General features: G+C 38.7%; 2 protein-coding genes across 5 annotated transcripts; both read left to right on the forward strand.

Moving 5' to 3' along the window:
• The first annotated feature begins 15210 nt into the window (after positions 1 to 15210).
• On the forward strand, positions 15211 to 44708 carry FMR1 (fragile X messenger ribonucleoprotein 1). Of its 4 annotated transcripts, none has more exons than XM_056491331.1 (15): positions 15211 to 15664; positions 23713 to 23765; positions 24612 to 24705; positions 25714 to 25785; positions 26061 to 26209; positions 27114 to 27207; positions 27296 to 27412; positions 30770 to 30940; positions 31043 to 31121; positions 33466 to 33575; positions 36749 to 36835; positions 38346 to 38541; positions 39875 to 40018; positions 40968 to 41050; positions 42754 to 44708. In XM_056491331.1, the coding sequence occupies exons 1-15, from the start codon at positions 15614 to 15616 to the stop codon at positions 42913 to 42915; spliced, it is 1662 nt and encodes a 553-aa protein (XP_056347306.1). In that variant the 5' UTR covers positions 15211 to 15613; the 3' UTR covers positions 42916 to 44708. The 4 variants fall into 4 exon arrangements, with proteins under 4 accessions (XP_056347306.1, XP_056347305.1, XP_056347308.1 ...); XM_056491330.1 differs by having other exon boundaries at positions 15212 to 15664; positions 39839 to 40018; XM_056491333.1 differs by having other exon boundaries at positions 15215 to 15664; positions 42805 to 44708.
• Positions 44709 to 49035: 4327 nt separating this feature from the next.
• Positions 49036 to 60002, forward strand: LOC130253060 (fmr1 neighbor protein-like). Its single transcript, XM_056491334.1, has 7 exons — positions 49036 to 49127; positions 50150 to 50221; positions 52139 to 52252; positions 53713 to 53850; positions 56462 to 56558; positions 59007 to 59158; positions 59847 to 60002. Exons 2-6 carry the CDS (start codon positions 50152 to 50154, stop codon positions 59122 to 59124), a joined length of 537 nt encoding a protein of 178 aa, XP_056347309.1. The 5' UTR covers positions 49036 to 49127; positions 50150 to 50151; the 3' UTR covers positions 59125 to 59158; positions 59847 to 60002.
• Positions 60003 to 60948: the final 946 nt, after the last annotated feature.

Genomic DNA, 60948 nt, shown 5'->3' on the forward strand with positions numbered 1-60948 from the left:
ATATAAGCTGTTCTGTTTTATAGTACTGACCAAAAAGAAAATTCAATTCTAGCTGAAAAAGCTTTTCTTTTTCTCTTTGCACAGAACAGCTGGTCAAGAAAGCAGTTCTAGGCAATAGCAAACAACTGTAATGCAAATGCTTTCCTGGGAAAATTATATTTTTTTCTTCTGTGTAGTAGCTGGAGAGTTAAAAATTAGTACCTATTATTCTTTCACTAAGACTGTCATTTTATAAGCACTCATTTTTCAAGAGACCAAGAATACAGGTTAGGAACCAAGGCTTCATGTTTTGGCAGACACACTGTTGTAAATTTAATCAGTTTGGATAAGTTCTTAATAGTGATTAATTTGACATAGATTAGGCAGAGTAAAGTTTTCAGAGAGATCAGATTTTTTTTAACATATGTATTTTCCTAAGAATAGCTACTGAAGAACATCCTACTGATTTTCTTCCATCTACATAGATTCATTTCCTGAAAACAAAAAAATCCCCCCCAAACCCTAACAGTTGAAGTTCTGTTATTTTATGTGGTAAAGGTTGATTAATTTTCTGCTTCATTTTTCCTCAGTATCTTTCTAGTTCTCATGAAAATCACTGGGATTTGTCTTCATGTCTGTAGAGACCAAGGAAGATGTGTACTTGTTGAGATGGTTGAATGGTTTGCACAGCATGTGCTTCAGGCTCTGATCACTGTTTACTTAATTCAGACTGAAAACAGACTTAAAGAGAGATATCACTTGTGGTTCCTTCACTGTCTTCCTAATGCCCTATGTAATTTTTATCTAAACATAGACCCTCACTTTTCTCTTCGGGTCATTCTGATGCACAACTTTGTCAACCACAATGGCACAAACAGCCTCTCAATCACCTTTTTTCATTCAAGAAAATCTCTGAAGGACTTATTAAAAGCTCCTTTTCATGTTGGGAAGTTTTCAAAGTTACAATCAAAGCAAGTGAAGCCATCAGCAATAGCTAATTACTACATACCCAAGCAGTGCTGATGTTTGTCAGACCTGCTTCACACACAGAACATTGCTGGGTCTACTCTGCTCCTACTCAGGAAACAAACAATACTGTTCTTGACTTTATTAGGAATCATTCTTAGTTGATACTTGTCTTACTGGAGTGTTTAAATAAGACAGATCTGAGTGATAGGTAAGAAAGATGCTGTGCCCCCAGGCTGCCCACACCTGGTGTCCTCCAGCAGCACCACACTTGGTGGCTTTTCCTGCTATCCTCCCCAGCACTTTTGCAGCACATGGGGAAGGGAGAAAGGGCAAACCATTGCTCTTTTCAGTGATTATCTTGACTTTTTCACTCCATACAGCTTCACCATCAACAAACTGTTGGCTTATACAGCTGCTTGACCATCAGTACATAATTACTTTCATTTACAGAATCAGATTTTCATCTCTTTCAGTGATCTTCTCTTTGGCCTTTCATCATCCTCTCAATTGCCTCATCCAGAGTTCTTTCTGTCTTGTCTGCAAAACTCTTACTATCATTGTGGTAATAGAGTCATATTCCCTAATGCTTTAGCCCAGAGGCTGAGATTTATTTATTCTTTGTCCAATCAATAACAAATAGTTGAGAAACTACCTGATGAGCAATATTGTTTCATTTCCTCTCAAGTAACCAGAGTCCTGCTATTCTTCCTCAGGCTGTTGTAAAGACATAATGAGTTTCCAGTGGGCCAAAAGCTTTGACTACCTTCATTTTCTTCCCTTTTATGAGTGACATAACTAAGGGCTTTGATAGACTTTACAGTTTACTATAGGAAGTTTTTGTTCTTATGAATTTTGATATAACAATTTATGTTTATAACACTTGGAAGCTGTTTTACATGAAACTGCCACTCTACTTCATTAAGACAAATTCCTTGAGGGAGCAGGATGCCTATCAAAATAATGTCATATAAGAATAATTGGTCTCTTGTGATTCTGACTGATAATGCTTGTCTCTTCCTGGGTTATGTTAGCCATTTCAGAGACATTTTTCTTTTGTTCAGAGATGCTTTTCTCAGCAGTTGGTTAACTGTGCCTTCAGTTATTTTATCTTTCCATGTTCATCAGCTACTTTTCAGCAATACTTGACATCCCTATAAATCCTGTGTGGCAGAACCTGTGTCCATGCTTCAATCTTCCTTTGACACAGTTTCCAACTCAGACATCTGCTGCAATGTACTCAGCAGTTGAGTTTTAACACTGAAAGAGGCACTGAAAAGGCACTGAAAGGGTCAATAAAGAAGAAAAGTAGTGCCTCTTAAGCTTTATTTTTAACCACAGATGTGGCATTTTAATATTTAATGAAAACCGGACATGGACATCACTTCTTGTTCCATCAAATAGCATGAATATCTGAACATGCCTGAAGTGCAGAATTACTGCACCATTACAGAATCACAGAATAATTTATATTGGAAGGAATGTCTGAAGGTCATGCAGTGCAACTCTGTTCTTAGCTGGGCAGCTTAGATCCTGCAGACTGAAGCAGATGACAAGGAGGAACCTTGATCTCACTGGAACAGTAGGAAAGCTCTGTGTTACTTCTGCTCAGCAGAGCTGTGCACCAAAACAACCTTGTCACAGGACTTCAGTATTGGTGGTGAGGTGTAGCTGGTGACTCTAAAGTGAGAAAATAACCTGTGCTTTCCAGTGGTGACTTTTTGCAAGTCACCAACCCAATGCTTTTTGATTGTCAGACCAGGAGATGCCAAGATGCCCATGCTCTCAGGCAGCCAACACAAAAACAGCCCCTGCAACTGGTGCAGAGGCCCAACACCTCTGCAAGAGGAACCCTGTCTATCAGTCACTGAAATCTGAAGTGTTCCTTCAGCAGTTAAAACATTCCTTTCACTAGCTCCCAGGCTCAGAAATTTTTCTTATTCCAAGAGATTTAGAGAGCACTCATAAAATAAGTATACTGGTCTTGTTTTCCATCTCTTCTGAAAGATGTTACATGTACAAAAGGAAAGCTGATGCATCAAGTGAATCACATATCTTCAAAATGCAAATCAATAATCACAACTGACATCAAAACACTGGAGATCTGCTGAATCTTTTGTAAAGGTGTGAATTGTTAACCAAACATCTAGTACAAGACTAGATGTTTTAACAATAATATTAACAAAAGCAGAAGATGTATAAAGTGGAGGGACAAATGAGTTCTGATAAAACTCTACTTTGGCAACCTTCCCGTTAATATCATGATGGTTTTTTTTTTAAATCTCATTTGATTTGGTTAACTGATACATTATTGAAGTGGAGCCTTTCAAAGAGTAAAGAGTACAGCACCAAAGTTGTTCCTGTTGAATGAGAAAATTGAGTTGACTTTTCATACAACCCAAAAGAGCAAAACCTCGCTCTCCACTTCCAGTACATTACTTTTGTCCAAAGGCTGTGAAAATGAAAAAGAACTCTAAGCTGAAAGGAACAGGACCATTAAAGTAAAATAGGTTTAGTCCAGTTAAAGGGTTCATAAGGGAATATGGGAATTTGACACATGTGCTGCAAAAGTGCTTGGCAGTCTTCTGAGTGCCTGAAAGTACTGGAAGAACACTCTAGGTCATGACGTGTAGACAGCGCTCAAAATTAGAATACATTCAGCATAGTAAAAACAATTCCTTAATAAGAGTCTAAATTTACTATTACCAAAACCAAAAAGTATTATAGGCTCTTAGTGTTTAATTTGTTTCAAGCATTTCCCCTGGGTTATATGAAACACTGTGAGTACCAAGGCGGTCCAGAGCCGGTATTTAAGGAATGAGCGCAGTGTCTTGTGTCCAAAGTGCAGGGAAATGCAGGGAAATGCGGGGGAATTCTGGGAAATGCAGGGAATGCAGGGAAATACAGGGAAATGGGGGGAAATGCAGCGAAATGCGGGGAAATGCAGGGAATGCTGGGGAATGCAGGGAATGCAGGGAACTGCAGGGAGATGCGGGGACCTGCAGGGAACTGCAGGGAATGCAGGGAAATGCGGGGAACTGCAGGGAATGCAGGGAAATGCTGCGACATGCAGGGAAATGCTGCGAATTGCAGGGAAGCTGCAGGGAAATGCAGGGAAATGCTGCGAAATGCAGGGAAATGCAGCGAAATGCTGCGACATGCAGGGAAATGCTGGGAAATGCAGGGAAAGCGCCGGAACCTGGGCGCGCCCCCAGCCCTGTCCTGGGGGGCCCTCCTGTGGCCGCACCCCGGTACTGCCGGCGCGCCCCGGCACTCATCCCGCGGGGCCGCAAGCGCTGCGCCTCTTCCGCGGATTTAGACAGAAAACGCGGGGTCATACGAAGCGATTGTTGAAAGACACAGGGAAAATAAAAGGTGAAAGTATAGCTATGTCCAGAATATAAAACTATAAATGGTACGTGAAAGACTGTGTTTCGATCAAGTAAAGAAAAAAAAAAAACATTAGCTACTGAGACAAAAATGTCAGCTATGTCAGCCAAAAAAAAGGGAAAAAACCCAAAACCACACAAACAAAAACCAAACACAACAAAAAGCATAACCACAAGACTACTATTTCAGGGTATTTTTTGCTTGTTTTTTTGGCTTTTGTTTTTTTCACACAATTTATCGGCTGCCACAGCATAATATTACAGCTTTTTTTTTTTTTTTCCTCTAACAATTTAGTGGGAAAATAGAAATAATTTAAGTTATATATGCTTCTAACAGGAAGTTAAATATCACAGTCTGTCAGGAGAATGACATTTTATGTAGTAGTTCAATAGCAGTTGCCATCAGGGTCAATACAAATAATGTTAAGGCTGTATAAATGTACTGGCATATATAGCGTTTGAAATACAGGCTTACTGCTCCTCGAAATCAATGGGAATTCTGCTATGGATTGGAAAGAGTCATGTGATGTTTTCAGATCAATTTCATCTGAAAGTGCAGCCTATTCAAGAGAGGCAGTCATCAACATTCATAAGTCTCTGTATCAGCTTTAGACTGAAGCCTCCTGTTCCTGCACACAGCAAAACAAAGGTCTGATGGTCACCCAATGGATTTACAATGGATGCTAGAAAAACATGTTCATGTTATGTGTTATACAGTCAGATGAGTTTTCTAGAAATGTCAATCTATTGTACTGAAAATTTTCTAGTTTAGATTGACTAGAAATGTAGACTCTCTAAGTTCATGAGTTTCATCTTTGACATTGTTGTTGATTGTGTAGACTCAGCTTAGAGAAATTAATTGAATGTATTACAAATCAAAATCAGATCAGGAAAATGTGAAGTAAAAAAACTCCTAAAAACACCTTCCCTCCCTCTTCTCCTTCCTTCATGGGCTTTAACAGTATTCCCAATTCTCTAACTCCTGCCTCCAAAGATGCCAAGGAAGAGGGAATGGATATTACAGTCAGTTCATCACTTAATGTGGTGCTGCCGGTCCCCCATCAGGAGAATTTCTTCCCCTGTTCCAGCATGGGTCACCTCTTATGGAAGACAGCGCTCCAAAAACTTCTCTGACGTGAATCCCTCCAATGGGGTGTAATCCTCCAGGCATGCTGCCCCAGAATGGGTCCCCTGTGGGGTCACAAGTCCTGCTGGCAAATGTGCTCCAGCATTGGCTTCTCCCTCCATGGGCCCAGATCCCTGCCACAAGTCTGCTCCAGCACAGTCTTCCCATGGACTCACAGCCTCCTCTAAGCATCCCCTGCTGTGAGCTCCTCCCCAGGCTGCAGCTGGATCTCTGCTCCCCATGGACCCCCGTGTGCTGCAGGGGCACAGCTGCCTCTCCATGGGCAGCACCAGGGGCTGCAGGAGAACCTCTGCTCCAGCACCTGGAGCACCTCCTGCCCCTCCTTCTGCCCTGACCTGGGTGTCTGCAGGGCTCTTCCTTTCACATATTCTCACTTCTCTCTTCACAATTACTCCCACTCAAGCATGATTATCATTCCTCTTGGCCTTGGCACCATGGCAGGTCCATCCTGAAGCCGGCTGTCAGTGGCTCTATCAGACATGGGGGAAGCTTCTGGCAGCTTCTCACCTACCACACTTTCAATCCCCTTCCCACATACTCTACCTACCAAAACCTGGCCACACAAACCCAGTACACTGATGAACACTGTCCTTGAATACATACACAGAGGCTGGCTGAAAACTCAGTGAAGACTTTGTGGAATCCACCTAAGTGTGGCTGACCACAGCACAGCCATCTCTGTCTGCATTGCTATCCAAGGTTCTGCTTACAGCCACTGCAATGTAGGACTGCACTTGCCTCCCTCTCCATGCAGTCAAGAGAGACATCAACTTTGGAATACAATTCTTCATTCTCTGAAGGAAAGCCACCCCAGGTAGATCAACTCCTAATGCACCAAAATACTTCCTTTTCTAATCAGAGCATAAATGCCTAAACTCATGATGATCACTGAATATTAAGTTTACAGTTCTCAGAGATAAAAGCTCTTATTCAAAATCTGTATGTTCATACTTGAACTCCGTGACTGTGGACACCATTGAAGGCCTAGGCAGAATTTGCTAGGCCTTTTTTCAGGCTCTGAGGTTTTTTTCTCTTTCTTACGCCTGGGAAAAGGTTTCCCAGGCTGAGACAGTTTCTCAGCTCCAGCCTGAGCCTTTCCCAGGATGATAATATCCGGGAAAAACAAAAAGGAATTAATTAGCACCTGGTGTTGACTGTTGAAAAACAGTTCTCATGCAATGTAACAGGACTTGTTTTCTTCTATTGTCCAATGGACTGCGGTTCTGTTCCAAACTTGTGAACCACACTATAAATATGGTTCTGTCTTTCAATAAAATGCTTCTTTAGCCTCACAGCTGAAGAAGTCTTTGTCGTTAATATACGCAACTCCTAGCGTGTATGGCGACACCTGACCTGAACTGAGGACTGCTGTGTGACCCAGCATTCACACTGCACATAGGGCCTCTGCACAGGGTGGTTATGGATGTGTCCAACCACGTGAAAACAACAGAACAGTTCTCTTGTATTGCATTCTAACCAGTTGTACCCCAGGTTTTCTGAGGGTTTTTTTCTGTTTAAATTAATTCATTTTCAAGACACACTTTTCACTTTCATCTCATGTTATTTGGTTAGTGATTAAAAACAATTAGTTGAGTAAACTGACATGCAGTTTTCCATGTGAATGTGAGTGTTGTCTGTTAAAAAGGACTGTTTACAATACCAATATGCTTCTGCAGAGCAAATAACATGCAGGCTTGATATAATGATAAATGCATTTGTGGAGTTACAAGAGAAGTGGATGGAAACTCATAAGTGGGAGGTGAAACTGAATAATTAAGCAGCAAAATCCTACATGGTACATGTTCAAATTCAATGACATACGAAAAAAGGAAATCTGCTACAGAGAGTTGACAATCAACAATGCAATATACAACCACTGTTCTGGAAGAATGCAGAAATTACTATGAATTTTAAATAAGAGACCTGTATTGCAAGAAATAACATAACATGAAGCAAATAAGTAAGAGATTACATGCCAAGACAATTCTTACACAGGTGAGTTTGAACTGAATGACAATGTTGTTTTTTGAATACGCAAATTGAGCTAGAGCTTGATAGTTTAATAGGTAGTATTTCAAAAACACATATTTTTAGAAAATTGTATCTGGGTAAGCTAAAAATTTTAATAACCTGAAATTCAGATTCCAGCGTTTACTTCTTTGACTCTTCTCTGTGAAACTGGGAGACTTCTGTACTGCAGACACAAAGTATTCTTAAATCCCTCAGTCTTCTTTCCATATTCAGGTCAGGAAGACACAGAATACCATAGAAACTGAAAACTCCTCATGGAAACACTAAAGAATCTGTGGCAAAAATGAACCTTGGATGGCTCCCTGCACCCTGGCTACTATACAGAAAACTACATATTCAGAGGCAAGGGTGAACTTACGACTTATAAAATAAAGACAGGAACAGTCAAGTTTCATTGAAGATCAGCTTAAATAATTAAGACAGAAAATCAATACACTAGTTGACGTTTCTCACCAATATATTTTTACAGGGTTAAAGATTGCCCACCATCCTAACACATGTAATGAAGGATTTTTTGTTTTAATCATTTTACAATACTCAGATTTGTCTTTTTGCAATTGTTAAGCTTTTCTTGCCTCTCTACATTAACACTACCTCACACAGTGTTTTCTTAGCACTCCCAGAGAAAGTTCACATTAACTATTCAAAGAACTGAATGAACAGGTATAGCATAATCTGATTTCTTGTCCACACACAGTAACACTTCAAATCACCCCTAAATTAGTTCAGCTTGTCTTCACAAGTTCTGGGAATACCCACTGCTCTACACCCTGACTGGGGATCTGTCATTTCTGTGTATCACTTCAGTCAAGGACAAGCTAATAAAACTGCAATGTATTGGTTATATTTAACCTTCAGCTATTATTGATTATTCATATAGCAAGGCCTAAAAAGTTTTTCATCTCTGTATCTCTGTTAACTGTAACTGCTTCTTCTAAGTGCTGATCCGGTTATTATAACATCCCCATTCCAGTGAGGTTATTGAAAAGCTTTTATTGAGAATACCACCCAAACTAATAAGAAAAGAAATCTGATCATTGTTAAAAGAGTATAATAGTCTTCTGCTCCCTAAAATTGTTGGTTACAGCTTTGTTGGGGGTTGAGTGTTTTTCTATTACTGTGTCAATATAAAGAATTTTTCCCATTATCATGCCAATGGAGCTGCCGGTTACACCTCGGATCTTTGATGACTCTGGACAAAAGGGGTAGGTGGGAGCGGCTTGGAGAGGGGCTCTCGTGCTTCCGGAGGGGACTCGTGTTTCCAAGAGCTGGGAGGAGGATCCCCCGTCTGGAGCCACGCGGCCGAAGGCAGGAGAGCCAGACCCTCTGCGATCACCTGCCCTGCATCTGCCCTGCTCCAGCCTCCTGCCTCTGCGGACACAGCTGAGCACCAGAACCCAAGCGGTGAGCGAGGAGCTGCCCGCTCCAGCCCGCTCCCCCCTGAGACCGGCGCGGCCGCGGCCGCCCCCTCCTGTCTCCGCTCCCGCTGAGAGAGAGCGTGCCCACAGCTAAAGAAAGAACTGGAACCGAGTAATCTGTTCTGTTTTGTTAGTAATTTTAACAACTGCTGTTGTTTCTGCTTGTTCAGTTAGATATATTAGTAAAAGAGCTGCTATTCCTACCCCCTTATCTCTGCCTCAGAGTCCTTGATTCAAAAGTTTATAATACTTGGGGGGAGTGGAATTCAGGTCTCTGTTTCAAAGGAAAACTTCTGCCTTTATTGGCAGACACCTATCCTTCAAACCAGGACAAGCTTTAAACTGAGAGGACAACAGTCTGAATTGCTTAGTTCCAATTGAAACAACTCAGAATCCTATGTATCCTACATGAATGTGAAGTCCTGTTGTCTCAGTACCACAGTGTCAGAAATAAGATACATATATTGTAACTACATCTTAAATGGAAATATGGAAATCTAAGTATCACCTCTATGACATGCTGCTATCATAATGAAGAGGTCAAGGAGTCAGCCAGAAGAGGCTCCCATGTGAAGTAATGCACAAGGAAAACCAGCAGATAGAAATTTGAAAAGTTGAGTTAAAATTTGTATAAATCTTGTCAAGAATGAAGGCCAAGAATAGGTGTGTAAGTAAGGAGGGCTGTATAAAATTCCATTATGAGACTTTGATAGTTAATTGGATGTGGCAGTTTCAGTTCCAAACCAGGTGGAAACACCAGTTTCGTGTAGTGGTTTTAATTCATCCATTCGAGATTTCCTGGACAATGCACCAATTTATGTGGTGGGTCTAGTGCTGACTAAAAGCCAGTGCACCCACTAGAATACACTTACTCTCTGCTGCAAGATAGGATTAGAAGAAAAGCAAAGCAGGCTCAAACTTTAAAGGGTATAAAGAAAAACTTTATTAACAGAAACTAAAAGAAAAAAATTATAAGAATCAGAACCAAACCTTCAGAACACTTCTCCTACCCCACGTATGCCCTCTTTTCTTTCCCACAACAAACAGAAACAAATCAGTCAGTTTACCACCTCTAAAATAGTCTATCTTCAGTTCATTTAGGGAGAGGAGTCTCTCTTGACATGCTATGGAGACTTCTCCACAAGAAAACTATTTTCTTGTGGCTTCAATGTCACAGTGAATCACCTGCCAGGAGAATGGCACTGATCATGTAAAAATCCCCCTCCTCAACTACAGGTTTTTCTCCATAACTGCTTTTGAGGTTTCACTCTTTAGCTAATGGGATACACTTTTAAGGATGAGCTGTTCAGAAGCAAAGGTTCTCTTCATTTATATATGAGATCATCTTCATCTCTGGGAATAGAGATCATCTTCCTCCCTGGGGGCAAGGGCCTTCATCACTCTTCTCTCTCTCTGTTCAAATTTCTCATGGGATCACAGCTACTTCAACATCTGCTTGTTCAGCATGGAAGCCTTTGCTCATGTCTACAGTGTGAACACTACATCCCCCATGCTTCTTCCAAGATTTATAGGGATATTCTATACATCGCAGTCCATCACCATAGCTTACAAGACAATTTCAGCTTAAGGCATCTCCTCATTTCTCCTCCCATCTGGGACCTGACTTCTTATCTGACATTAGTGTCTTCATGTTGTTTCTCTACGTGTCTTCACTCTGTCCTTTTTTCTTACTTGAGAGAGAATCGAAGGTCTACAAGTCTTATCAGTGCAGTGAAAGTATTAATATCTCATCCGAGGCCTGCAGAAGGTCATGCGATCTCTGCCAGGTGGCCGGAGGTGTTTATGATGGAGAATTCCTCAGCAGCTGTGCCGGGGGAGAGGCTAGGATCTTAGCAGCCAGGCTAGAACACAGCAGCAGCATTCCACGGGTCAATGGCTTCCCCTGTGCCTACCCGGCGGCATCTGGTGAAACTCAGCAGCAGCAGCAGCATTTCAGCCACACTGCGGGCCTGCCCGGCCGTGCTGAGGGGAAACCCAGCCTGGTCAGTGCTGAGGAGGAACCCAGCCCAGCCATGCTGAAGCAGAACCAGCCTGGTCAGTGCTGAGGAGGAACCCAGCCCAGCCATGCTGAAGCAGAACCAGCCTGGTCAGTGCTGAGGGGGAACCCAGCCCAGCCATGCTGAAGCAGAACCAGCCTGGTCAGTGCTGAGGGATAACCCAGCCCAGTCAGTGCTGAGGAGGAACCCAGCCCAGCCATGCTGAAGCAGAACCCAGCCTGGTCAGTGCTGAGGAAGAGCCCAGCCCAGCCATGCTGAGGCAGAACCCAGCCTGGTCAGTGCTGAGGAAGAGCCCAGCCCAGCCATGCTGAAGCAGAACCCAGCCTGGTCAGTGCTGAGGAGGAACCCAGCCCAGCCATGCTGAAGCAGAACCCAGCCTGGTCAGTGCTGAGGAGGAACCCAGCCCAGCCATGCTGAAGCAGAACCAGCCAGGTCAGTGCTGAGGAGGAACCCAGCCCAGCCATGCTGAAGCAGAACCAGCCAGGTCAGTGCTGAGGAGGAACCCAGCCCAGCCATGCTGAAGGGGAACCAGCCAGGTCAGTGCTGAGGGGGAACCCAGCCCATCCATGCTGAAGCAGAAACAGCCAGGTCAATGCTGAGGGGGAACCCAGCCTGGTCAGTGCTGATGAGGAACCCAGCCCAGCTGTGCTGAAGCAGAACCAGCCTGGGCAGCCCTGCAGCACAGGAAGGGCCCTGCTCAGCCTGGCCTCACCAGGCCAGCAGGCCGCACAGGGCCTGGCCTGGCCAGACCAGTTACCTGTTGAGAAGCCAGAAGCGAAAGAGCAATTCCCACGGTTTTTTTTGTCTTTACATGTGAGTTCACAAAGGCGCATCTAACTTTTTCACTGGTGTAACAATGTATCAATATCCACTGATATTGGTTTTTGAACAAGGTATAAAGGAAGTTGCCAAGGTCCTTAAAGGGAATTATTTCCATAACTGGTTCCTTTCCTTCCTTACAAACCAGCACATTGGATTATCATCATTTTAAAAGAATGTTTCATGACTAACTCTCATCTGTAGTCCCTGACCATCCCTTTAGGTAAATCTCACCAGGTGAGGAAAATACTCGGTAGTTCCTGTCACTCTTACCCCAGTGTCCACAGGAAGAGTCTTTCACAGATTAGGATGTTGGGGAAGGCTCTGACAGTTGCTGCTGTTATGAAAGGTTGGCACCAATGGCTACAATTCTTCAATGCATGGAATCAAAGCTGGCATTTCCTGGTGAAGGTCCAAGAACAAGTGGAACGTCTAAGATACAAATCCTTGGAAAAAAGTATTAGTTAAATTGGTACCAATAATCAAGGATCATATCCTCTGACATGATCAAGGAGTGTAATTTACCTGTACTTTCTGTCCTTCAACTTTCCTGACAGGATAGGAACGGACCTTTTTCTTACATTCTCTATAAATATTTAAGAAGGCATTTGAGTTAATCAATTAGTGAACAGAAGTCAAAGTTGTTTTATTTTGCCTTTTAATTATTTGGATGATGAAAAGAAGTATTTCAAATCATGACTGCCACAAATCCAGTCAGCAGGTCAGCCTGCAAACATCAAGCTGTGTAGATCTGAGTAAGAAATAAAAGTACTAGGTTTCTATTCTATCCTCAGAACCAGACCCAGGACTTGCAACAGGTCAATAGAGATTATCGGGAAACATGAAAAAATTAAATGAGGTGGCAAGGTGGGGAATTCTGGTTGAATTATAGAAGTCACTGCACACATCAGGGTTGGTTGATGATCTTTCTGGTCCCTTCCAACCCTAAACCTTTTGTGATTCTATGATTATATATTAGTGAAGTCTAATATTTCAATTAAATAACATTTTACCTTTAACAGTGAAAGACTGTAATGGAATTACTGAGATGTATTTTTATAGTGTCAGCACCTTTGAAATGAAGACACATTGGAAAAGATCTAGTTTACTGGAAGTCTATCTAAGAACTAGCTACTTAATTTTTGAACACATTGCAGAAGGCATGGACAGTTCAGTCTGAAGACGGCTCAGAGTAAAAATCAAAGTAAAAACAAGAGGAAAAACAATAAGTAATTTGAAAAGTAAGAGAAAAGGTTAGGAGTAAATGAACAGATAAACTAGTGACTGTGCTCTGGAGTTATGTATATGCTCTCATTAAGTACACAATGATTAAAACATCCACTAGTCAGGTCAAAATAAAGAATGTTAAGGAATGGTAAGGAAAATTTAATTAAGCATTAGGGAAGATTATACAGTACAGCAGCTTTTATCTTGGGAAGAGTAGTAAAATCATCACTTGAAGATAGAGCTAAATTAGGCACCTTTATAGTCTGTCTGCTCAGAGATAATCTGCCTTCATGACAGCAACCTATTTGATTAAAAAGAGAATAATTATGACAAACAATGAATGAGAATAAAAAGCACCAAAAAAACTTACTCTAACTTTAAGAGATGGGCATTATCACTCCTGGCAGACTGTTAAAATGTTGAGTTGAACCATTTATATGGTTTCCAGTTTTAGAAGTATTGCTAACATGAACAAGTCACAACAGTGACCCATTGTATCTAAATCTCTTCATGAAGACTCTGTAAGATCTAATCTCTGTCTCGTGGGGTTTTATTAATACAAAAAACTCCTCTGCTCCTCATCTTTAAATTTTTCTTTCTTCGGTTCCTCTTGGACCCTCTGCCATCCCCAAGCAGGTCAATCTTGTGACTGCTTGTCTAATGAGTGCAAGGAGTGTACAATTTTACCACGACTCATGTGAGGAGAGCATCACAGACATATTCAGAGAAATCACAGCCAGTAATACATTGTGATTTTTGAGCATATAGGGGTAATAGTTGGGATTTTTCTCCTTCTCTAATTCTTTGTAGTTAAGTTAGAGAAGATGTTAACATTTGTGCAGGTCTAACGTAAGGCTGAATAAGCATCTTTTGTGCCAGATGTTCCATCATATCAGAGCTCTTTATTGACCACCAGCTTCTACAGTGAACTGTACGTGCAATGTCATGTTGAAATGTCCGTGAGGGTTTAAATGCAAATGAAGGCTGCAGTCAATTATATTGGAGATATTTTCCAAATGATGGAATCTACGGCCCAAAAATAATACTGTGTTTTACACGGAGAACTGGTGTGTTGAATCAAGGAATTGCTAAAGGGTGAGACAGAGGAATCATCCCCTCAGCTCAGCTCGTCTGGTGTCAGGCCCCTTGGGAGGTGTTCAGGTCTCCAGCAGAGAGAGTAGGAGTAGGACTACTGCAGGAGTAGGACTGTTCCTAATGCAGTCACAATTCACAGAATCACAGAATGGCCTGAGCTGGAAGGGACTCACAAGTATAATCCAACTCCTGGCCCTGCACACAGCAGTCCCAAGAACCCCATGCCTGAGCATTGTACAAACACTTCTTGAGTTCTGGCAGCCTTGGAGCTGTGACCACTGCCCTGGAGAGCCTATTCAGTGCTTGACCACCCTCTGGGTGAAGAACCTTTTCCTGATATCCAACCTCAACCTCCCCTGATCCAGCCTCATGCCATTCCCTCAGATCCTGTCACTGGTCACCATGGAGAGTAGTGTCTGTCTCTCGCAAGGAAGCTGCAGACTTGATCGGGTCTCCCCGCAGTCTCCTCCAGGCCGAACAGACAAATTGCCCTCAGCTGCTCCTCCCACAGCTTCCCCTCAAGGGCCTTCACCATCCTTGTGGCCTCCTTTAGATAGGAGCTTTAGCTCTTTTTTACACTATGGTGCCCAAAAGTGCACCCAGGACTCAAGGTGCGTGCTCAATTCACATTTATTCTTAACTCCTGGCTATGGCCAGGCACGGAGAGCCCACTGCACAGCTGAGCCTTCTCGCCCCCAAGGCAGCTCCTCGCGGACCGACTCCGCACCCTACGGGCCCGACCGCCATGGCCCACTCGATCCCAGCAGCCCCCGCGCTCCTCGGCCCGTCATTCCCTTCGCCTCGCCGCGGGTCCCGCACGGCCATCGCTCCCTGGGGCCGTTACTCAGTGCCGTTTGGGGCCTCAGCACCTTTCGCATCGCCCTTGCCTGAGCTCGGCCCCGGGCCGAGCAGAGCACACGGACACGGGGACACAGACACACACCCCCCGCCATACGGGCCTGGCTGAGGGTGCCGCAAGCCCCGCCGAGCGCCGGTCAGGCCGCGCGATCTGATTGGCCAGCAGTGCCGGTCACTCAGGCGCGCGAAGGGCGGGGTGCGCGGGGGAGGCGGGACCTTGGCCCCGCAACTGCCGGGTTCGCGCGCGTCCCGCGCCACTGCGGCTGCGCGCGCGCGGGGCCGTTACAGAGGCGGCCGCGGCGTCTCCGGGTGGGCGAGCGAGCGGCGCGCGCCGGCCCCGGGCCTGCTCCTGCCCCGCCCCTCCCACGGTCACGTGACACGGGCCCCGAGCGCTCGCGTGCGAACCGGGCGCCCCGCGCGCGCCCCCCGCGCGCCGCCCGCCGCCGTTTCGGTTTCATTTCCGGCGGCCCCGGGCCCGGAGCGGCGGCGCCGAGCGGAGCCCCCGGCGCTGCCCCCCCTCCCGCCCAGGGCGGCCACACCCCCGGGCTCAGCGTGAACCGAGCGCCCCCGCCCCGCACACACACACCGCTCCTCCCCCGCCTGCGCCGGCACAGAGAAAGGGAAGGGAGGCGGCGCCGGGCCCGGGTCTCCCGCACCGCGCACAACATGGAGGAGCTGGTGGTAGAGGTGCGGGGCTCCAACGGGGCCTTCTACAAGGTACCGGGTGCTCGCGGCCGGGCCGGGCCCCAGGGGAGGGAGCGGGGACGGCAGCGGGAGGAGGAGGAGGCGGCGGCGGCTCCTCCTCCTCCTCCCCGCACTGAGGGAGAGCGGAGGCCCTGGGGCAGCAAGGAGGAGGGAGAGCCAGGCAAGGGTGGAGGCCGCGGTTGGGTCCCTCGCGGTGGCCGCAGAGAGCGAGCCGGGGCCGCCGGGCTGAGAGGACTCGAGGCCCGATAAGGAGGGAGAGCGGGGAGGCCTCGGGCCTTCCCCCTTTGTGGGAAGGGGCGCCCGGGGCCGCCTTGTCCCGGCGCTGAGCGAGGATCAGCGCTGGGATGGGGCATTAATTGCTAAATCCTAAGCTTTTGTCGCTACTTAAGGAAAGTCTCTCTCGTCGTCCGGGTGTCCAGGAGAGCTGACTGCATGAGCACGGCCTGCAAGGCGGGGAGAAGGGGGGCCTTCTGTTAATACACATTCCTGATGAAATGCTGTGGTGGATTCTTGTTCCTAATGCCATGGCAGGGGAAGCTGCCTAGTGATATTAAAGACAGCATTGCTTGGCCAAGTATATCTGTGCTGAGTCGTTAAATACATGTAGATATCAAATGTACTTCTTACTGAAATTACTTAGTAGCATTGCATGTTGGTTTCGAAGCTCTTGTGCTTAATAAAGCCATCACTGAGCCTTGAATATACGAGCGCTGAATATGTTTTATTAATACCGTGTAGTATTGTGTGGCTTTGCATGAGTTGGGTTGTATTAATCAGCTTGTTAATAGGCTACAGTTCGTAGTTTTACAGAAAATAAAATTCGACTGTTGTAGGTTTGGGCCTGTTCTCGTTGACCTGTTATCAACATACCAGGAAAAGCCATGGATCGGTTCCGGCGAGTTTCCCATGGTTTAAATGATCCTAGGACTTTAAAAATTGGGCCTAGTTATTGTGCGACATCCAATATTTATGTTAGCAATGAAGAACCGGGTAGAGTTTCACACTCACATGTTCCTGTGGTAAGCCAGGTAGATATCCAAATGATACAGTTCCAGTGCCTCCAAGTTTCTCTAAGAAAAAAAGACATCTTAAAAGCTTATTTTTAAAATTCATGTGCTAGTATTCTATTTTGAAAATCTTTTTTTTTCCTAAAAAAGTATGTGATACAAATCAATGGTAAATAAGCATCCTGTGAGGTCACAGTGTTGTAGTCAAAGTACTAGATCTGTATATTGCTTCCTGGGATTAAGTAATCTAGCACTTTTAAAAATCAGTTTTACATTTTTAAAGGTACAGTATTTGGTTGGAAAGTATCAGAAGGAGTAAATATAGTGCACAGTAAAACTTTTAATGAGGTTTTTATCAAATTAAGAGTAGTTACACAGTAATGTGAAAGAGATGATGGTAATAATGATCTGGTGTATTCTGTGAGAAATATTATCAAATAAACCTGGGAGAATTGAAAGCTTCTGAAATGTATATTGTTCATGTTCAAATTTGACACCATGGGGCCCTGTACCCCTTGTGTGCAGGTGAAAGCTTCATTTGTGTATATGTTTATGGAAGCTTTTTCATGATTTAGTGTACCCAGATTCTAATACAGACATTGCCCCAAAAAGTATGGTTGTGTTTGTCCTTTAACTTTTAGAAATTTTGACAGGAATTTTTTTGTTTCTTCTTTATCACTAGCCAAGCAGCTTTGGTTAAATTTTCTAAAGAGAAAAATGGGTACATGTATTTATCTGTCTTCACCTGAATTACCTCTTTAGGCAACATACTTGTTTTAAAAAGAATAAGAAAGTGGGAGCTGTTTTACACTCTCATGCAATAATGTTCAGTATAAACCAGCAATTTTCCTCTAGCTTTCCGTAGTTTGAATTACTTGAATTCTACTTACAGATTTTTCCTTCATTGTAATGTCTGAGTATCACTCTCTTATAAAGAAATATATTTAATTTTTTTCCTGTGAGTTTTATGCCCATCTTATAGATTGTCTATTCAGTTATAAAAAATGAATGTTGACCCAGCATAACAAGAAGTGTGCCGTGATGTCAAGTGTGAATTTAATTACTGGATTATTCTATTTTTTCATTTTAAAAGTTTCTTTAAGGAACCTCCTGAGAAGTGAATTACGGCAGTAATGTTTCAAACAAACCAAAAGCAAAACAATTTTTATTCCATCCCATGATTTACTGATAACTGGTGAAGATTTCTTTGGCTTTGAATAATTCTGAATTAATGAGAATTGTAAAATTCTTGGAAAAATACATCTCTCTTGATACTAAGATATGGAAGGCGGAGAAGTATGAGGCTGCTATGGTCAGGATGGCATGAAGTGGCTTAAGTAGGCACCTAATTGTGGCTTCAGCTTTTCATACCTTCTTGTAGGCCTCTCTGAGGAGACCTGACAATTTTTGAGTGTATCCAGCAGCATCTGGATCTTGACAGTACAAAACTGCCCACCTAAGCCCTACTAAAAGTAATAAACCAGTATTTTCTGAGATTGATCCAGAGGATTCATATCCCACCCAAAATATAGGAGATGGTTTGAGTATGCCTTCATAGCCAGCCATACTATTTGAATTTAAATTTCATCCTGGTCAGGTGCACTGGAATCCTGGAGTGTGTTAATGTGACTGCTGTAGTGGAGGCTAGTTCTTTCTGAATGGAATTAAAATACTGCTTAGTGAATACTTCGTACTTTCATGATTTTTTTTTCCCTCCTTGCCCAAGATGAATTATTCCATGGAAAGCACAGTGCAGTAAGTGGGCATGATTCAGGGATAATTGACAATCTGCTACCTAGAGATGCTTAGTCATGACTTGCTATGTGGTTGGGCCCAAAATCCTTGGAAAGAAAATGTTAGATTTCCTTAGTTATTTTATGAAGACTGGTTCAACAAACCACCAGGACTGTGAATCCAAGGGGAGGAAAATGCTGTTTTTGCAGCTCACAGCCAAGTAACTAAATCTTGAAGATGTGCAGTATTAGGACATATCTCCACGCATCTTTTTTTGTATAGGAGTAGTAAATCAGGTTTTGAAATTCTTATTCACAGAAGACTAATAGACAGCTTTTGCCTAATCTTTTTGGGATTAGCTTTAGGTATTTCTCTCCAAAATGGGACATGCTGGATGCGTTTCCAACATGGGATTGATTTTTCTTTTCCAGTTTGGGAGTGATTCTCTCTTATGTCCTCTGCTAAAGATGGAAAGCATCCTGTTGATGAAGCAGTCAGTTTTGGAATGGTGTTTGTTGTTAACATCTGTATGTTGTCTGTAACCCCATTTTTGCCACTTCTTGCTATATAGCCTTGTGAAAATATTCCACTTTTTATCCCAGTAGTTTCAGCACCTTGCTGTTGTTTGCTTGGTTTTATAGGTAACTTCATTCAAGCTACAATTGATAATATAGTTCATCTTTCTTATTACTTTATTACTCCTATTATTAGCAACTGTTCCTATTGCCCTCTGTATCCATTTTTTTCTTTCACTGTTCCATACAGACACCCTCAGCCAATATCTCCAATCTTTTTGTACGTTCACAAGCCTGTCTGCTCGAGTCCTTCTGAGGATGACTGCTTGTACGCTTTTCCCTCGTCTGGTGACCATTTCTGTGACTATTTTTCTTTCCCTATTCTGTTCCTTTGTATGTCCAGCCTTTCTCAGACTTGATTATACACCGAGTTCCCTTTTGACATTCTCCTTCCAACAGGTATGAAATGTTACAGAACTGTTAAACTAACAGTAGATGCACGTTTGTTATCAACATAGCTTTTGTATGTTAAAAAGCGTATTTTCCCTACTTTTCCTTTTTGCAGTTAATTATCCTCCTTTATTAAAATGGTTGACAGTGCTCACATCTGATGATGTGAACAGACTTTAAAAAAAGAAAAATCTCATGGCAGCTAAAGCCTTTCTTTTTTCCTTTGAAGTGTGTAATTTAGCATAAAAATAAAAAATATGCAGGTGTTTTCAATAATTCTTATTTTTTTAACAAATAATTTGTAACATTTAGACAGTATATTCGGCATATAGCCATTCTTAGAATGTGAATGCTTATGTGTTTGAGAAGTGCCATGCTATAAACTTTTTTACTTAATTATATCTGGAGTATGAAGAGAAATGAAATGCTTTATGTGACTTAGAATCAAATCTGGTGTAGAAAACTTAGATTTTTTTTTTTTTTTTTTTTCCCCACATTAAGGAAGAAGAATCAACCTTTGCCATTATAAAATGCACTTCTGTTCACAGAATTTTTTTGTGCATTCTTTCTTGGTTCTTCTACTGTTAGCAATAGTGGTATCTCAGCTGCTTCAGTCTTTCACTGTCCTGTTACCTCATTTTGCTTCCATCCAGTTTCACTTTGTTTTTGAGGTGTTTCATCTTTGTGTCGCTGTTCTGTCTTTTCATGGGGGTGCATTTTAAATTCACATATCTGCAGCTTTATATTTGAATTTCCATGCCTACTTAGGCTCTTTATCTAGAAAAGGCTGATGAATGATTATTGTATTGTGATATTTTGTGTGAGGTCAGAGCCTCTTCTCTACCTTTACTGACATCTGGGGCTAGTTTGTCCTGTGTCTGTGAATTCGGATTATTGCGTTAAAGGCTTAATTTCTTTTTAGCATTGTGTTTAATTTCACAAGTATTACAAAAACAAGACAACCAAACAGTTTGGATAAGTATTAATTTTGATTTTCCAAAGGCATTGCTGCTTGAATATTTGGTTCTTTTAAGGAAAACTTAGAAATGTTTCAGACTTTTTCTGTTTGTACTTGAAAGTGTACAAATTTAAATGCATAGTGGAAGAGAGTCCAAATACATTTTTGTACTACAAATCTCTTTAAATATTTATATTAGAGGAAAATTGACATAATGCTGTGATCTAGACAATTGTAAACTGATGTGATAAGTATCTGATATTTTTCTGTCACAAGTAACTGAAAAATAAGGAAAATCCCCTTTCTTTGGATAGATAGGATTAGACCACCAAATAATAACGACTGTATTAATAGTCATTAATATATTTTGCATGGTTGTTTTTAAGCATAAATATCACAGAGAGGTGTGCAGAAGTGTGTTATATATTTCATACTTGAAATTAGGTATTTGGCAAGGTGTTGTTCACTTTGTAATTAATTAAAAATTTATTCCAGTGAACTTTTGTAATTTTGTGAGAGTATAAATTAAAAGAAAACCCACATTGTTATGACATCTATGTTTATGGCCAAACTGAAGTGAAAACCAGGTATTTATCTGTTTCTGTGGTTGACTCTTCCAAACTTGGTGGAAGCTAAAGAAATTCGAGTTCGTAGTTTTCCCTGGCAGTGTCTGTTGATGCTACCTGTGTTAGGTCAACAGTTTAACTTGTGTTCCTGATGCAGGTTTCCTCCGATTTCTCGGTTGTGACCAAAGCAATGTGGAAGAACTGTTTAAGAAGAGCTGAAACACGACAGTGTAGTTCATTCCTCTTTCAGCCAGCTATGTCTCTCAGGCTTTATTGTTTTAAAATACTGTTGTATTTTAGCAATACATAATTGCTAAACTATTTGAAGGTTTGTCTTCAGTTTAACTTAGATTTATTTGTTGCACATCCTGATTTACTTATTAATGTTAGGTTTTAGCATTATTACTTTTAATGAGGTATATTGCTTTTGCCCCTAGGATTCTGCTCAAGGTGAGTTGGATGTTAGGAGCTCTCTTCCATCTCTCTCTGGATATGAGATGTAGTCCCGCTATTTGCCGCTGTGCTTGTGAATTTTTCTGCCATTTTCTGTCATTTTTTCAGAGTGCTGTTTAGGACACCTTTTGGTGTTTTCATCACCACAGAGGTGATGACTTCACTCAAAATATCTTACATACAAGGAAAGGTGACTTTTTTGACATTTTATAAATATGAGAAAATTAAGTATCAAAATATTATTTCTCAGGGCATGGGTTTTGTTAACTCTTACCTGTTTTCCTGAAGGCTATTAAGTGTTGCTGATATTATTTCTGTTGAATTTGCTTTGTAAAATAATCTCTGGTTTTAAATGTTCAAGTACTACTATTAATCCTCGTCCAGTCTGTGGCACGAAGGAGCCATACCTAGTATCTGATAGTGATCATAGTGTTTTTCAGGTATTAAAGGCATCCATTTCAGTTACCTCTGTAAGAATAGCTGCTTCTAAGTTGTGCGTTACAATCATTGGAAGAAATGTGGGTGAAGCTTTTGAAGGTGATATGTGTAATGTTGTGAAATGAGTCAGGACGACCATTGTATTGTTCAAATGCATAACCAGTTCTGGAATCTTATTACAGAATACACTGCAATATGAAACATAAGCTAAATGTTCAGTATCCGTAATGATCAACTGAGAGTTCTATTGTCTCTGTGTAAATACCATTTCTATACTGCTATCAACATGATCTTGAGATGTGGTCTTAGGTCTTCTTTTTACTATGTATTTGAAAAATACGACCTGTGCTTGCAATCCCTTTTGAAGGAATTTGGAATTTTGAAATTCGTAATTATAGAAATACATTTGGAGACTTTTTAAAGTCTCCTTGGCTTGCTGGCAGTAATAAAGTCCTGTTCTTAAGAGTATTGAGGCAAGCAAGATGTAAAATAATTTTTTACTGTTGTCACTGTGGCTTTCCTTTGACTTCTGTTAGCAGTGATGTTGGTTATTTTTCAGTTATCAACTTGGATGGTTTCTTCCTTGTACTGAATGGCTCTGAGTGATGATGTTCATGTGCATGTACCACTTAATTTTAGCCAGTTCTTGGGACTCTGTATTAGTCATCAGATTTTGCTTTTCTTTGATACTGAGATACTGCTTCAACTCAGGAAATATTTTTGAATATTTTGTAAAGGGAAAATAGCAAAAGAATTTTTTAAAAACCATTTAGATTCCATATAATAGAGACTGTTACCTTTTTTTAAGGGATAAGATCTCTTCTTGTCTTGGAAATTTGCAAGGGCAAGAATAATAAAATGGAAAATAACAAAATATTCCATACTTCATTAGCTGATTCTTCTAAGTGGTAGTTGCTGCTAAATTATTTTCAGTTTACTGAGAATATTTTTATCTACTAAAGTGGATCTCCATTAGTAGGGCAAACTCTATTCTTTGTTGCTCATGGGCTTTTATCTACCTACCTTGCAATGATACTATGTGTGGACTGATATTAGTTGGAATACTCAGCACTTCAGCAACTTGTTTCAGAAGTTCATAGAGGTACTTTAAAAAATAAAGAAAAAAACCCTCACAATCTCTTCATCCCTGGTTTACCTGTGACCTCCATTTTTTCAAGCTAAGAAAAATATTTTCATTGGTAAATCCCAAAGTTTTTTGAGTACACTGGTCTTTCTGTTTTGTAGATAGGGAATGGGGTAAATATTTGGGGCTTTAAGCTAAACATTGATCAAATCAAAAATCTGTCAGTTGAGTGCATAAGGTAGGAGGAGCCCTTGGTGCTGCATTCTGTGTTCTCTGTTTTGTGGTGGCATGGAGAGCACAACTACTGTCCATCCCCCAGGAAAAGGGGAAGGGAGGCCCCTTCTGTCTGAAGTTTGTGCTCAACAGACATAATGTGATTAAGTAAATATGGGGAAGATTCTGCTGAAGTTGATATAGATTAGTTTTGCTAATGTAATGTTCAAATGTATTTTGAGTTAGAGAAGAGACGGGGCTTGGAGGTTTTATGGGCTTTGATTTCGTTTGTTTTTTGAGGAATACTGATGTTTAATTTCTGTGTCTGTGTCTATACATTAAATGTGATTGTAAAATCAAACATTTTAAACTCTTGAACTGTCTTGTCATTTCCTACTAACCTTCCCTGTTGCTTCTAAAAAGTGGAAATAATGTCTTCATAGCTGAGGAGGCATTTTGTTTATCAGTGCACTGGCAGTCATGAACCCAATGAGGTTCTCAGCTTTCAGTATGTGTTTTACATAAGTCTATTGCAAAATTTAAAAGGCTGACTTTAAAACATACTTTTATTGTGAGATTCATCAATATTTGGGCAAAAGTGTTTTGCAGGCATACCATAATTGTACTTTGTTTCTTCCATAGGCATTTGTAAAGGACGTGCACGAAGATTCAATAACAGTTTCATTTGAAAACAAGTAAGTGTTTTTCTGATGTACCTGTAAATGACGGGATATCAACCTTGCTATTGATTGACCTAAATATGGCTTACTGTAGAGTAGTGTATATTAGATACACTAAAGTTGCTGCTGACATGTTTTAAAGTTACATTTAGTATCTACTGTTTGTGACATTTCTGTATAAATGCTTTTAATAATTTAAATACTTTCAAGTGCAAAACCATAGGTTTTGCTGGGAAGATAATCATGTTGATTACTGAATTTACGTGATGACAACCCATGTTTGAGTAAGTCAATAGTTGTACCATTAGTGACTCTTTCTCATGTGAATGTCTTGCTTTACTTTTAGATTACATTATTACAAAATTTGTTCTATAGATAAGTGATGAATACCAGTTTTTCTGATCTAGAAACTAAATTTATCCAGTCTCCATTAAAGAAACTGAAAATTAAAACTATATTCAGACTGGATACTGATTAAATTTTCATAACCCATAGTAGAATCAAAGAAAAAGAAGATACAGGCTTGTTTTGAAGGAAGTGTCCAAATGTGTTATGAAGTATTTTTTAATCTGTGTTTCTAATGTTGGGGTTAAAAACCATACCTGTAAATAGAGGAGGAACTTCTACTAGAAGATTCAAAAGACTGCAGGTGACATCAGGGTTTCATTTAAGATGCTTAATGGTCATTTAGATGTGTTTTTTCTTATTATGTATATGTTGAATCATATTACCTTTAATATATATATATGCATTAAAGCTGCACTGATTTTGAAACTGTAAAATTAATGGATGAAAAATGTTTGATTTCTGTTTACAAAGAAGATTAAATATTTAGACCATTCAATGTGTTTTTGTTTGTAGCTGGCAACCAGAGAGGCAAATCCCATTCCATGATGTGAGGTTCCCACCACCTGCAGGTTATAATAAAGACATAAATGAAAGCGATGAAGTAGAGGTGTGTATGCTCCATTAACAGCTCTTGTCTTGAGAAGTGGGAGAACTTGATGTGAAAAATGTCAGCCAAGCCACTGGAAGGTTTGCTTCCACATTAAGTAGTGTCACCTTTTTAGATTCCAGGTATTGCAGAAAACAGAGTGTCAGGCACATCGCCAAACCCAGGGTTTCAGTAGTAAACCATGCAAATTCCATGCACCACAAAAGGCCATGTGAAATTCCATGTACCGTGACCTCCATGCTGAGTTACAAATATACTGATTTACAGACATGAATAGTGTTGCATTGATTACACATCAGTCCTTTTTAGGACTGGATCAATTCAGAAGTAGGTAATAAACTGTAGCTCTTAAGCTGTGAGGTAATAATGTCTCTATTACCAAAGCTTCCAACTGAATCAGATAATTTTCATTATATGTGTGTATGCATAAAAATGTGTATATGTAAATACTTACGTATATGCAAAGAGATTGACTTCAAAGCAACATATTCCTAAAACCTCCTTATTTTATAAAATTGTAACATTTGCCTTTATAATTGATTTAAAGAACTTGAACTTTCAAGATTTGCATTTTGCTTGCATGCTCTGTAAGTTTTTAATTTGAAAGATAAGAAAATAGCAAAACTTCTGTAATGTGGATGTGGCTGATAACATGTATGTGCTAAAGAAGTGTAGATGTGTGACCTCCTCCTCACCCACTGGTACAACCTCCTCAGATTTACACACAATTAGAAATATTGTTGATTAAATATTAACAGATGTAAAAGTCTGAATTATCTCTCTTTTGATTGCATGCAAGACTGAAGTAGCTAATGTCAGTAGATAGGGCACTGTATTGTTTATTATTATTTATCTATACAATCTTGCTGTTACATGCTTTCTGTGTTATGCTGAGAGACTTTATGTACTATGATGTTTTGCTGGATTTTGTTCCTATGTCGTTCCTGATCATATTAGTGTCAGCTTTTGTGATGTCTTTTAAGAATATAATGTATGTATTTTGTTCAGGTTTATTCCAGGGCAAATGAAAAAGAACCCTGCTGTTGGTGGTTGGCTAAAGTGAGAATGATAAAGGGTGAGGTAGGAGTATGCATATATACATATATATGTTTTATATTTACTTAAACTTTTTTCTTTCTTTTCTGTTAAAGTATTAATGTGCACTGTGGTTTGAGCTAATCTCTCTTCATTTTTTGAGAGTTTCTTGATTAGGACAGTTGCAATTACCATTAACCTCAACCTGAGAAGTCAAATTTGACTTGTACAGTTAACAAAAGTACATTTTCCTTAATGGTGTAATGCTCACTCATGTCATAAAATATGTGGCTTGGATGATTTTATTATTTTTATATCAGTTCTACGTAATAGAATATGCAGCCTGTGATGCTACGTACAACGAAATTGTCACAATTGAGCGTTTGAGATCTGTGAACCCCAATAAACCTGCAACAAAAGATACTTTTCATAAAATCAAACTGGCAGTTCCTGAAGATTTAAGGCAAATGTAAGTACAAGCGTTTCTTTACAACTTGTTTCAGCATGTGGGTCACTTAAGCCTGAGACAAGAGGAATAAGAATGCTTTCTTCCACTCTAAATTAACTTTTGGAAGTATAAGAATGTAAAAAATACAAATATTGATACGGGCATATTTCAAAAATAGAAAAGATGATTTTTGATTTGCAGTTTAGTTCTGGAGGAAGAAACAGTTTCTTAAAAATTTTAAGGTTTGTGTGTGGTGCAGATTAAGATTTTTATTCTTAGACCTGTTCAGTGATGTACACAGGTTAATTGAATCCATTCTTGATCAACTTTTATTATTTGATGATTGCTCTGGGAATAGTTGAACAATAATGAAACCTCCCAGAGTATGATACAAAGCCAGCTAGCTTTCTCCTAGACCTGTCATATAGATACAGTTCTAAAAGTCTGATTGATTCTGATTCCCCTTGTTTACCTTCTGGTCACTTTCTGCTTTTGATTGAGCATGTTACTGCCTCAGTGTGGAGTGAGTTATAAATTCAGGTTAGACTAAAACTTCCTGAAGTGAGTGTTACAGTATACACAAGTTCACTCAGTGGTGAGTGGACACAGGACACTTGGAGAAGTGAAGCACAGCATGAGATGAGCATATGGTCATTATAATGTTGCAGGGGTTAAAATGAAATCACTCATTTTAATGCTTCATTGTGTGTTTGAAATCTTTGAACTTTCTGCTTATCGTGATTATAGCTTCTTAATGTACTCATGTGAAGACAAATGAAAGAAAAATTAGTAAAATAAATTATAATGGAATAAAGAGCTTGGAGATCTTTATTTGCTTTCTTTGTATTAAGGAATTACTCTTTTTGGCTATTAACCATAAATGCAGTGGTTACTATTTTTAACTTTGTTACTTTTTTATTCCCAGGTGTGCCAAAGAATCTGCGCATAAGGACTTCAAAAAGGCAGTTGGAGCTTTTTCTGTAACATACGATTCTGAAAACCACCAGCTTATTATTTTGGTAAGTACAAATACTTTACTGTACCATTGACAGTGGTTTGTTTCAAGAGTCCCTGTGTAAAGCACTGTTCTGTTTATTAATAATTCAGTCAATCAACGATGTAACCACAAAGCGGGCGAACATGCTGATTGATATGCACTTTCGGAGTCTTCGCACCAAGTTATCCCTGATACTGAGAAATGAAGAAGCCAGCAAACAGCTGGAGGTATGTTTATTGTTTTCCCTGAAGTAATTTGAGTAAAACACAGAATGAAAAAAACTCATGTGTTCCTTAGCTGGTAGGACTTGCATTGAGGTGAACGTGATGATGTACTGATAATAGTCTAGGGGGTAAAAAAGGCAGATGGAAGTGTCATCGAGCAAACATGTTTGCAGTTATAGGGCCTATTCATTCAAAAACTCATTTTTATCAGCAGGATTTTGTGGGGATTAAATACAGGTATGTAGATATGCATATAAATGTATTTATTTTATATTTTGAAGCATAAAATAGGTGTCATTGCACAAATAATGCCGTGTATTAGGTAGCTTTAGAAATACATGGGAGTGAATATGTCATGATACTGACAGGACTAGAACTGGATCTAGCAAAATAACACAGCAAAAATGAGATGGAAGGGTTGAAAACTGTTGTTAGTAGAATGTATGAAGGGATAGGTTTGTCTATAGATAAAATGTTAGGAAATAGTCTTACAGCAGCTTCTGATACTCCTGTGACTGGGGAGTGGGTGTTGACTGGCAAGAAACTTGAGTCATACTTGTCCATGGGTAAAAGAAAAAAAAGAAAATATGAAGAGTAGGCTAGGAAATGAGGGGTTCTTTATACATCAGAATTAACATTTTTTTCATGGTTTTTCTCCTATCTGCAAATTAGAAAAAATAGCAATATTTCTGAAAGCTTTTTGGATTCACTGTCAAGAACCAGAGGTACCACTTAAACTACTGTAACTGAGTTTGACACAGGTGTATACCAGCAGTGATTTTGCAGAGTGAGGTTTCATTCCGCCATCCCAGGAGTTTCATCTATTTGAAGTGGGATGAAGTCATGTTCAGGCCTCCTGTATCCAGTGGGTAAACTCACTGTTAAAAGAAGTTCTCGCTTCTGTTCTCTCTTTAGTATCTTGATTTCTGTGTTTCAGAGCTGAAATCCAAGTTTGTTTGGGTTTTGATTTTTTAAGATGAAGTACAGACCAATTTTTCCTCATTGGTGTTCCTTACTGAGCCCCCTACTATAGCTCTTCAGTAGTCATTCTTCTTTATCCTCCGGAACTGACAGTTGCGTGGGCAGTTTACCTCTTGAAGTTCAAAGTATTATTTTGGAGGTGGGAAGTACAACAGCCTCTTTAGAGTTAATTCTCTTTACCTGCCCCCACAAATGCAGACACCAACAACTGGTGTCATTGATTCCTTTCCCAAACTAATCTTGGATTCTTCTTGTCTTTGTAACACTGAGTCTTTGTGCTGATGTGAGTCTCAAACCCAATTTGGTTCTCACTGGCAAACCATTGCTGAACTTCAGTTTCTACCGAAGCAGTACTTAAATAAAAGTTGTGATATAAATATATACAGTTAAAATTTGTATGACAAAAGTTGGCTGGTGTTTTTCATTTTGGCATTTGTGTTTCTTGTAGTTAGAATAAATATAAAATCAGTTTCATCCAAAGCTGAAAGGAAGAGCTTTAGATAATAAGAATCATACTCGTAATTACTGTCAGGACACTGACATACCAACAGATTGCATGTGTCCATTTGCAGAAAAAATATTTAGTGAACACTTTGGGCTTTACTGCATTGTTAATAGCAGCTCACTGTTTTCATCAAATAAACCTTTGTAGGTTTCTCATAGTCACTGAACTTTTACTATCTGCCACTTCTAGCAGTTTTACCTATTTTGTTTTCTGAGTCATTATCACTAGACAGCTTCTTTTGTCCAATGGAGTTTTTCTTCCTATTTGTTGTACTGTCTTTTTTTGCATATTCTTGACTTGTATGGCTCTACTTCTTAAATGTGGCTTGTAGAGCATCAAGTAAAACAATTGATTATTTTTTGTTTACCTTCTTTTCCAGTGGGTGTGTCTTAGCTGTTTTGAGTGTCTGTCACATACTAAAAAGCCTGAATTTACAAGTATTTTGCATTCTCATTTGTATTTTACTGTATCTAAGTAGAATTCAGTTACAGCTGCTGTGTAGGTATCAATACATTAGTTGCCTAGGTGTTTCTTATTGATGTATTGGAGGGAAGTAGAATACAGAATTTGTGATGTTTAAATAGAACAAACTTTGTAATAATTTGCAGAAAAGCTAATGATGTTTGAGTGCAGGCAGTAAAACTAGTTTGACTGTCAGCCAAGGTCCTCAGTGATGATGTAGCTTCCTCTTTTTGAAGATAGTTAACTGATCATTGTCTTGGTCATCCTGTTCTCTTACTTGGCTGTCTATAAAAGACATCAGCTAGTAAATCAGCATTTGGATTATCTGTTAAAATGTAGAACTATGAGCAGCTAAAAATAACTTCTGGTTTCCAAGTTGTCTGTAATGTAGCTACTGAACTGCTTGACAGCACTCTCAGAGTATTCTGAAGTATTTCATAACACATGGATACTTACACTACTATCTACTGTAACCAGTTCTTTGAAACAGTGATTTAGCACAGGATATTTACCAACATTTTTAAGCAGGAGCAGGTCAGAAAGCAATAGCAGTTTAGCTGGAACAGTATAGACCTTCATGTGGGCAATTCCTTGATGCTTTCTCAACATCTGTAGGGTCTCATTTTGCTGACATTAAACTGCTAATTTGAAGTGTGCATATGTATGCCTTGGCAGAAGTTACACAATGCAGAAACATGGATGGAATTATATATCTTGGCTTTTATCTTGTTTCTTCCTTGGAAAACACTTTTGCCTTAATAGTTTGTCACAGTTGGAAATTCTCTTATCTTCTCACAATGCATTGAACTATTGTTCCTTTCCTGTGTTCTGTTATGCTTATGCTTGTGAGTGCTCAGTATGACCCTTCTGTCTTGGTAGATGAGTGATTCCTGGATGAAATTCTGAACATGTTTGTTTTCTGAATTCAAATTCAAATTTTTGTGTTGCCATGCATAGGCACTGATTCTTCATTTTTTTTTTAAGTGAAATAGATATGTTTTATATATTTCTGTATCAGTGGTTGAGTTATTACAGTTTCACCCACCTGTTGAAATTGGTACCTTTTTTTTCTCAGAGATCATAAGGTTTGCTTTAATGATCACCACAGTTACTATTTTACTACCTTATGAGTGCTATATTACCTAGTAACACCTGATAGCTGTAGCTATTAAAGAGTAATTCAAAATAGAGGTGTCAGCACAGATAGAAGCTAGCCTTATGTTAATATTTTAAAGATTTCTGAAGGAGACTCCTTGGTGGTTTTGAAGCTAAAATAATTGCAGTAAAAGGATTGATTAAATAAAAAGTAGGCTAAGCACCGATTGAAAAATAGGCTTGAAATTTATATTGCTTTCTCTCTCCAGTGTACTGGAGAGACAATCAAAGTGAGCTGACATTAGGTTTTTCTTCAGAGTTCTAGGCAACTTGCATCTCGGTTCCATGAACAGTTTGTAGTACGTGAAGACCTAATGGGTTTGGCCATTGGCACTCATGGTGCTAATATTCAGCAAGCCAGAAAAGTCCCTGGAGTGACTGCCATTGATCTTGATGAAGATACTTGTACATTCCATATTTATGGAGAGGTGAGTTCCCTTCTTCATCATTTCAGAAAATACCTGAAAGAAACGAGCAAACAAAAACCTTGGAGAAATGAATCTTGTTTCTTACACATCTTTCTGTTGTAGGATCAAGATGCGGTGAAAAAGGCAAGAAGTTACCTTGAATTTGCTGAAGATGTCATACAAGTCCCAAGGAATTTAGTAGGTATGTTATTTCTTTAGGCTACTTCCATGACAGTCAGGAAAAATGCATTTTGAGAACTGCGCTGAGATAGAAGCAATGTGCTGATGTTGAAGTACAAGGCAGAATAATTTCTGGATTGAGCCAGAGAATTAAGTACTTCTCCCATACATGTCCGGAGATTAGTTCAGCTATACGAGAGATGAATCTGCAGTGTCATATTTTCCTGGTATACTTTGAATAATTTCTTTGACATATATTTGTCTTTTTTATCCTGTCCTTTTACCGGATGTTTAGAAGCAGCACTGTGGGATGAATTAGGTAATAGTGATGAAGAAAATCTAAAATACTTCCATTGCCAAACACTAAAAAAAAGGCCTTAAGAACAAAGCAGCCCTTGTATATTTGGAGAAATCTTTTAATGAGCTTTTGATGCTACAAAGCAAAATAAAAATTTGTGATTTCATTCAATAGATAAGAGCAGAGAAAGTGCTTTATGATATAACATAGTCCTAAAAGCAAATGTTTTAATAGGTTTGTCTGGGAGTGTATGAAAGCTGGTGTTGAAGCAGTGTGAAATTCTGCAGAGAGACAAGTACTAAGAAATGCGGCAGCTCAGTCTAGAATTAGTTAAAAGCTGTTGTTTTCCCTTCCCTATTCTTTACTGGTGTTAAGTGAAAATTAGGAGCTGCCATCATGATTTTAATTTGAGGTCTTAAAGTCTGTTTCTCTTTAGAACCTAGCAATGTATTTACTTGCCAGGTTCTCATTTCTACTCTTAATTCTTGACCTGGATCCTTTAGAATACAACTTTTGCTGAACACTATGTTATGTCCGAAATAAGCTATGTTTAATAGTTTGGCTTTTAAAATTCCTAGAAATTTGCTTTAGAAATGCAGAAAGCTTTTTTAGATATAAGTATATACTGATTTTTTTTTAATCTAATGAAAATGTAAACAACTGCCTTCTATTTAATTATATTTTTAAAAATTCAAACTGATCAAAAAATCCAAACAAATTAAAAACCCACCCAGTATGTTGTGGTTTTTTTAAAGATTATATGGACATTTTTATTTGAAAACATTTGTGTGTGTGTGTTGCCAAATCCTCACAAAAACTTTGATTGGAGTAGCTGATGTAAGTTGTGGAGGTTTTGGGGATTTTGATTGATGTACTTTTTAAAATCACCACCAAGGCTTTTTTACACTTATTAATAAGGTGCTGTTAACATTTGCCAGTAATATGTAATGACATAAAATACTCAGATAAAGTGCTCAGAAGTAGTTTTTGACACTCATAACAGGCCTTTGTCATTGAGGAGGAACTTACTGGCCATATTTTACCATGTTTTCTGCAAATATTTGTGTCAAAAAAGTTGAAACACAGAAATGAAAATTTATTTAGCTTTGAGTGATAGGAGCCATAGAAGTCTTTTATGTCTGAAAGTGGCGTTTAATTTCTTCTTCAGTAATTAATTGAATCAGACAAACAGTAGCTGTTATGCACTTGGGAGTTTTTTACCTCTGTTTTAGTTATGTGCCAATAAAAAAAAGATCATGTTTTAAATTTTCCAGCAGTTTGTTAAATAAAAATACTTTTTTTTCATACATGCAGAAAACATCTTTGACATCACTCTTTTAAGCTTTTCTTGAAAACTGTGATTGAAGCATGTGGCTCTCCCTCATCATGTCCCAAGCAGCTTAGTTTTCCTGCCAGTTTGCAGACAGCACATTGTTTTGCTGAGATTGGAGAGAACTAAATTTTCATTTTCCTTGTCTCACACTAGAATGTCTGCTTCAGAAGATACATGTCTGCATTACTGGCGTTGGAGTATAATTTATTTCCATTTTTGTCTTTGACTTTTTGGTGAATTATAAACTACTGGCAAAAATGTGTAAAAAATCTCAGTTTTATGGAATTTAACATCTGCCTCAAACAGTATCTTTGGTAGTATTTGATCAACTAAAATTTTGTAGATGAACTAAGTTTTGCTTACACAAGAAGTAGTTACAGCAAACGTTAGGACACTGTAAAAGGATTTTTGTTTGCTTTGACTGCATATTTTAAATGCAAATAGAAATGTTCATAATTAAGTGAAGTTTTCTTTAACGTACCAAAGCAAAGCCAAATAAACAGTCAACGTATTGAGTGTTTCTGTGATCAATGTGTTTTATAAGTTAACACGACAAGTTTGTGTTGATATTTTAATTTGTGGTTTGTCAGCTAAGTCTTTGTTGTAGAGGATTAATGCATTTTGGACAAGTTCTTGCGCTGGTACATAAATAGTCTTGTCTAATTAGAGTACAGCAATACTCTCACGTTTGGGCAAGACCATAAAAGTGGAATGTTCTGTATGTTCTTTCTGTAGGAAAAGTAATAGGAAAAAATGGAAAACTGATTCAGGAGATAGTGGACAAATCTGGTGTTGTAAGAGTGAGAATTGAGGCTGAAAATGATAAAAATATTCCACAAGAAGAGGTATGTTTTCAGTTAATACCATTTTTCTTTTTATTAATTTGTTATATTCTACTCAATGTTAAAATAAATTCTTCCTTGTATCTTTGTAGTGGTAAGATAAAGTGTTGATTAATGTGTTTTCTCATGGATTCTGTCTTTTCCTATTAATGCTGAGGGGCATTTTTATATAAATTTGGCTTCTCTGTGTTAGAAAAATGCTTTGTGAAATTTACTGGTGGTGCACTTTCTTAGCGATTTCATGTTGTTCCTGTTGGAAGCAATGACGTTTCCCAGCATGTGCTACGCTATAAATCCATATATATGAAACCTGCTGGTTTCATTCATTAATCTGCTTTGAGTTTGATTTTTTTTTTTAATGTTTTTTACCTCGTTTAATTTTTCATTAGTAATTTTTCTAATGCTGCATTGAGGGGGAAGGTATGCAAAAAAACTTACAGCTTGGAGGTTTTAACATCTCAGTGCAAAAAGACTCCCTGCAGTTTCAGATGTGAAGTGTGCTTAAAGAAAACTTAACTGCCGTTCATTTACCTCAAAATCCAAATGTGTACCAGCTAAGACACTTTGCTACGTTGGATAAGCTATGAAATATGGTTTCTGGAGCCCTTATGTTCTTGCTTGAGTAGTTATTTCCTCTGCTCTTTTATCACTGAAAGACTTACTGAAAATCCACAATCCAATTTCCATCTTTCTGTACAGAGGGGCTAAGCAATTACCTAAAGGCTTTTTATTATCTTACTAGATTTACATCTGTTCTGAAAAGGTAAATGGTCAGTATTTAGACGTAAAGGTTTCACTGGTCTGTCATATTTCATTCTAAAGATAAATTCCTGCAGCATAAAATGGAATTAGTTTAATAAGAAAGAGGGTGCTGCTATTGCTGCAGGCTACAGAATCACAGAAGGGTAAAGGCTGCAGGGAGTTTGTTTTGTTTTTTTTTTTTTTTTTTTTTTTTTTTTTTTTTTTTTAAATTCTGACTTAAAAAAAGCTGATTTGCTTACATTTTTTCTGTCCAAAATGCAGCTTTAAGGATTATCTTGAAAGGTCTTTTTTACCTGTCAAGCTCTGCATTCATACTTCTGTTTTGCTGGCATTGCTTGTACTGTTTCACGTGTTAGTTGTGTCATGCCAGGTGCAATACAGAAAACTGAGATCAGACTTTGACATGTAAGAGTTAGTACTTGTAAATTGAATGCAGCTTTATTTCAACTATGAAATAAATAATCTTCCCATGTGTGAATTTAGATATTGCAGTCCTTCTTGCAGTGGCACAGTAGTTCCATTAAATTTTAATACAGCACTTGGTTCTTTTTACGTGACTGATATGTTAGAATACTACCCATTAGTTTCAAGTGCAGTTTTATACATCCCATAATTTTACAACAGGCTATCTTCAATCTTTTCATATTTTAAAATGAAATAGATACTGTTTGTTACAGTAATATATATTACTTTTATCTCTAAATTTATTATGCACATAAGGTCTGCTCAGTACTCCCCACTCGTTATGGGGAACTTCCCCAAGTTGAACATACGAACTTTTGCTTTGAAGACAAAAATAAGGTTCAATAAATAAGCACTTTGTTGCTTTTGTATGGCTGAAATTGCTTCATGTAGTTACCAGCTCCTATTCTTAATAGCTAGCATTGTTATACCTTGAATCCACTGCCAAAAGCAACAGCAGGCCATTTCCTTAAATGCCCTTTTAAATCATTTGTCTAGTCATCATTTAATAATTGATACTGTGAGCTAGTTAATGCCTGTTTAGTAGAAATTTCACTGCTCTTTATCAGGTTGTATGAAATATTTATGAAACTTAAAATACCCCAGGTAATAAAACATTTCAGTCAACAATGCCTGTGGCTAAAGAATTTCTAATGCTCATGAAAGTCAGTGTTAATGCTGAGGTTTCTTAGGTATAGAGAACCGTGTATATATTATTTTTCCTAGTTATTTAATGTAGATGGATAAAGTCTAATGTAAGGTTTTTGTCTGTAAAAGAAATGGAGGGGGAAGCAAATCAAACACAATCCTAAAATTGGAGATGAATTATAGACCGGCCACTCCTGGGCAACCTCGGCATACTCTGCTTTTAATTTTTAAGACATTTGTGTTTCAAATAATTTTATTTCTGCAGCAAACATTTCTTTTGCAATGCAATTCTGCAAAGGGTATGTGTACAGTGGAAATTAAAGGCTTTTTTAGAGGTAGTGATGAGATAGCAAAACAGTATTTCAGATAATCAGTAGGTGTGCTCTGGTCTGCAATGGCTTGGGCTTCAGCAGCTTGAGTGTTGGAGATGCTCAGGTTAAATGTCTGCAGTCCACAGTGAAGCTGCTTCTGCCCAGATGAGGCTGCAACTGCTGAGCATTCAGGTTCGCTCCTTTGGCCTGTGTGGACTGCACCCATACCTCACTGTGAAATGCTGCATGGACCTGTCTTAGTGTCAGAAGTTTTGGTGTAGAAATTGTCTTTTAATTGCTAAGATTCACTTTGTTTTCCGCACTCAGTGAAGCCCTTTTAGATATTTTATTTTTCACCTGCTTTGGCTGCCTAAATTAATCTTTAGGTGTTTTGTCTCCCAGTGCCATAATTTCAGACTTCAGAGTTTCCAGATTTGTATTTTCTGTGTATTTATTGACTCGCTTAATGCGCATGAAGGGTAGAACAACTGTAAATTAGAAATCATCACCTAAAGTACTGACTTCTTCTTGAATATTTTTTGACTTTTTTTTTACAACTGTAGAGATATTCAAGAAGGATCAGGTTTTGTTTTGTGACACAATGTTAATTTGATTTATTTTTTTTAAAGCTCAAAAGTAGACCAAAAGCAGCTGGTGTGAGAGAATGGATGCAGTCAGCAAAGGTGGTATTTTTAAGGGAAGAAACATAAAATGTTCTAAATTTACTCTTCTTCACTTGTTCAGAAAAATAAATATTGACATTGTGATGCAAATTATCTAAATCTGCTTATTTAAAAAAATCTCTTTGCATAAAGGGATTTAGACTACATGATGTAGTCAATATCAGAATTAGAAATATACTGTTGTCTTACGTTTTCATTTTTGCTTATGCTTGATATAAGAATTGTTTTCACGTTTTACAGTGATAAGTTTGGTTCATTTCAGTATTCGATGCCTAATCAATAACCAAAGCCTCTTGTTACTGTGTTTTAGGGAATGGTACCATTTGTGTTTGTAGGAACCAAGGATAGCATTACTAATGCAACTGTTCTTCTGGATTATCATCTTAATTATTTAAAGGTGAGGATAATGATGCTGTTTTACCACTTTTTTTTTTTTCTATCAATGCTTGGGATAGTAACAGTGTGATCATAATCTGTTCAGGTCATGAGGCTTTTGAAAAATTATAACAGGTTCTCTGTCTAAAAAATGAATGTTTTTAATAAAAGAATGATTTGTCTGAAGAATGGGATGACAACTTTTTCAGGATGCAAATTACAAAAGAGTAGAGAAAAAAAAATTCTATGTCAAAATGTGCTGCCAACTGCATATATGAGAGAGTAGTCAGTCCTTCATGCAGCTGCAAAGCAAACAGCCTTCCATGCAGAATCTTGTATAGAGTGGGCATTTTTTTAACACAAAAATGCTAAACTACTTTTTCTGTAATGAATTGACATTTCATACCTGAGTATGTGTTGTAGGCAACTCAGCTTTAGATGTTGTGTTGGCCTCTTGGCTCGGTAACTTCCCCAGTAGTCTGTGATGAGTAGTCTGTTGTATAGGGAGCAAAGAATATCCCACATTGTTGCTTATAATTAATTATGCCTGTGGTGGTTGTGGCCAGGTGCCCAGTCTTCGATGGCAGGGCCAGATCTAACAGCAGGGACAGCTTTGAGTTCGTTTAATTAAATAAAGTCTTGCATCTCTTTTGAAGCCTTCAGACTGTTCCTGATTTGATACTTGTCCAGTCAGTGCAGTAGCTATCAATAAATCTTTTAGAAGCTAAGGAACACCAGCCCCCTGATACCAATGGGAGAGTGGAGCAAGAAGTCTTAGTCTTCCTAAAGGAAGATTGTGTTAGGGAATCATCTTAAGGAGAAAAGAAGAGATACACACCAAGTCACTGATGGGGTGCATTCCTGAGTACCAAAGCATCTTAGCAAAGTTCTAGCTGGACTAAGTGACCTGCAGAGGATGCAGTGTCAGAAAGAAATTTCTATCAATGGATTTCTCCCTAATTAAAGAAAGAAAACGGGATTGCCACTTTGATGTGAGCTAGATAACATCTGAAAAGGTACTCCTTGAATATGCATTGCTGTTTCTCTTTTGCTTAATTGTGTATGGTGAGGATGCTGTGTGCTGGTGCCTCTATGCCTAAGTTACAGCACTTTTCTCTCTGTTTTTATGCTTCCTCCCATTCCTCATACTGTTTATTATCGTTATATAGGATTTAGCAGCAGAAATGCCTTCTTATGAAATACTGTTACATCAGAATTGTTTAATAACTTTGATATTTATTATGTGCAGCAGTGTAAAGAACTTGTGTTCTGATCTGAGTGCTTTTCCTTGATACATGTTTTAAACAAACCTAAACTTGTCAACTCTGCCACAGGAAGAATTGTGTTGGTAGCACACAGATTTGGACAGATTAAAGTCTTTTTGTTAAACAAGTTATTCTTAAAGCTGAGTTGCTGCTTGAGTATTAAATAGACTATCAGTTGCAATATTTCATTATTTTTCTTTCTGAGACCTGCATGTGTGCACATGCAGATAGTTAAATAATAGTTGTACATGGCTTGTGTTTGTACAGGAAGTGGACCAGCTGCGTTTGGAAAGATTGCAAATTGATGAGCAACTGCGACAGATCGGAGCCACTTCCAGGCCGCCCCCGAACCGTACAGATAAGGACAAAGGGTACATGACTGACGATGGGCCGGGCCTCGGCCGCGGCAGCCGCCCCTATAGAAACCGCGGGCACAGCCGGCGCGGGCCAGGCTATGCTTCAGGTAGGTACCTACAGGGGCACTTGCACTTCTCACCATGGCCTGCTGGTCTCATGATTTCTTGGACAAGACTGGACTTAGAGCTATTAAAAATGCAGTTAGTATAGAGTATTAATATTTGGAGATTATATAGAGATTTATGCTGTAAGAAAATACTTGTTAATTTAGTGCTTTCCTGTAATCTGCTCTGATTGCCATGCACTTCCTGCTTCTTACACCATGCTTCTGTCTTCTACATTATGGAGAATATCTAGTTACTCCATAATTCCTTAGGGTGAGGATTTTTATTTTATTTATATTTTGAACAATTCCTGACAATGAAGTCTGTTTTCATTTCAACCTGTGTGAGTCTATCCTAATATAAATGTTTATGGGTGAAAATACTGTGTAGCTCAATTTACAGAAAAGCTATTTTCTTTATATTAAATTGAACTCTTATGTTTTTACTAGAGCACCATAGTCACCAAAATAGTGTGTTACTCTTCAAAACCTTGGATAATTCATTAATGAATAGTTTTCCAGATTGCTCTGAAGAAGCACAGTCTATTACTTCATTATCCATAATGTAGGTCAGCTGGTGTTTGTCCTGACTGAAAGGCCTGTAATGTGAGCTTTATAAGAAAATCTTAGCTTGTGTTCTGCATAATACAAAATTAATTAATGTTTTTGTGGTATTTACTATTTTTAGAAGATGTGAACTCACCTTCCTAATAATATGAGTTATGGGGGGAAAATGGGGATTTCTGTCAATAAAGGTGATCTATTAACTGGAAAAATTGCAACAGCCATTTATTTGATTTGATACATTTCTAGCATTTTTACTTTGTTCTCTGCTTTTGTAGTCTGTTTCAGGCTGTTTCATGATGGAATATTTTTCTTTTCGTAGATGAGTTGCACTGGTGAGAGGAGACAGGAAGGGTTGTATTTAGAACTTTCAGTTGTTGAAATATGAAGGATTCTAGTCTATTATACTTAAGTTTTACTGGACTTTTACTAGATTTTGTAGTATGTTCAGTAATAGGTTGATATACTGATGACATCAATTTTAAGCAATTAATTATTTAGCCTTAAACACACAACTAGCTTTTATTAGTATGTCTTGAGCTTTAAAGAAGTAATATATATTACACACCTTTCTGTGTTGTGCATGTTACAGAGGTTGGGAGGCAAAAACATCCCAAAACTGTCTATTAAACAAAAAAAGAAGAAAAAATTTAAGTGTCTACATCTTGCATTCTGCTGTAGTAATTTCATGCTAAGCTACACTAGCATGTTTGGATTTTTTTCATCCTCTTGATAGGAACTAATTCTGAAGCATCAAATGCTTCTGAAACAGAGTCTGATCACAGAGATGAGCTGAGCGATTGGTCGGCGGCCCCGGCAGAGGAGGAGCGGGACAATTACCTGCGCAGGGGGGACGGGCGGAGGCGCGGCGGCGGCGCCAGAGGCCAAGGCGGGAGGGGGCGCGGAGGATTCAAAGGTAAGTGGAGAAACAGGTGTTGGTGTGGGAATCGTAAAGCAAACTCACTTCTGCTAGTTGCTCCTTTTCTCATCCGTTCCATCTCCCCACCTGGTGGCCTCTCCTGACTTCACTTTGTCGGTCTTTTGAATGGAGTATTTTGTTTCAGTTGTGTTGAACATTGAGCAGAGGGGAATAATTCTTTTTGACCTGCTTTATTTTGAGGGAGTTTTCTCTATTATTTGTTTTCCTAATGTGCCTCTTGGCACTCAAGTTATTGTCCTGTGCCATCATACATGGACATCAAGAAATCGATTTCTTGTTTGTCAGTAGACACAGAAAAAATTTTTAATATCTGTATTACTCATTCAGCTGTCCGTATTCACACCTTTTTGTATTTGATTTCCATGGAACAGGATAATACTGTAATTTATGTGTTCAGTGGAAAGGACCAGGCAAAAGTAAGGTGGGAAAACTTCAGAAAGTTAAATATATATACATGAACATATGATGTTTCATTATATCTATTTGTTAAAATACTTTCTTCGGCAGCTCTGCTTATTTCTTGAAATATTTTTTTTCAAAGTATGAGTGCTGCTTAATAAGATTTTTGTAAGAAAGTAATGTATAATTTAGTAAGCTTATAAGCCATTGAAAAATGTGAAGATATTAAACACTGCTGATTGTACTTCTCTTCTGTGGTTAATTGTTTTGAGAAGTGGGTTTTTTTCAGTCAGTAGTCAGTCTTTTTTAAACTGTGGTGGTTTTAAATACAGGTTTTATCTTCGTTGTAACGTGAGAACGTTTTCTTTAGTGATTCCTGGCCCATAGTTTAAGAACTGTTGTTATATGTTATTAATAATACTCATGAGACAGAAAATTCTGAATTCCCTATTGTGCTTGTGTAAAATAGAAGTGGCAGAACATAATGTCTTTGTTGAACAACTTAGTTGATAATTTCTTCTTCCAGGCAATGATGAACAGTCGCGAACAGATAACCGTCAGCGTAACTCAAGAGAGGCAAAAGGGAGGACAGCAGACGGGTCTCTTGAGGTAACTCTTCTCATATGGGAAGTCTGTACTGTTAAAATTGCATTGTGTCATATAGTGGTAGAGTCTTCAAGGTTGCAAATGACACAGCAGCCTTGTGATTCCATATTCTTTGTCTCCCTAATCACATTTACAAAAGTTCTGTTACAAAATGACACAGATGCTCAGGACTCTAAATCCATCAAGCAATGTAAAGATGCAATTTTTTAATGCCTGTCTGGTGAAAAACTGATAAGTCCCAAGGATTTACTAACCAGCTTGATTTCAGTCTCTGTTCTTACTAGTGCTTTGGTTTTAGCTTTATTTCTTGCTTTGTTGTGTATTGTTGTCTGTCTTGTATGTACCTGAGGGAATAAAATCCTTAACACTATATAAAGAGTGTGTTGTAGCCAGAATCCTCAGAGTAAGAAAGATTCAACTTCAGAAACTACCTTCACTACTTCAATTTGCAGTTGAAGGCTATTCAGTCTAGAAAGTAAGCTAAAAATGCAGGTCAAGAAACTTTTCAAGTAACTGATTTGAAATATCTTGTAACCTTAAATATTTTTAAGCTTTTTATAAAGGTACTTCTACATTTTTTTCAAATGTTTTGTTTCCTGCAGTTATCAAGCTGATACCTTATGTTAAGTTTCCCCACATGGAAACTGTTCTTGCTTCAAATGGTAGCTTGCAAACCTTCTACCATCTCTTACCTCATAGGATGAGTTAAGTTGGAAGGAAGGAACAAAGAGCAGCTGCAAGCTGCTACCTTTGCATGGTTTTACCAGGAGTCACGTTTCCAACAGGACACAGAGATGACTCTTAGCTTGGTTTTTAGAAAGCCTGGTTAAGAAAAGGACAAAATGGAACAGGTGACCAGATGCTTAGATTTTTGACATGGGAGTGCTGAACTTAAAGGTGTAGTAACTGAACATGCATCTGAAATGCAAATAATTAACTTGGCAAAACAAAAAATAAATAATGGCCGTGTGTGAGTTTTATATTTAATTAGTAATTAGCTTACAAAGTTTGAAGTAGGCAGTGAGGAAATGTGGTGCTGGAAAAATAACCGTAAGACATGTAAATCATGAGGGGTTTTATCTGTTGCTCCGAGATTTGGATACAGTGACATGTTACAAGAAAACAAGTACTTGCATGTTGTTCAGATCTGGCTGGTAAAGTTGTAAAAATCTTTTTACATATCAAGGAATAAGCATTTGCTCCCTTTACAAGCATAAAATTTGCTTTCAGCATGCTCTCTTGAAATTTTTTATGACCACTTAAACAGGCTGCAGAGGATTTTTGGATGTATTAGATTTTTTTTCAGATTCAAAAAAGGTCTGAGTAGATTTTTTTGGGATTCAGAAAAGCTGCTATTAAATGACACTGTCTTTTGGGGGCATTTTGCTTACAATGAGTAAGAATCAAATTACTAGATGTTGAAATAATGTTTCAGAGATCCATCTGATACTAATTCAACTCTTTTGTGCACAAACAAATTGGAAATTTTTCTCTTAACTTCCAAGAGGTAGGTAGATCTGAGAGGATTTTTTGGGTCACAGGTATTTTTGAACAGAAAAGAATTTACGCCCTCCCTTGCAGCTGGATACATTTAACAATGCCATGAGGGGCTGGCGCTATTTGCTCCTCCCAGACTGCCAAGGTAGACAACACCCAGGGGTGGAGGAAAGGAGGAGAATGCTTTGTATAACTCTGAATTGTTCCAGATCAGAATTGACTGCAATAATGAAAGAAGTGTCCACACTAAAACATTACAGAATACCTCGAGCGAAGGCAGCCGGCTGCGGCCAGGCAAGGAGCGGAACCCGAAGAAGGAGAAGACGGACAGCGCAGACGCTCAACAGCCGCTGGTGAACGGAGTCCCCTAAACTGCATAACTCTGAAGTCATATTTCCTATACTGTTTCAGTAATTCCTATTCCATGTTAGAGAAACTTGTTAGGCCAAAGACAAATAGTAGGCAAGATGGCGCAGGGCATGAAATGAACATATGTTCTCTGTTAGCCTTTTCTAACATCAACAGTATGCAGTTGTTTTCAGAATAAGAAGTTATTCAAATATTTGCATAAAAATACCTGAACTTCTGAAAATCGCTTCCAAGTACATATTGCAGTTCAAACGATGAAAGATTCTTTTTTGTTTGTTTTAAAAATACTGAGCTGTGCATTGGTAAACTTTCTGTTCAGTTGTACCATTTAACACATCGGGTCAAATTCACTGCTCAATTTCAATTTTCAGAATAAATAGTGTTTGCAGTAATCAAATTGGCTTCTGTTTTCAATCTAACTTACCAGTTCTTCATGAAATGCTATGTCGTTTTATGTCCTGTGTCAGTTCACATTGTGGTCCACCTTTTTCAATATTTTGGTGGACCCTGAAATCTGTGTGATGTAACAATTGTCATTTTCATTAGCAAAAAAGTTGTATGATCTGTGCCTTTTTTATATCTTGGCAGGTAGGAATATTATATTTGGATGCAGAAATCAGGGAAGATGAGTTGGTAACACTAAATGTAAAATATATGTAGCAATCCTTGTCAGACGTTAGTACTTTATAGACAAGTGCATGCTTTCCATGATTTTTTCCCTACATAAACATTCAGTTAGGCAGTTATAAGAATAGGAAATTTATTTTGCACTGAAGATTTGGCAAATAGTGTTATTGAAAAAGGGGTGTAATTTTTTTCTTTGTAGGCAGTACAGAAGCTTTTTTTTTAAAAAAAAAAAACTAAAAAAAAAATCTTTCCATTGTGGAAAACTAAAAAACTCATTATTACTGAGGGAACAAGTGTAACATGTTCACAAGCTAGTAATGTGTGCCTGCTGTTTGGCCAGATGACCAGCCTAAAGCATTGATGGTTTTCATCCTCCCAGAATTTTTAAATTGCTTATTTTAATTTGGGGACTATTTCAGGAGGAGTAGGAAGAAAGTCACCACATGTCATGCCCTGACAAGTACAGATACAGTAGTCGAAAATTTTGAAGGTAAAACAAAAATTCTTCATATTTTGAGCTGCAAGGTCCTGATTACAGCTAATATGAAGGTGTCACAGAATTTGATCCCAAGTACAGCTGTACACCAGGGAAGAGTGGGAAGTGGTGGGAGGAGCTGTGCTTTCTTTCATTTCTAATCACTTGTTAAACTTACTGGGCACAACTGCATAAGGACCTTCATTATAGTCCATTTTTGTTCAGATTACTTCAAGAGAGCCACTGTTTATGTACAGAATTGTACAAACTTGACCTTGCCTCTGATGTATTTTGTGAGTTTTGTTTCTTTGCTTTCTTCATTCTTTTTTTTCCTTGCATACAGGTGAGCATACTAAAACTGGCAACGAACTGCACATGATTTAACAAATATAAAAATGTCTTAAAAAGTATTGCCAAACATTAATGTTGATTTCTAGTTATTTATTTTGGGAATGTATAGTATTTGAAAACAGAAATTGGTACCTTGCACACATCATCTGTAAGCTGTTTGGTTTAAAATACTGTAGATAATTAACCAAGGTAGACTGACCTTGTAATGTAACTGCTCTTGGGCAATATTCTCTGTACATATTAGCTACAACAGATTGGATTTTATGTTGACATTTGTTTGGTTATAGTGCAATATATTTTGTATGCAAGCAGTTTCAATAAAGTTTGATCTTCCTCTGCTAACTGATGTTGATGCAATCCTTATGAACGATTGCTTTAAAAAAACTCAGCTAATAGAAAGTAGAAGGTATTGTTTCTTTGTTTAGACTTTAACTGTAGCCACTGTTTATTTACACATTTTAGAAAAGTCTCAGATATTACCAGATTCCAAAAATACAGCACAAAATGCTCAAGACACGGTCTCTTCATGGAATGGTACAGTACCTGTTGAGTGATCTCACTTCACGCACTCACATTTCTCACATACAGTGGTTGAGTTCACTAAGGTGCTAACCCGGGTAAATGTGAAATTATTAAACCGCAGTCTGACTAATTGGCTGCATTCCAGTTTCAAGTGGCTTTTGGGGTCATGACCTTTTTCAGTATTTGTGTACTTAACATATAGCCCTTCTGGTTCATATTCCGGTGATTTTAAATGTTTATTAGATTTCAACAAATCAACCTGTGAATCTAAATGTACACTTTTATTTTGGAAAGTCATGTTACAAAACTGGAAAGTGCAACAAATGTCTGATGCTTGAGTTTAGGTCCGTCCTCTTGGTAACTATTATAAAGTATGGTCTAATGGATTAAAATTATTTTTAAAATAAAGTTCTTTGAAAGAGTGAGAGATATTTGTGAATCATGCCAAAGTCTAAATTCAGTAAGATTAAGCTCTAAGTAAATGAGTTAACAAATGCTTAAAAAAATACAAAGTTTGTGTTTCTGTTTTCTGAATGCATTTTTGTTAATGATGGTGGGGAGTTAAGATTTTCAGAGTTGCTATTAAAGCTTTGTCAAGGAAAAAAATCTCTTTATTCAGCTTTTTTAAAGCAGATAAAAATCTCTACTGATGAGCTTTTTTAGCCCTTCTTGATCCCTAATATGAAATATTGTGTACTATGTCCAGGAAGGACATTGAGTATTTATGAGTATGGGACTGAGTGTAGAGCGTGCTTCTTCTTACGAGCACTTACTGTGAAAGGCAGCTTATTTTCCTGAGCTGCAGTATGTTTCCCTGCAAAATCCTTCAATATTGAATATTCAAAGGGAAAACTTAAAGCTTCCAGTGAGCATTCCTCAGTCATTTCAGGAGTCCTGCTGTACAGTTCTGCAAAGTTCTCTGCTAATCTGCAAGAGAAGATGGGTGTAAAATATTTTTATCCTGTGTATTGTTAAAAGTTTTGTCTATTTCCAGAAGCAGCGAGACTTGCAATGGAATACCTGTGTTAAGGGGTGAGGGAGATGTGTTGCTGGTTCAGATAGCTACTTTAAAGAATTTTTTTAAAAGTAACAGGGCTGAGCTTGTTTCTACAGTAGTGTGTACTAAGCTTGCAATTCGCTTGAACTTAGCAGATTTTCATCTTAAAAGATGCTAGTCAAAGAGTCTTTTCCAGACATTCACACCCATGAAAATTGGGGTGACTAGGATGTTTGCTCTGTTAAGGTATTAAGGCTGCTTAATATATGTTAGGAAAAGTGAGGTTAGATCTCCTGAGCTTAGTGTTCTGCATAGATTCCACTTTGATCACAAGGTTCTCCTTGGCAGAGGTTCGTTAGACTTAGGTGCAGTGTTGCTTTCACATCATATTTTTATGCTGTGATTTACAGAAACAGCTCTTTGGCAGTGTGAGTCTTTGACAGAGGACTGTGAATTTTTTGCCATTAGGGGATGAATATGGTTTTCTACAAGAATTTTTTTCAATGCGTTGTACATCTGTCACTTGTGCTTTCACAAACTACGAAGATCATTCATCTCAGTTTGATAGAAATAATTGCTTTTAAACCCGAATGAGTCAGTTTGCCATAATTTTTATGCATTGTTTAAAAATTGCTTTACAATAGACTTTAAAGCAGTATTTTTTTGTGTGCTTTGAGTACTGTATGGAATTGGATTATAAGAAATAGCAACAGTCATAGGTAATTTTATGTATCTACTGAAAATTCAGTAGGAGAATATGTTTACTTACAGTTTTGCACTGAATTTAAGATAAGAGTTTTCAATAAAAGCAGTTAAAGCAAAAATTGATCACATGGATGTAGTCTATAAATGCTAAAAGCTTGACTGTTGCAGAAATGGTACAGCAAACTTCAGGCATGGTTTGGGGTTTGGATGTGCTTTTTTGCCTGGTACACAGGCTGAGCCTCAGGTATAGACCACACCTACAGCAAGGGAAATCAGCGCTCCTAAATGTAGTAAAATCAATTAAGTGTTCTATTTCAAATGGGGGCAATTTTCTGTGCTTCGTAGCAGTCTGAAAAGTCCCATGTCAGAAATGCATCACACTGTCTGGAGTGTTCCATGAGATAAATCAGCTTGGAAAATCTCACTTTCATGTAAATCATATGCTTCAGAAAAGGAAGGCTTGGGGATTGGATATTTCCAAGTATCTCCTTTCTGGAATTTCTGAGAGTGGCTGAGTCTTGTTTGGGTATAGAGTGAAACAATGAAACTGAGGATACTGGGTATTGTTGCTTATTTTAGCAAGCTAGTGTTGCATACAAATGAGGTTAAAGAGACCCACCCTTTAAAGTTACTTTGCCATTATCTGAAATGAGGAAGAAAAGCCCATGTGAAATCTATGTTTTTTCAGGCTCATCAGTTCAGATGGCTGTTGTAGCGAACTGCAGCTCCTTTAGGTAGCTCATCTGTTAGGGGAACTGCTGATTTGATGGCATCTGCATTTACTCTAGGCTTCTATATATTTTAAAAACACTGCTCCCAGTCTAGTCAGAGCCTTTCCTTAAAAAATGAATGGAAGTGGTAGAATCCTAGAAGGGTCTAGGTCGGAAGAGACCTTAAAGATCATCTAGTTCCAGCCTCTGCCTTGGGCAGGAACACCTTCCCGTAGGCCAAATTGTCCAGAGCTCCATCCAGCCTGGCCTGGAATGCCTTCAGGCACAGGACATCTTCAGCTTCTCCAGGCAACCTGTGCCAGGGCCTCAGCACCCTCATCATAAAAAACTCTAACTTTATATCTAGTCTAATTTGAACTTCTTTTTGTTTAAAACTGTTACACTCTGTCCTATTGCACAGGCACTGGCCAATAAAAAGTCTTCCCCGTGTGCTAAAAAGTCTTCCCCATCTTTCTCATGTAGCCCCTTTAGGTACTGGGAGGGACTCTAATGTGTACCCAGAGCCTTCCCTAGGCTGAACCACCCCAGGTCTCTCAGCTTGTATTCACAGCAGAGCTGTTTCAGGTCTCTGGTCACCTTCATGACCATATGGACAAGCTTGAAAAGGTCCATGTTTTTCATATGGGAGGGAACTTGTGGTTTAACTGCATCCAGCAACACCAGGTAGCTGCTCACTCACTCAATCCTCTCTTCCCCCTCTACCTTCCCAGCGGTGATGGGAATCCAGGGAAACAAAAGAGTGAAAATCATGAGTTGATACAAGAGTAGTTTAATAATTGAAATATAATAGCGTACAGTAATAATAATTGTAACAAAAAGGTGCGAGAGAGATGAAATCCAAGAGGAGCAAGAGCTGCACAATACAATTGCTCAGTATACTGACCAATGCCCTGCCCATCCCCAGGCAGTGTTTGGTATGTCTCTGCCAGCTCCTGCAGAGAGATCCTCACTCCTCCTGAGTGTGGTGTGCCATGGTGTGGAATAACCCTTTGGCAGGTCAGTTGTCCTGTCCGTGCTTACTCCTGGTTTCTGTTGCACCTGCTCCCTGCCAGAGCAGGGGAACTCAAAAGTCCTTAATTGAGAGCAAGAACTGCTTAGCAACAACTAAGCATTAGTGTGTTATCAGCATTATTCTCATCCTAAATCCAAGGCACAGCACTGCCAGCTGCAAAGAAGAAAATGTATCTATCTCAGTTGATATCAGGTCAGATCTCCAGAGCTGGGTGCATTGCACCAGGTGGGGTCTCGAGAGTGGAGTAGAGGGGCAGAATCACCTCCCTTGACCCGCTGGCTGTGTTCCCTTTGATGCAGCCCAGGATATGATTGCCTCCCGGGTCTAAGAAAGATGCATGTCAGATTTGTTCTTCAAATGTGCAAATATTTGGTGAAGCTAACTAATTCACCTTTCATTAGTTAGTGAGAAGCTCTAAGCATTCTGACTGAACTTTTTGAGAGGAGTATATTTTGGTCTCTTACCTATTACCTGGACTGCTCTATTAGGTGGTGTTTCTGTATTGTACGTTGGAGTGTGACTGGTAAAAGTATGAACTTGTTTTTAACTTGGTGAATTGGAAGACTTGGGAGGCTTTCCAACAATCTCAGCTGGAGCTAATTTCTTCCAAAACACATTGAGCTTTTTCTGGCTCCTCTGTTGTTCCATCCTGTTCCATGCACCTGAACCGGGGCGGGGGGGAGGGAGGTGTGACTGTGACATCCTTTGGTTCCACGGTTGTCAGGGCCAGTCTGCTGTTGCTGCTGCACCTTGGGGAGCTGCTCATGCTGATGCTGGAGAACACAGCAAAAGAAGTAAGTAATGGCAAGAATAAGAATTTTCTCTTTATCTTGTTTTCCTTCTCTGTTGTTTTCCCAATTTGTCATGAATGATACTAAATTTTAGTAAGTGTCTTGGAAAACACAATTCCTGTCCTCTCAAGAAATAAGTTTCTTCATGGGACAGGACATGTTTGTATATTCCTCTATGGCACAGGCACTTTGAAGGGCAGGGAAGCTTTCCTCACTGAGCCGGAGCGCAGAAAGAGCTGGCCCTTCAAAGGGCAGTCGCCATATGAAATGCAGTCAGTCTTTTCCCTGTACAGCACTTCAGAAAATGGGGCTTCCCCTTCCCAGTACTAACAGACTGTCTCTACATTTAAGCTAGTTCAAGCTTTACAACTAAGTGGTAATAATTGAAAAAAAGCCCTTTTTAGTATAAAACAGGAGGGGCAGGCAAAGCATCTCGCAAAGCAGTCATCAGGGGCTTCTTGAGGGTACAAAACCCAGCTTAAACCTGCTTCTAAATTACTATGAATCCCATGGGGATTTCTAAAAGTATTTTGTCCATAATACCATTTTGAACCATCTTTTAAAAATGTTATCCAAAGCTCTTCATGTGCTCCAATTGTGAAAAGAGTGAAGAATTCCATGAGCTAAACTAGGATTCAGTTTTTAAACTTTCAAAAATTATTAATTCTTTATTCTTGATTCTGTTCATTGAACTCAGGTTAAAATTTTTAGCTGAAAATTATATTTTTAAGTGCCAAGTGTCCAGCTCTGGGAGAGCTCTTATCAGAAAGATATTTTTTTGGCTAGTCTCTGTTAACAAGATGCCTTCTTTTAAATGCCCTTTAAATGAGTAATTTCTTCAAAATCATTTATTGCCAATATATACACATATATTTTCAATGGATTTTGGCCTCTTGCAAAAAAGGTATTCCTGCTCTGTGCAGCAGTCAACTGTCAGGTTGGCTCTAATCCAAATATGAAGTTAAGACTGATAATTCGTATTATGCAGGACCCTATACCTATTACTGCTCTTGGTTTTATTGTAGTAATGCTGTGCTTTGGCACCTGTCGAGCCTGGATCTTCATGGTCCTGTTCCTGCTTTGTAGCATCCATTCATGTGAGTATTGCAAGGACAAAAATATTCTCAAAGAAATGGCAAGTATTTTACTAGCAAGCAGGTTTTCTTGTCTTGAAAATGGTTGGAAAATAATGAGAAAAATTACAAGCAATTACTTCAGATTGGATCGATCCATTCTGAGACTTAAATAGAGCAAAATATTTTTTTTCCTGCAACAATAGTTCCCATTTCCCTCTGTGTGTCTGTACAAGAAATACATGCTGCTTGTTTCATCCCTGTCACTGCAACTTGCTTTTATTTCACAGTTGATCAGAGATTTTTCTTTTTGTTCCCCAATTATAGGGTCTTCTGGTTTTTCCCCACTTAGACCTTTTTTTCAGCATATTATTAAAGTTGTTCTTACAGTCTGTTGAGAATTGATGTATTTACTTATTACAGCAGATGACTGAAAGTAATTAGAAAGGTTTTTGTCTGATTACTTGCACTAACAGAAGTTAAGTTTGGTCATCTGACGTGTAAAGGATCCGTCCAAACATGTTTGCATTTGATCCTTAATGCATTGAGAAACCAGAGCCTTTTCAGCTCTTGGTGAAAGGCTGGCAGTTGCTGTGTCGTAAAAGTCTTCCAGAGTGCATGTGAGCTCTTACACAGATATGAGTTTGTAAGTACAGCAATGGCCATTAAACCTCTGTAAATGGCTTGTGTCTATTTAAACCCTCACATGAGAGAGTAATGTGTAGGGCAGCCATGGTTTTCAAATAATTCTTACCAAACTGAATGTTGGAGACCTCATCTTGTGAACTTCCCATTAAATCATTACAAAGCATATAAAATTTTCTGTTCTGTCTTGTTTACTAGCAGGGAGAGGGTCCCTATGACAAAACTGTCGGTGTGAGCTTTGGTGGTCACATTTTTGTTACATGCTAGTCTCAGATTATCTGTTTTGACAGTACCTTCAGTTCTCTCTACTCTGTTCTTTTTTTTTCCCAAGGGAGTTTGTATGGCACAGAAGAGGCAATTGTGCCCCAGGACAAGTAATTTCCTAATTCCCTAATTTATGCTCCCAGTGCTGTTAGCTGAAGAATTATCCAAAAGACTGAAGATTGTTCAATGCCTTCATGTTTGGTTAGGTTGTGATCTCGCTTCTCTTCACAAAGACTTAAACACCATGAAATGGCTTTCAGCAAGCTCCATCACTGAAAGCTATTAAAGTGGTGATGGTGTAAGTTCTCTCATGGAAGGAAAAAAGGCAAGCAGGTGGGAATACTGGGTCTCTTTTTTTCCCCCCTCATTGGGGAGTGGTTGATTGCCTGTGGAGTTGTAGTGAGATTTGCACTTTAATGAACCCATATTTTTCTAGAATATTGTAAATGAAAGGTGATTGGGAAGTCTCAGAGTAAGAAATCAGTAGTAGCGTTTGTGTAAACACTGCAATACCTCTATATTTAGGGATGTTTTGCTCTTTTCTATGCAGCTGCAGCAGGTCCCTGTCTAAAATAAAAGGCTGGAATGTTTGGTTATGTCTGATAAAGGTGCCTTTCACCATGTTTCTGTGTTTTAACTCGGATCTGATCTTTATTTAAAAAGCTGAAAGTTCTGTTTGTGTGCATAGGAGAAATATAAATATAGATGTAGCAAAATGTGTTCATGTAACCTTCACCTCAGAGGTGAGCAGCAGAGCTTTTTATCCTTGACAATTTCCACCTGAATGGATTCTTTAATTTAAATTTTACAGCTTTAGTTCTTTACTCATTGTGGTTCATGAAGCAATTTAAAGCAATATAAGTGACAACAACAGAAACATATCTGTGCTTAACCTTGCTAACCATCAGTAGACGCAGTTCCTGATGACTTTAAATGCCTTCCTAATGAGTGATAATCAGTATGAAAATGTCATTGCTTTAATTAATTAAGGATAATTTTGATTGTAATGAACTAATAATTATGAACTTTCAGTTCTTGCAGCACCAATTCATCCTGGTTCAGAACAGAGTGCAGAGGCACCCAGCAAACCTAACATGACAATGAAAGGTGTATTTGAATCTTTCTTAAGCTTCTTCAGACCAATGAGTAAGTGTCACTTCACCTCTGCAGCATTGTTTCTCTCTTCCCTTCCCACTTCTGCCTCATTTCCAGTCCACCCTCCTTCCCCTACCTGTCAGCATTTCATGTGTTTAAATCCCTTGGTCTAATACTGTAAAACTCACTAAAGCTCTTAAAAACAGGATTGTTAAGTGCCTCTTTGGGACTACCACAGATTTGTTTGCATTGCTACCCTCCTGCAAAACCCTCCATCACCAGTGATGTGATTGTGCAGGAAACTGAAATTATAATGAAAGTTTGGCATAGGATCCACCATACCTAGCTTGGTTGTATCTCATCTGAAATAGTCTTCCAGTCTTCTCATGTACACATAGAGAGAAAAAAGAATTTGGCACAGCCTAAATGAGAGAAGAATTTTGTGCCACATTGGTGTCTCTCCCACTTCTACTGGCTAAGGAAGGCTTCTGGCCTGTTAAATTAGACTGATCCACTCATCTTTGGACTGCTGAAGATAAATTACAAGAAGAACTAAATTATTTAATAAAATTATTGGGATGAAAATCACAATGCTAACTTGCTAATATCAAAAAGAAAAATAATATGAGTACAAAAAATATTTGTTATATATAAAAACTGCCAGTCTGGTTCCATAACCACACCATAGACCAATAGGAAGGAGAAGTAGAAATGCTGCTTTTCACTTAGTATGTTTCTGCATTAGTATCAGTGTGCCTCCACCACTATTGCTGTCATGTAGCCCTAAGTAAACACAGAGGAATGCTGAACATCCTGATCCCCCCTTTAATAAACTGAATTTGGTTACTAGTAATGTCTCTGATAAATGTGAGACTGACAATACAGCAAGTCTTGGAGGAGTCATTGGAACCAAATGATGCTTTCCAGCTGCTGTGTAACATAAGGGATGAGATATTATGTTTTATAGGAATTAAATATACAGAGATGTCTACTATTTATAACTGTCTTTCACATTTAAGCCATTCCCACAGAGTATCTCACGATTATCAATAAATCTGCTATTAAATAGGAAATCTCAAAAATTGCTTAAATGTGTTGTTCATTAACTGTATTGGATGTCATGGGGGTTTTTCCTAGCAGCTTATTTTCAGCTGCTTGTAGAAACAAATAGTAAGTGCCAAACAGAGATGGTTAGTTGCAATATAGTCCTTCAGAACAAAAAAAAAAAAAAAAAAAAAAAAAAAGTCTTAGATATCTGCTGTTTTTTAATTAGAAACAGAAAAAACCAAAATATTTTCTATTACATGATTTAGCTTTTCTGCTAATTTCAATATAAAAGTTGGTTAGGTTTTGGGAAGGAACATACATGAATGTCAATGATACTGTTTTCTGACAGATTTAATTAATCAAAACATGCTAGAGACATCAAAGTGATGACTTCCTTCTGTTTCACATTGTTCCCAGGATATACATCTTACCTAGTGGTTTTTGTTGTTTTTTTTCTTTTTAAGCTTGCCGCCTCAGCAGTGAGCGACTCTTAACAACTCCTTGTACTGTAGAAGGCCTGAACATGTCTGAATGCTCAAAAATTCACTGCTGTCCTCTCAAAATTGGCCATGAAGAGCAGTGCTACATGCCAGTGAGAGATGGTGAGTATGCTGCTCTGGGCTCCTGCCTCAGAACAAACCCTGCTCCTGGTCACACAGTACAGTTCTCGTTGCTGTTTGTACCTTTAGCTTTCCAGGACACCACTCTCTTTAAAGTAATTGTAAGCTTGCATGTATTTCTTCATCTATACTAATAAATGAAACAATTAATTAATAGAAAATTTTCTGGATATTGTCAAGTCCAGCACAGGCAAACAACAAGTGCCATACAAATAAATACAGTCACATATGTCAGTACAAAAAAATTAAGTAAAGGCTTTGTTTGTTGGAAGGGGCGGGTAATCGAAAGTAGTGTCTCCATGAAAGTGCAGTGAAGACAAAGTGAAGGAACTGGATGTATTTTGCATGGTGAAGAGGAGACTGATTAGTTGTTTAACAGCTACTGAAGCCTGTTTAGAAGGGAAGTTACTAAGATGAGAGTCATAAATTCTTCCTGGAAGAATCAGATGATTTAAAAAGTGGAAATTGCCCCTAACTGATGCTTAAGAAATTTAGCTCAGACATTAAGGGGGAAAGTGTTCATCAGAAAGGGGATGGAGTCCCCAACTTTGGAGTCTCCAACTTTTGGAGGCTTGTTATATTCAAGACTTGGATATAACAAGACACAACTCATTTGATCTCGTATTGGCAGTAGCCTTGCTTCAAGAGGAAGATTCATCTATGTGATCTGCTGAAGTCTCTTACAACCAAAATGTCAGTGGTTCTGTGTAACCAAATTTCAGCCTTAGCATTACATTTTACCTCCTTTTTTTCCTTTGAGCTTCAACTTGGTGGGCATGATTTTTTTTTTTCTCATATGAATGCAAAAAACACTTTTTGTAGATCCTGTCTTTGCTTATAACTCCATGGTTGTCTTTGCTCTACTGAAAGGGTTGTATCAAATCCTAGTTTTTATCATAATTTTTTTCCTGTTTGCATAGCTTTCTAGAAAGAGTTTTTGCTTTTCATGGTGAGGTTGTTTCAGTAAACTGAAAAAAGCAAATAATGTAGAGGTAATTTATTATAGACAGAATTATTGGTGTGGAAGGACCTCTCACAATTAATTCTCCCTGTTCTACCAGCATAGCTACAGTGGGTTTCCCAGGGGCTGTGTCAGTCAAATTTTGAATTTGTTCAAGGACAAACAGCCAACAATGTAGGAAGAGTTTTTAGACACAAGCCATCTTACCAAATGTGGATATTAAATTAGTAGAAAGAAACCTTAATCTAGAACTTAATGATTTTGTTCTTCCTGGTATAATTCAGTATACCTCCATTGATTTCACAGGTGATATCCTGATTTTTAGGATGAGCTGAATTAATACAGATATGAAACCCCAAGGTTACTTGTCAGCTAACATGAATCCACTTTCTCTTGTTTGTGCTGCTTCAGGAGCAAGCTGAGGTCAAAATAAGACTTTGAAATTTTCCTTGTCCTTGAGCAGCTCTGCATTCCAGTGCTGGGGCAGCTGTAGTTACTACCAGCTAGATAATTTTTGATTGAAGAAATTTTTATCCCGTGTGATGCCATCAGAATCTGTTTATTAGTTAGGGGCATATGACAGAAATTAAAGGTTTTAATAATATAAAAGTCCCTGCTTGGGCCTTTATATTTTGTATAAAAGGCACTTCACTACAGCAAGAAGAAAAGCTGTACAGTGAAAATTATAGCTGCTCTTCTCATTTTTAAGACACATACTGAAGCAAATTTTAAAATTAAATATGCTTATTTAGCTGTGACTGATTGATTCCTCATTTCAGTTAGGCTTTTATTGTTTGGACATCAATATCAAGGGCTAACTAATCTACAGAATTATTTGTTCATAAATTAATGAGCTCCTTGAATACTCCTGGATGTACAGCATATGTCCAAAGAAAATGCAAACACTTACTGTTTGCCTTGTAGCAATCTGTTGACAAAACAGAAGCACTTAGCAGATATTAGACTCATGGCAGTTGTGTTTGTCAGCTGGTCACATGCTGCATACAGAATGGTTCTTCTCGTTGGGAGGTTTGTCTTGAATTTCACTGGGAATAAAATGAGGCCTTAAGAAAATGCTACAAAAGTTACGAACTGAAGCAGATGAACAGAATTTTAAAGATTTTCTCTCCATTCCAAAGCAGCTTCTAAGGGACTTTGATTGGTTTTTTAAACTATTATTTTTTCCCCCCACTCAACTGTGCGTCATGCCATGGGCTCACTCAAACCCTGGTTGCCTCTGAAACTGAACAAACACTTGGGCTTTTGAAACTTGAGACCAATTCTTTCTCATCTGAGCTCATTTCTAACACTTACTTTTTTTGCCATTGTGCTACTGAATCATAGAATCATTTAGGTTGGAAAAGACCCTTGTGGTCAGTGAGTTCAACTTTAAATTCATCTGAGAGATGGCAATTTTCCTTGGCATTTACTGAAATCTTTAGGTGTGAGTGTGTCTTAGTATGTGATAGTGTCAGAACTTTGATGGCAGAACATCTGTCTGAGCTAAGTGGCAACATGGCTGTGGATTCCTGGCAGCAAAGATGTCTGTCTTAGAGGCTGATTCTGTCACCTGACCCTCAGTGTCTATATAGAATTATTCAGAACTAATGCAAATTTCTGTTGGCTCTACAGATGTGCAGCTGGCCATTCGAGTGATTTTGCTTACTGGAGGAGGATTTTTGACTTTGGGATTTCTACCAATCTGTTGCTGTGCCTTTTTGCAGAGAACGTAAGTGTTAGAGCATGACCAGACCAAATTTATGAAGTACCATTTCTAAATGGTGAAAATATGGAGAACTGACATCTTTTAACTAGGTAAGGGGAGAAAAGATTGGGGGGAAAAAAGCACAAGAAACTAATGTTCAAACATAAAAGAGTCCTCCTATTTTGAAGCTACATAAAACAGTGTCAATTTGGCTTAAATCAAAAAAGGTTATTTATTACCCCAGTACTCTTTCTAAGGTCCTGGATATAAATGACTTGGACTTAATCTTACTCCTCTTGTTTGGGCAGTTGCATGTAAAACACGAAAGCAGAGTCCCTCCAGGACAGACCTGGACTTATACAGTAAGATAAGGAAGGGAAGAACAAAGTATGAGGCCTGAATAGAGTAAGAGAGATGGGCTGCAAGTTGGGAATTAATTAACTCTAATGTTTTTAACATGCAGCGTGGGGTTTTTAATGTATAGGGCACTTTACAGCCTGCAAGTTCTATGCAAGCAGTTTAGTGTCTGATACTAAGAGTTTCAGCATGTGTATGTGTTCTCAGGATACAGGGAAAATGTAAACTCCACAACATCAAGGTCATTAAACTGATGGAATGAATGAACATACTATGCTTTATTCTGCATAGGTAGTAGTTTATATTGAATGAGTGGTGCTACAAGTTAGTTAATATGACAGAATTTTCTTTTTTGTGAAGATTTTTTCCTCCAAGTGTTAAACTTCTGCTCTTTTAAGATCTAGTAGTCTGTGTGGGATTATATACGTGCATGTATAAACACACACGTAGACTTTACTAATGAGGCTGCTTGGCAGATGGCGGTTTGCTGTGGAGTTCCACATTTTGACAAAACCTGCTGTGAAAATCTCCACATTACATCTTACACTGTGCTCAACAGCTCCTGCTCAGCATACAGATAGCTGCACTGAGTCATCAGTGACTGAAAGCAGAAGGCAAAGAATCAACATGAAATTATCATAAATTTTCTGGAAAATGAATGAATATGTGTTCGTTTTGGGAGAATTCACATTAATGTTTAAATGATCATTTCTGTGTTTTTTCATAGCTGATGAAACTAGGGATTTTGCTCTTCTGCTATTACTTCATTATTTGCTTTGTTTTTTAATGCAGTAACTAACTAGATGATAAATTATTTAAATTTCCAACACCATATATTTAAGTTAGAGGAAGGATGCAATCCTATCACACTGTAACTTTGAGTTTTGCCAGTTTTAGAGACAGTTGATAGAGCTTTGAGAAGCATTCCTTTAATAAGCCAAAACCCTCTCTGGATAGAAATTCTTTTGTTTTCAACATTATACAGTCATTGTTGAGAGAGTCCTATGTACAATGCCAAATCTGTACTGCAACTGGTGTGAACAAAAGTAAAAATTGTTCTTTAGAGTTATCAAAAAAAAAAAAAAGAGGACTTCTACTGATGAAATTTGGGATGATTGTTTAACTTCACTGTGCCTCTTCTAGAGCAAACTGTGCGGTTTCTGTGCCATGGCCAGACAAAGAAAATAGAGGAACATTAAATTCCTGTAAAACTGATAGAGGGAGCTGAGTACTCCTCTCCTTGACACACTTGATCAATTCTAGTTGATCTAATTTCCCAAGCCAGTGGGGCTTTGTTACTTTCTACATCCCCATGGACAAACTGTGTTTTCTCCTTCCAATGGTGTTTTTCATGCAGGAAGCAGAATCTACACATCTGTTCTCTGCCAACTGGCAATTTCCCTTGTGTGCTATCAGCACAGTATCTCTGGTCTAGATGGTTTTGCTATGTCCATAACTGTGCCAGCCTGTCTTGCTCCTCTCAGTTTTGTTAGTCTTCTATAAGAACTACATGCAAGGACAGGTAGGTTAAAGCACTAAAGGTTAGAAAAATGTAGGTACACTTAAATAACACTACTTTTGTATAATATTGTGTAGATTTTAAAAATAGAATAGAAAAGTCTTCATTCCTGCCCAATCCCTAGTACAGCTGTGGTAAGAAGCCCACAGAATTTTGTTGACTTGTTACTGGGGAAATTTCTGGTCATGGTTGCATTGTTTCGTCATCCTTGCCTGCTAGGGATCAGACAAGCAGTCCTGTGCAGGAGTTCCTCTCTCAGGCAGAGCTGGGCAGTGAGGGGTGTCCCAGGCCTGTGTGTGCCTTGTGTGGACTGAGGAGTGCTGGGTTGATGGTTGGGATTGATGATCTCAAAGGTATTTTCTATCCTGAATGATTCTGTGATTCTTGAAGAAAATGTAAGAAATGAGAAAAGCATAGAAATGCTTCTTTTCACCTTAATCTTTCTTCTGGTGATGAATCTTATGATGGCCCCTGAAATCAACTATAGCTTTCTGAGTTTTTTCACTGGAGCTAGGATTTCATGGCTGAAGTCTAGATGACCTTCTCTTAATTCCTATTTTGGAAGTCAACCAATTTCAGTTTTTAATATGTTACAGTCCGTGTATCAATCCTTTACGAAAGATAAGTAAAAAAGTACAGAAAATTGCAAAGGAGAGAAGAGCATTTGATGAAAAGACTCCTGATGAAGAGATTCATCGCCACTTACTGGACTGACTTAAGAAAGAACCAAAAGGACAAAAAAAAGAAGGTAAATCAACTTTGGGGTATTCTTTTGTTCTAAGTTTAGGGTTGTTCCATTGAGTCCATGTAGAATGCTAAAGATATCCGTTACCAAATACCTGCTGCCTGTCAGTGCACTAGACATAGTCCAAAGGCATTGCTTGTCATGGATCACCTTCAGTTTCTGTTTTGGGAGAGGTACGAGTTTGCAAGAATTCAATTGCTGTCCTGGACTGCCAGCTGATAGCAGAGCCATGGATAGTCTGAGGTTAAAGCCCTCTGCCACTTCAGTGTTCCTTGTCTCATGTGCAAATTGTAGCATGAGAAAGTGGAAATGCAATGGGTTTGCTGCTTTCAGGAGAGGCAGATCCATTTACAGGCACTGAAAAAAGCCTGTCCTTCTGTATGGATAGGGGTGGTTTGTAGCTGAGGTATTCCTATAGCTCCACACCTTGGCACCCTTGGCATTCTTCCTAAATGCTGAAGAGCAATTGCTACTGAAATAAATGTAATCTGAGAGTGAAATGCTGTTTACTTCATGTGACCATGCCAAGCTATACTCTATTAAAGGTCATAATGAAGTAAAAAAGTGTCAGGGAGGTCATCAGACAACAAAGAAGTATTTCACAGAGAGTATTGATTTGGCAGAAATGTAAAGGTGTCCCTAAATCAAGTTATACTCATGTTTGGGATTTTTTTCTCCCTTTGGTGTATAGGAACATCCACCTGATCCTGAAGATCAGTCAGAAGACATCAGGATTATTGGACTATCTCCTAGAAAATGACACATTTCATTTTAGATTTGAAGTAATACAAAGTTGTTAACCCTTGATTATAGTACTGATTTTGCAGTAAAAGTTTTTTTCATTCTAGTTTCTTGCACTCATTCCATAATTTCCTGTACAAAAAAAAACCCTGGTAACACTGAAAGGCAAACTGCTTGTGGCAACCCTTGAATAGTAAAGGCAGCGTTCTTTTCATACAGTAGCATCCCTGTGGAGAGATATAAAGATAGCTGTTACCTGTCCATTTCAGCTTAGGGGTCAGTCTTAGAAAAAGATTACAGAAGTGTTGTCACTCATTAGATTGGTATTGAGAGGAAGCTTGCTCTGCTTTCATATTGGATGGCCCCATAGCACAGTAGTGCTGCTCTTGCTGAGGAGAACAGCTAATTCTTTACCAGGCTGCAGAGGATTTGGGAAATCTGTTGTTGGGCAATTGCTTTAAAGATATGCTGGGCAAAAATACAAAGTACTTAAGGAAAGTGTGGGAGTATTGTCTCTGGAGTTGCTCTCTCTGCTGGGTATTGCTGCACCACACAACTTTTTTGATCCTAGGATGACCTGTCTCCCAAAGTAGGTGATTCCAAAATGGAATTTCTTTCCATTTCTCTGCAGTATAACAAAAATAAAAGAAACAAATGTGTAACACTTTTCAACAGCTGAGTGCAGCATGAGCACCTAAAAGATTGTGAGAAGTCGGTATCACCCATAACAATGCAATCACTTGTGATATTTCTTTGGGGCTGTGAAGTCCATGTAGCAGAATTTCTAAAAGCTACAACTGGCAGGAATGGAGCTTTGGTCCTAAGCTGGAGTATAAATATTACGAGTAATTCTTAGAAACTCTGTACTTTCAGAATTCCCCATTTAAAACATTTTTCTTAGTTTCCTAAGTCTTAAAAAGGGGATCACTTAAAATTGAAGTGTAATGGGGTAGAATATGCATATGGGTGATCTCATGAACTTGTTGGAGTACTTGCTGATGCTCAGTTGTAACTATATGCAGAAGTTTAAAGCCTGGCATTGCAACCATTGC

Source organism: Oenanthe melanoleuca, chromosome 4A (assembly GCF_029582105.1).
Source record: "Oenanthe melanoleuca isolate GR-GAL-2019-014 chromosome 4A, OMel1.0, whole genome shotgun sequence".
Lineage (NCBI taxonomy): Eukaryota > Metazoa > Chordata > Aves > Passeriformes > Muscicapidae > Oenanthe > Oenanthe melanoleuca.

Excerpts from the sequence above, each read along its gene's own strand:
- FMR1 (XM_056491330.1), top strand. The coding sequence starts at position 15,614 with ATGGAGGAGCTGGTGGTAGAGGTGCGGGGCTCCAACGGGGCCTTCTAC. Across the intron at positions 26,210-27,113 it reads CCTGAAGATTTAAGGCAAAT|GTGTGCCAAAGAATCTGCGC; the intron begins GTAAGTACAAGC and ends TTTTATTCCCAG. Across the intron at positions 31,122-33,465 it reads AGTCCCAAGGAATTTAGTAG|GAAAAGTAATAGGAAAAAAT; the intron begins GTATGTTATTTC and ends TTCTTTCTGTAG.
- LOC130253060 (XM_056491334.1), top strand. The coding sequence starts at position 50,152 with ATGCTGTGCTTTGGCACCTGTCGAGCCTGGATCTTCATGGTCCTGTTC. Across the intron at positions 50,222-52,138 it reads GCTTTGTAGCATCCATTCAT|TTCTTGCAGCACCAATTCAT; the intron begins GTGAGTATTGCA and ends ATGAACTTTCAG. Across the intron at positions 56,559-59,006 it reads TGTGCCTTTTTGCAGAGAAC|TCCGTGTATCAATCCTTTAC; the intron begins GTAAGTGTTAGA and ends AATATGTTACAG.